The sequence below is a fragment of the Mastigoproctus giganteus genome, chromosome 5 (genome assembly GCF_048544385.1).
Source record: "Mastigoproctus giganteus isolate SK-2022 chromosome 5, ASM4854438v1, whole genome shotgun sequence".
Classification (NCBI taxonomy): Eukaryota; Metazoa; Arthropoda; class Arachnida; order Uropygi; family Thelyphonidae; genus Mastigoproctus; species Mastigoproctus giganteus.
Genome location: NC_143579.1, coordinates 132567772 through 132639860, shown reverse-complemented (window position 1 = coordinate 132639860; position 72089 = coordinate 132567772).

The following is a 72089-nucleotide window of genomic DNA, read 5'->3' as shown; positions in this document are numbered from 1 at the left end:
TGGTAGATAACTCTTTTCAACCAGTGCAAATACCACCAATTTGCTTATTCGAGGCTTGAAATGGTGGAACCCAGGTTTAGTGTCCAGAGCAAAGTTCCGGTAAACCCTCGCCCATCTCTTTCATTATGCAGTGCGATTGATGTCTGTTGAGGTTATGATGCGCGTCAGGGAGAGATCCAATCGTCCTTACATTTCGAGGGTACAGCTCTAGAACAGTGTTCGCAGGCTGGCCTCTAGTTAGTACACCGGATAAAGCGTATTGGTAACGCCCTAGGAGGCTTCCGGATCACCTAGTGTATAATATCGCTGCTTCTACTCTGCCAAATAGTGACTGGAGGGAGTCCGACTAGTGTGTATGCGGGGGACATTGTCCGCCAAGGAGATAGCTATGTTCTTATAATGTGTACGCCATATCCAAAAATTTCATTACTTCATACAGCATGTCTCTCCCTACACATTTTCATGAATTGTCAAGCTAATTAAGCAAGATTATCTGCGAAACGAGATAAACCTCCGAAACACTTTCTCGTTAATTTCACAAATATACGTGATCTCAGTGATTCAATTTCATCATCATCATCATCATCAGCCATTTTCAATCCACTGCAGGATGAAGGCCTCTCCAGCAACTTTCCAGTTCCTTCTGTTTTGAGCACTGGCCATCCATTTACAACCCACAAACTCATGAATTTCATCTATCCATCTCCGCCTTTGCCTTCCAGGTTTTCTTTTAACTCCTCTTGGGTACCATTCTGTTATTTTCTTAGTCCATCTGTCATCATGTCTTCGAGTTATGTCTCCTGCCCAAGACCATTTTAGTTCTTTAGTTTTGATAAGAATGTCCTTTACTTGAGTTTACTGTCTAATCCATGTGTTTCTCTCCTTATCTAACAGTCTGATTCCCATTATAATTCGTTCCATTCTTCGCTCTGTAGTTCTCAGCTTCTCTTCCATTCTTTTGGTGAGTGCCCAAGTTTCACTTCCATAGGTCATTGTGGGGAGTATACATTGGTTTATTACTTTACGTTTCAGACAAACTGGGATATTGCTCTTCAGTATGTGACTATATTTACTGAATGCTATCGATCCAAAATTTATTCTTCTCTTGACTTCCAGCCATTTATCATTATTACAGCTAATAACTTGTCCCAGATAAGTATATGACTCCACCTTTTCAATTACTGCTCCTTCAATCATTATTTCCCTTTCTGTGGCATACGTGTTCATCGTTACTTTTGTTTTAGCCATATTCGTCTTTAGTCCAAAATCCTTACTAACTGTGCATAACTGATTAAGATTTTCCTCTAATTCTTTGGGATCGTGGCTTATGACCACAATGTCATCTGCAAATCGTAAATGGTTTAGGTACTCTCCGTTCACATTGACTCCTTTCTGCGACCAGTCTAATCTTCTGAAAGCTTCCTCAAGGGCAGCAGTAAACAGCTTCGGAGATATTGTGTCTCCTTGTCGAACTCCTTTCTCGATTTTAAATTTCCTACTGTCTTTGTCTAGTCCAATAAAGGAGGTAGCACTCTCGTATATTTTCTTCAAAATTATAATATGTGGGGTATCTATGCCTTGTATTTGCAGTGCCCGAAACATTGCCTTATGCTGTATGGAGTCAAATGCCTTTTCATAATCCACAAATGCCAGGCATAATGGTGTTTTATATTCATTTGCTTTCTCCATTAGCTGTGATATTACGTGAAGGTGATCCGTAGTTGAGAATCCTGTCCTAAAGCCAGCTTGCTCTTTCGGTTGATTCTCATCAAGTATTCTTTCTAATCTGTTAGTAATGACCCTTGTGAACAACTTGTAGATGTGGGATAACAAGCTAATTGGTCTATAATTTCCACTTATAGTCTGCCAAACACAGTGTACTTTTTCTGACAGAATTTCAGATATCGGTTGATTGAACCAGTGGTCATCTGTTGTCCGAATTATTCGCTGTATGATTCCTTTCGTTTCAAATGTGGTATGCATATGTCCGTTCTGATGTTCCCTGTCAGAGACTTAGTAATTTGCGATCTCCTCTTTTCGATCTTCTCTGGCTTAAAATCTCTCTACCATCTTCTGTCAAATTCATCTATGGCCTCTATCGTTCTCCCAACTGTACTAATCACTTGGAACTCTTTGACTTTCTCTTTTTGAAACGTGACTTTCTCCAGTCCAACTTTCCTATCAGTGAGGTAATTTTCCTTGGTGATTTTAATGTTCACAACACCAGGTGGCTTCCATTGTCTGGTTACATGGGCCCAGCTAGTCGAGATACTGAGGTTTTTACTATTACTAATGATTGTGGAATATGATATGCTGTGCACATATATCAAATATTCCTTATACGATATATGCAGCATCCTGGAAAAAGCCTCTAGTAAATCCAGGTAGTAAAGTAGATATGTTATCTTAGTATAGTTTAGAAGTTTAACTGACTGTATTGTGAGTCTTATTGACCTTGACTTCTGTAAAGCTTTTGCTATGATTCCCCGTGAAAGGCTGTATAAAATTTGGAGCAAAGTGGGATCAGTAGCAAGAGTCTCTTGTTAGATCAGGAGCTTGCTAAAAGATGGGAGACAGAGAGTGGTTAAAAATGGGCATAAAAAAGGTCGTCAGCTGACGATCGACCGTAAAAGTCAATTCTGAACGCTTGGCGTCTTTAGGCTTAGCAAACAAGCTTCTAGAGATTGCTCCGAAAAATCGTGGGAAGACCTTGTTTTAACTTTTGGCAACTCGGATCCCTGGGAGGTAGTCTTCAAGGTCACCGCCAACAAGCTCCAAAGAGGCGAAGTGATTCTAACCACAAAGACCCTCTTGGAACTATGACCACCAGTTGGCACGCATCGATAAATAACATACTTGATGTAATATTCAAACAGCCAGCTGCCCCATCCACTCAGCAGCAAATACAACTGTGCGAAGACAAAAGTTACACTACGCAACATCAGAAGCCGCCATTCATAGCCGAAGAACTCAGTATCGCAGCATCAAGACTTAGAGACAGAAAATTATCGGGATTACAATTACTAGAACCGGAAATTGTGAAAAGGTGGCGGAGTACAATCCAGAGCTTCTACTTAATCCCTTTAACCATTATCTCCAGCGTGGATGGTTCCCAACAGGCGAACAACAGGGTCATTTTGAAAATGGCGAACAACAGGGTCATTTTGAAAAATTTTAGCAAACCGCATGACCAACCAGACTCCTACAGCCCATCGCTCTCCTGTAGTAATAAGCAAGTTGTTCGAGCATCTTCTAAAACAAAGAACAAAAACATTACCAACAATGCCAATTTACTCCCCAAATCAATATGGATTCAGGAAGGGTCGTTCGAAAGACGCCTTAGATATCAAGATTGAGGGTGCAAAGAGCACCGAAAGAAAATATTTCTTAGCCATCTCAGTGGACTTTTCCAGGGCGTTTAACGCACTCTGGTGGCCAAGCGTCCTCGACAGACTCCGTACAGCAAATCTCCCTAGCAACCTGTACCAAGGCATAAAAAATTATCTATTACAGCGGTACATAACCGTCAGGACACCGTATAGCAGCAAAGGTACCGCCAAATCTATAGAGGATGTCCCCAGGGCTCTGTCCCGGGCCCCCTACTATGGAACATCGTACTTGATGAGTTCCTCAACATAGACTTGCAAAATGTCCAGTCACAAGCATATGCAGACGACTTAGTCCTTACTCTTGCTGCAGATACTAGATCCCAACAGGAAGCCGCAGCAAATAGAGCACTCCCCACTTTACAGGACCGGGCCTGGCACAACCACCTGGAAATCTCGCCAGTAAAGACAAATTCTATCCTACTTAAATGCTCTCTGAACGTAGCGAGGCCACTACAAATAAAAATCCAAGTGAGAACTATCCAGTTAACAAGCGAAATGAGATATCTTGGAGTGATCTTGGATAGGAACCTGTCCTTCACACCACACCAGAAATATCTACATACCAAGATTCAAAAATATACTGCACTCGTGGCAAGAATCGCACGTCGGGACTCGGGATTGAAGCGACGCGCCCTCACCTTCTTCTATAAGGCTATGTTCACCCCCATAATCGCCTATGCATCCAGTATCTGGTTTTCAAAGGCACCACAGCAGTTAACAAGAGGAAGCTTGACTCGATTCAGCGCATCATCCTGCTCACCACCACCCGGGCCTGCATGTGCTGGCCGGCGTGCTACCTCTAGATCTAGAAATAGTCAAATGTGGTTTGCTGTATATGCTCTCCAAAGGTAAAGCCATTTCCTGTCTGGATTTTACCACGGACCCCTCAAATAATAAGGCCGAGAAGAAGCGCCTCACTGCATATTTGCAGCAGGTTTGGTAGTCTAGGTGTACACAGTCTACAAAAGAAGTCACTAGAAAATTCATCCCTACAATAGCAACAGTATACCCGAAATCTCCCACATGGTTCTCCCCTGGCCTATACGTCACCTTTTCGTTAACTGGCCATGGATCTATCAGAGGAAAGCTCACTGCACTCGGGATCACCGAAAACCCACAATGCCTCTGTGGTTCCCTCGAAACTTGGGACCACCTGATGCACGAATGCAAAACATATGAAGACTTGAGTTGCCTCCTCCTGACTAGGATACATTACCTTCCTATAAACAAAGAACAGCACATCCTCGAAAGAGAAAAAGACTTTGTCACCTTTACGCGCTATGCACAGAATTTATTCGCACGACGGACGACCCTACCATGGATGTAGTCACTATGTGGATCATCATTTATACCAAGAGAAGACAACCACCTATATTTTGGGAATCAATGCAGAGACCGACTAGCAAACGAGACTACGCCACCATCAAATCTGAGAAAATCCAGTATAGGACAGCCACAGCTGCATTCCTATTTATATCTCTACTCACTTAGACGCAGATCACCGGATGACATCACCACTGAAATTGACATCACGACCGGACCTAAATGAGAAGAGTAAGAAGATCGTGACAAATGGCGTTCACACTTGTGCTCTCTTGCACGGCAATTTTTTTCCCACTCCCATCCCCTATTTTCGCCTGATGAATGTATTCCATTGTACCTGGGGGATGCCTTCTTCTTCATTCCTCACATTTCTACCTGTTCTCCCCTTTCTTGACTCTAAAGCCCACGCACTCTAATTTTTTTTTTTTTTCACATTGGTCTCTGTCAGGAAGCTTAGGCGACCCTGGCAGATACTAGCCAGAGAATAATGGGCAGCCTGGCTACCTCCTAGCGGTGTGCGCGGGCAGCGTGGGGTCCCACCAGGGGCCTTGCGGCCAATTGCCAGGACACCCTGGCATTTGGCGCAGATGTGGGAACCACACGGCCCAGATGTGGGAAACTACAGGCGGCACCTGACCATAATGATATGCACACTATGCACTAATGATCTTGCACAGATTGTTCATTTATCTATCAGAAAATCCTAACTACACGGCTCGCTCCCCAGCCTTTTGCCTCCCCACCCAAATCTGTCATCTCACACAGCGATTAGCCCTACATCAAAATTCTAAGCCCGACCCAATTAGGCTTTATCAAAACCTTCAGCGTAAAACCCCAAACAGTGCTCCTAAAGCAAAAACCCAAATTCGCAATAAAATATCCTCGCGACTATTTATTTTTCTAATTTTTATTTTATTTATTTTGGTCCTAGCCACTGAAATCCCAGGAAAATAGGTGGCAGGACCTGCCAGAGTACTGATTCAACCACTGGTAACACCCGGTCGGCCTCCCCTTGGCTGATATTGGTAACATCGGGCCCTACGAGGGGCCCGGCGGCTAACAGGCCGGATGAACAATGGGCACTACATAGTACATATCCCACACACTTTTAAATCTCTGGCTTGACCGATACAGAGAACATACGCGGAGATGGGAGAAATCCCAGGAACCGTTAGACCCCCAACATACCAAATACACTGCTACAACACTCTTGACCTTTTTCTCACGAACGACCCTTCTAACCACACGGTCGAGGTGCATTGTTCTCTAGCCACTTCAGTTCACAAATCGCTGATAGTCTCTTCTCCAATGGAACCTTTCTCTCATAGCTATTCCCAACCTCGTGTTGTTTGGCATTACCAGAATTCAAAATGGGATGATCTTCGAGATTTATTTTCTTCTTTACCTTGATCGGAGTACTGGTATCAACTTTTGCTCAGATCGTGTTAGTGAAAATTATTATTCTTGTACGAATGGAATCCTTTATTTTATACTCTACCTTAAAATCTTGTCCTCTGTATAAACTTTGGTTTTCCAATAAATGTTAGGGTTAAGGCTGTTCAAGAGAAGAACGTTGGCTTGTTTCCAAATCTTCAGTTTTATTTTCTGCTTACATCTAAGCTCATAATAATTGTAAAGCAGTTGTTAATCAGTCGAAACTACATTTCGAGTAAGTTACGAGTAGAAAAGAGCATTCTGGTCTCTTTCCAAAGCTATTTGCCCCGACTTTTGGACTTTTCAGTTCCCAACTCTGTGAAAATCAGTTGGTTCTGTTGCCACTTTAACCTACTGACCCGCTAATGATTTTGGGAAACCATCTCCCTGTGAATGATCTTGGTAAACCACCTCTCACCATTCCCAGTACGCTCCATTCAATGCCTCCTATGATCTTCCGTCAAAAGGATGTCAGAAGGATATTGACAAATCTTTACGCTAAGAAAACTTCAGATCCTAATGGTATTTCTTCAATTGCTCTCAAAACCTGTGCTTCCGAACTTATTAATGTTCTGTGTCTCCTTTTTTCACTTTTTTTATTCCAAAGGTATTTTTCCTTGTGCTTGGAAATTTGCTCATTATCCAGCCAGTTAATTAATGACACCTCTTTAACGGAGTCTCTCCACTCGCTGTCTCATAGACATACTGTTTCTGCTGCATGCCTCTTCTACAGATACTTCCATTGGCACTGTTCTTCTGAATTGGTTTCTATAATTCCCGCTCTCTCTTTCAAAACAGTCCGAACACGTGCCGCCACCAGCCAACATCCATTTACTGTCCAACTTCAAACTAACTCACTTTTCTTCTTTCTCATTTATTCATTCAACTTCCGTTTTCTCTAACAACCTTCCTTCATACTTATTTTCTGAAAATTACAAACTACAGAAGTTCAAGTCTAATGTCAACAAGTATCTTCTTTGATCTTCTCAACCTTCAACCCGTGCAAGGTACTAAGCAAAGGTTACAATACCTCTGGTGTTTGGGGTTTTCATAAAAAATAAGTATTCTGCAGCATAAATCCTCTGTAGGGTGTTAGGGTCTGACTACAATTGTATAAATATTATTACGTGTATAGTTTAATGCAAGTTTGCCACTGTTGACATAATGAAGCTGTTTTTTTGGCGATCCACCTGTACTAGTCCATGCTTAGCTGGAGGAAACAATTTGTTGGCGCATGACGGCACTGATCTTAAAGCATTATCATACTTACTTCTTTAAGGTAACCAGGGAATATCCTGGTGGGATTTAAAACTCATTCTAACGGTCAACGTCTGCTCATCTCCGCTGCGCCACCCTGATCTTCAGGCAAGTCTTCAGATCCAGTGAATCAACTCTTCCATAATCAAATTCAACCGATAATCCAACTTCCCAGATGGCTCCTTGCAGCAGGCAAAACTTCACTTTTACTCACGCTTTTGCACTTTCTCTTTCCTTCTCTGATCTACGCTCTTCTCTAGGGACATCCCCGTCTTGACTAAGCATTTTCCTCTCCTCTGTCTTCGCCTTGGGGTGCCTTCTGCTCTTCTGCCTCCCTATGCCTTCCCTGCCTTCATCTTTTCTGTAAAATGGCCCCTTCTGCTTGCTCCCTTCACTCTCTCTATTGCAAGAGTTCAGGCAGCCCGATAGGCGGTTTTATACTGTCCCTGGCCCGGCTCCCCGTGCCGTGGACGGAGGCTGTGAGGTTCTTTCCTGGTGATCATGCCTTGTGGTAATTAAGTAACACAAACAACACAATACTCACATAACCCACACCGATTGGCTTTGCAAAGTTGTGCATCATTACAGTGTGCTTAACGCGGATTTGTGGGGAAGTGCTTAACAAACATACTATGTCCACTCCACTTCTGATCGATGCAGGCTGAAGTGAAAGCGCGACATGTCTTGTGGAGAGGGTATGCTCAGAATACAATATTGCAAATATTTACACCGTTTTTCATTTTTATTCAAATTTCTAAAATGGAACGTTGTCTACCCATCTTTACCCTGTAAATTTTATGTCTAAATCAGATTTCAAGTACATCTACAATAAATATGAAGAGTTTAGGATGCTCAGAAATCCTGTCCAAGATATTTTTATTGTAACATCCATCTAGAAACAAGATGACCACCACTCAAGTGGTCATCATGAAATAGGGAAGAGTACTCGGGTATCCTTGATACGATTGATTTTTATTTCGAACCTCCTCCCTTAAAAATACAAAAAAGGATTTCATTATTCCGTTGAAAATTAATGGAAAACTAGCGCCATTGGTTCTATTTGAAACTTTTCTTTAAGCCGTTTTCTCAAATTATGGGCTTATTTCGAGTACCCAATTTCTGCTGACCCACCTTTCGTGATACACATTTTTCTATGATGCACCTTTCGTTGTTGCGATGAATTCCATCGGTTTTGTATTGCAACCTTTTTGATATGTCAATTCGATATTTGTTTTGGATGCTAGTTGTGGTATGGTCAAGTTCTTAAAATTCATTTGTGTACGGTTTTTGAATTTTGGACCAGTCTAACCTGCAGTCTTTTTCTAATCTCATTCACCCATATTTTGACAATCATAATTATCAATTGCGTACCAGGTATCGAATTCATTTTTGAGTCGCCTGCGATGAGAAACTTTTACTATATGAAGTGGAATATAATAAAAATGCTAAACATTTTCTACAGGCAAAAATTATTTCAGCTCAAAGAATCGGATCAGGTTTAAAAATAGAAATAATAATTAATCTTATAATAAACATTTTTGAACTGCAGTTTATGTTAAAAAAAATAAGTATAATAATGAAACAGTTATGTTATAGAAGTAAGTTGAACCTGCAGACCAGATTTCACCAGTAGTATCGCAAAACTGGCACCAATTATTTAACGTTAAATTCTTAAGCAAAATTTATATTGATATGACCGAGAGTGTGAATAAATTTGAGTTTCAGAATGTATAATTTTTTCAGAATCATAATTTCATCATTTGGAAATTGATGTCTGTATGAAACTGCCTTCAACTTGGCAACCGTGTGTATAATTTCAGCTGGTCTTAAAGTGTACTCATTTTTGTTCATCGAATTGTTATTTGCTTCATTAAGCTTATACTATGTAATGGAAAAAAAACAGTTCTTATTTGTTTTCATTAACAGTAATTATTGGCTGTAATGTCTGTTTTGGTCACGAGATCTTGACTGGTGTAAAATGCGGAAGTTGAGTTGGCAAAGGTTAGCAAAATACTTTGAGCCGGTACAACGATTAAGCGTGCTGCAATTCCATTTTTACTGAAAATTAGCGGAGCTATTTGTCTCATTAATTATCGCTAATTACGTGTAGTCCGACGCACCCAGTTCATTACATTAGTTCCAAACCCAGTAATTAGAAGTTGGTAACATGTCGATTTCCTTCTAACACCTGCACGTGTAGCATATTAACTTCAGGCCACGTTGCACGTATCATATTACATGCAAGCTGCTTCGCGTGTCATAAAATCAGTTAGTCATTATTAAAAAAGAACGCTATCTTCCAGGTAATAATTCAATACTATCGCTTCTTTATACGGAAATAAATGTTTAATGCGAGTTGGTTATGCGTCGAAAATAATTATTCCGGTGAAAATATTCCGTCATCATACGAAGACATACAATAAAAATATCGGAAGGCGGAAGAGGTAATTCCTCTTTCAGAAAAATAAAAACTGCGGCCTAATTACACTTTAACGCGGTCCGTATCTTAAGAACTGTGAGCGGTATTTCAAGTAAGGCTGACGGTGTAATATTTACTTCATTTCCGTGCGAAACCAGTAGCGACCACTGTACCGTATTCTACTTCTTTTTTTCTTCTTTTTTTGGAATAGGGGATTCATGCAGAGTGGCTTAGATCTAATCTTTCTCTTGTATGATATGTAGATTGCAAACAGCAACGGAAGTCAGTTAGCATATTTTTTTTTTTTAAACAAAAAGGAAACACCCGAATAGGCTTTCTCTTAAAAAAAAAAAGAGTCGTATACTTCCTTTATTCTGGAAGGAGCATGGCAGTTTCATGCTTTTAGGGGCTTCCATGGTAGCATAATGGCTACCAGTCCTCTTGCGTTTACAGTAGGTGCTCAGTTAGCCAGAAATGTACGGTTTTCCCTTGGATTTATTCCTAAAGAATAAATACAACAACGAGTTGTTCACAAATTTATAACTGAATAACTCGCAAACATACTCGATGCATGTACTATTCAAATATGATACAATTGTAGTAGGCGGAGTATGCCTACAGGCGTGATCATTATTCCTCTGCGAAGAAATGAATGCAAAAAATACTGCTCTAAATTATAAATGAAAATGCATCCTTGAATAAAGTGAACTATACACATATCAATTAAATTTTATTATGTTATAAAATAATAAAATTATTTTATTATTTTATAGCTAAATTATTATTTAATTTAGTAAATTAATATTATTTTATTATTTTATAGTAAATTATTATTTTACTAGTTATCATTGGCTATAAAATAGCTTCATAAAATTTCTTCAACTTCTTAGAGAATTCCAGGCGACTGAAATTTAGGTCGGGTTGGGAAATGCTACTCTCAGTATATGATGTTCGTAATAAATAAGAATTATAATTTAGATTCAGTTTCCATGCGATAATAAAAGTAGATCTTCCACTTCGGAAGTATGTTACCAGAAGGACTACGTAACATAGCTTCAAGAATAATTTGAAATATGATTAGAGCTTGGCTAAATTTGATTAGGTTTGGCTAAATATACGGATGGATATGAGACATCCCACTTGCACAAATGGATATTTATATTATGTGGCACGGTTTAACTATTTATTCCGCTCTACACCTTGAAATGTTTTATTGGCTGTTATTATAAATTTAATAAAAACAACAGGAAACTTTAATTTGATTTTCTGTATATGCATTAAAAGTAGATAGAGAAAATCAACGTTGCGTGTTTCCTGAAATCCAATTTCAGAAAATACGTAATATCATTGGAAAACACTTTAGAAAGCTTTCACGTGTAATGTAAGTTATCTTCTTCAAAAAATTGATACTCGTATATGAGCATTAAAAATTAAATTTCATTAAACCTCTGTCTGCGCATTTGGATTTTATTACAAATATCAAAAGCAACTACTTCACATAAAGCGAATTTACCCATAATGTCATAACTGCACTGTTTGTTGATAACTTAATTTATAAATCCCTTAATTAAAAGTATTAATGAATATTGCGGAACTTGCCAACAAAATAAATTATTCCATTACATAATTTACTAATTCAAAATTAATATGCTAAATTATAGTTAACATGATAAGCTCGAGTCCTTGTAAAGACCTTTTCGAATGATGTCTTTGTAAATTCTAAATTTTAGGCAGACCCTATGGATAAATATATATCAAAGACGGTTTGGATAATGTATAACAAATTTATAACAACAGAAAATTTTAAATTTATTATAATTATTGTTAATATATTTTTTAAATAGTTATCTTAGTAAGTTAACTTACTAGTAAATATCTAAGATAATTAGTAATCCTAATTATCTTAGATATTTACTAATGATAATAATACAATATTGAAGCAGAACTGTCTTTGTATGGAATAGTCTTTTTTATGTTAATTTAATTCATTGAGTTAGTTGACACTGTACCACTTCTAAGACGACATCAGCTGCAGGTTATCATATCAGGATAAGCGGGTAACAATGTGAAATGTATAGAGAAATTTGGGTTTAATTTTCAGATTTTGTGTGTAATTCTTTTCTTTTATTTCTTTTTTATTTAATTTGGCAATTGCGAAGTCTCATTTAGATTTGAAATTAAAATGAAACTACGAGCATTATGTTTTGAAACTACTTATAAATCAACATAAAGTAAGGTGGATTAGTCTCAGGCTATTACAGATTACTAAAGCATCGATTTACTGTCACCTATATTCTATCGACAACTAAGCGTGGTACGTAGCTTTTCCTAAATCAGCATAGAGTATAGTTTTGCCGAATAAGCTGTAAAACCCACTAAAGCGGACTGATTATTTACTGCTAGCCTAAAGTTGAACTGAGTGCAGATTTGAAGAGGTGGATATTTTCCCCTTGAGTACATTATTTCGAAAAGTGGAAGAGGCAGTTTGTCACACGAGGCATTAAAAGAAAATTAGCATGATTAAAGGATTTATTACAAGCGCTATACACCGAATCCGAAAATAACTGAAGTTAGGCCATTTCGTACACATCTGTAGGAAATGCTTTAGAATTTATCAAAATATTTTAAAGGATTCTGTTTTGCAATTTCGGAACTTTTCCAAGTGTTGCTCTCTTCATGGAATTGTGACTAAAAGCCATTCTGTATCGTAAATGTGTAATCCATCCTTCACCTGGTTTCAAAGCAGTGATAACATCCATTTAGAATGCTAAAGCTTTGAAAATATTTTGGCAACAGGTTTTTGTGACACTAGTAGTAAATCACACAGCAGTGGATACAGAAATGGATAGCTTTGTGATGGAAATAAAGATTCTAGATTTATACCTAGGTTGGGTGTGTATAGAAGCCGCTGCACAAAGATAGGAGACGTAAGTAGAATACACCGAAAAATGAATCAGAATACACAGAAAAATGTCTTTAAATTAGAACTGATTATGAACTGACATAACCAAATAGTAAGCAAAGATTAGATTTATGAATGGATGTTAGCTAGTAAAATTTATCTTTTAATTTCAAGAAATTTTAAGCTTAATTTCAAGAATTAAAATTTTTTATATGGTTTGGATACATGGCATTTTCAATTATAGCAAATATGGAGTTATATAAAAGTGATTCCTTCATTTAATGGTAGGTATTTTATAGAATGGAAGCAAATTTAGAGTTTTTATTCAGAATCTTCTCGAGGAGCAGGAGATGAATTTCTGTTATATAATAACTCCTCTGACCGTCGTGTGGTCGTCCCGGAGTATAAGCAGAAAATTTATTTTATTTTATTTATTAATATTCCGGTGCAATATGGTCTAAGTCGCTGATGCCTAGGTTGGGTGTGTATGGAAACCCAACGGCAGCATTAATATACCATCCATTTGAATATATTAATAAATTTAAGTTTCTTCAATTTCAGATGAAACTGAAAATTTCCTTTTTATATTTTTAATATGGCAGGTTAACTCATTGTAACATTCTTTATTGTAATATGATATATATATATATATATATTTGGTCCTTGAGGTTGTCACAGACATTCTCTCAGATATGACAGACAAGCTGTACTTGCTACCTGGGAGTCTAAAATGCTGATATTCGGGTGACACTCAAGTCAAGTGGACCCAATTTCGGCGAAGCCCGGACGGTCTGTGACAGCCAAATCCTCTGCTTGCACCTTCACGATGGTGGGACTGTTAGTAATCCTGGGTATAACCTCCATGGACAAGTACATGGTGGGTGACCACCCAGGTGTGAACCAACGTAAGCAGGGGTCGAGGTGTGGCGCCCACACCACATGGAGGAACGCCGCCCCTCTATGTTACCAGGCAGTACTAGGTGGTAGATGACTCTCATCAACCGGTGAAATACCACCACTTTGCTCATTGGAGGCTTGAAGTGGTGGAACCCATGTTTAGTCTCTAGAGCTAAGTTCCGGTCAACCCTTCCCTATCTCTTCCATCATGCAGTATGATTGATGACTTTTGAGGTTATGATGAACGTCGTGGCGAGATCCAATATTCCTTACATTTCGAGGGTACAGCTCTAAAACGGTGTTCGCAGGCCGGCCGCTAGTTAGTACACCGGACCGAACCTATTGGTAACTCTCTAGGAGGCTTCCGGATCAGCTAGTTTATAATCTTGCTACCTCTACTCTGCCAGATAGTGACTGGAGGGAGTCCGAGTAGTGTGTATGCGGGGAGCATTGTCGAGGCCACGTTATGTCAAGGATCTGGGTATATTCTTACCACGTGTACGCCATATCCAAAAATTTCATTACTTCATACAGCATGTCCCACTCACTTTTTCTTACTATTGAATACACCATGAATTGTCAAACTAATAGAGCAAGCTTATCTGCGAAAAGATCTAACCCTCCCAAGCACTTCCTAATTCATTTCACAAATATTTGTACGTGGTCTCAATTCTAATCTCAACGATGCCCATTTCCACTTGCAGTCTGCCAAACCCCATGTACTTTTTCTGACAGAATCTCAGTTATCGGTTGATTCAACTACTGCTCATCTCAGATGCCCAAATTATTCACTGTATGGTTCCTTTCGCCTCAAAGGTGGTACTTGTGCATAATGTCCGTTCTGTTCAGTTAGGTTTATGTAGTACAGAGATCGGTAGCCTTTTTGAGTAAAGAGCCATTTTTGATTGAATTAAAAATAAAGAGAATCCGAAGAGCCGCATCTCAGTTCGAGGAGGGGGGGGGGGGTATTTTAATAAATGGAATAGTGGGAAGGTGTTTTATTTAAAAATATATTTTTTTTGAAATATTATTCATTAATACTGAAAAAAACGTAACAAACATCCAATTAGGTACAAATAAATGTGACTTTTGCTGCTGAACTTCTTGAGCGAGTCTCTCAACATCAGGCGAGTATGCCGTAATTTTCATCTCTAAACATGCTGAGAGACTTGCATTGTTCAGTCGGTTTCTTGATTTATTTTTAATATAGTTCATGTTCGAAAATATTTGTCCGTAGAAATACGTCGAACCAAAAACTGAGAGAAGTCCAAACGCAAATATTTTCAAATTTATATACGTGTCCGGTAAGCAACCCCAAGCATCGAACACAATTTGGTCTTGCAATTTCAACTCATCTATCGCCGTCCATTTGTGTAGAATTGTAAGGGCAGCCTTTGGCCTCTCCAAATCCTCAATTTGAGTTTTAAGGCATTTTAGTCTTGCACTCCACATGTCCTTGATTTTTAAGTCCTCTAACTCCATTTCAAATTATGCTTCATGTGGGCTAACAGTTAAAGAGCCGCAAGTTGCCGATTCCTGATGTAGTACGATATGCAGCATACATGCAAGCTCAATTGCTGTCTTGATATCTAAAGTTGCATCTAAAATATAGATATAAGCATGATTAAATGTTCTTGTTATAGACTGGCGTTGTAGTTTTGGCGTAAACTTGCACAATAAGAATTGTCCGGCGGCGAAAAAAAAACAGAGTTTTTTTTTTTTCCTCCATATGGATCGGGAGACTTTTTACAAAGGAAAAAAAAAAGATAAAACACATCCGGTCTCAGTTGCATACAGATGATAACTGACGAGTGACCCGCATGAATCTGTTTAATAGGATCTCATAACAGATATACCAAAAAACGATTCTACTTCTTTTTCGCCTACGTTCAGTAGACGCTTATTTTTCTAACATTGCTATGCAAATCAGTTACTGAAAATTTTTCCCATGTGCTAAAAAATTTACGTGAATAATATTGCGTAAACTATATCGAAAATTTAAAATATCTCTTATCTTAACTCCAGATTCATAGTTAACGGAATTAATTTAAAATTTTAAACTTCCTTCGATGTTTATATTTTAATAAAATCTTGTTGGCCAATGTAATCGACGTGATCATTCAAAACATTAAGGAAATAATAACTAGAAGCGCTAAGAGAAACAGTTAACGTAAATTTCATTATAACATTAATCTCAGACAAAAATTACTGCTAAGATAAGTGAAAGAATCTTAACTTTAACCCGACTATCCTTTTCATAATGCAGTTCGGTAACTTATTCAATGTGGAAACTTTGTGGAAATTTCTCATTACACTCGTGTGCATTAGCTTCTGTTGTTGCAGTCCGTTTTTATTAAAAGTAACCTTTATCCAATCTAATGTGATGTCTTTTTCATATTTAGAAATTCTAATCGGTTAAATCGCCACCTCATTGAAATTGAAAGACCAAATTTCAATTAAAACTGCTAAGTTTTAGCAGTTGAATTTGGAACTCTGACAGGAAGAAAGCAGCTGATCAGTGCGGTGTGACGCGCTACCGTTGCTATTGGTAACAATACAAATTTCATTTAATGGCGAGAAAAAAGTTTTGTTGTGGCGCCATCTATTGCTTTTATTAAGAATTATTATAAAGTTAGGTTCTACAAATCCGATCACAAAAGGGAAAAAAGGGGGTTTTTTTCGCTTTATTTTGAAAGAAATTCTCATTTTTATACCTATATAGAATTCTTCAGGTCCTTACTAAAATAGTTAGAGATCAGAAGAAAAGGAAGGTTCAACTTTCTCGCTCAATGTAAACTTTCAATAGATATTTGGACTGCGGCTGAAGCTCGTGTTTGCTGACCAAATATAGAAGGAGAACGAAGTTTTGCTGTCTTTGAGAATTCTATTTGTGCTTCGGTATATGTTAAGAGCTAGTGGGTAACAGGGGTAGTCACACTTACCAGAAAAGAGAGAGTTTTGATTTGGTCAAACGAATGCTGAAAGCAGTGGAAGAGAAATCTGTCGTGTGAAAACAGGCAATTTTTGATATTCTCTACTAGTTCTGGATGTCGGAAGTGTGCTTGACGTGAGATGAAGTCGCTTCTTCTAGTGCTATCGACAAACATCCGCGGTGTTTGTGAATTTCTTTCTATTTTTTTCTCTTTTTTTTAAGTGCAGTTGTTGAATATCAATTGCCCATTTTAGAGGGTCGACGATAGGTGTCACGCTGATGCTTTTAAGCATTTTGAGGAGGCAACCGAATACTTACCCCACTAAAAAACCGAGATTACGTGCTCTAGACATTTGATGAAGACTATCGCTGGTAGTTTGGAAAAATCTATACTCGTATATTGAACGACATTTCAGACTACGAATATTGCAGGTTGCAGCATGCGCTCAGGAGGTGTCTTTTTTTACTTAAATTTATTTAATCCATTACATGATAGGACAGTAAACATCGCGGTATTCCCGTCGTGGTAAAGAAGTACTGCTGCACTTGCTTGTGAGAAAAATTTTAAGGTACTGGAGCAGTGATACAAAACTCGTAGCCTTCATATGGCCAGGATTTAACTATTGTGCGAACCGCGGCTAGTTTTGAATTAGGCGAAGTAAATTTTACTGTGAATCTTAAATAAAGCGTTGCTGTGAATTTTAAATGAAACGTGGATTGTTAAAAGATTTTTTAAATATCATTAAAATACACGTGTTTCGAATAGGTTTGCAAGTTAGCTACCAAATAAAAAATGCGCATATAAGATTATTATTCACCAATTATTCATACACATTGATTGGCCATTTTCACAGGTGCGTCTACTTTTTCATGAAATGAGAGATTCTACAGTAACAGCATCAGGTGCTCACACCATGCAATATCAAGCAAGTGGGCAGATACGCAGTGAAAAAATGGACAAGACAAAAGTTTTAAGCGATTATGGACGAGGCACAGTAATCAGCGCCAGATGAACTGTTATGACTATATTGGAAACTGCAAATCTGCTGGAATTTTCATTGTCTCGGGTGTATTGGTCCAATGAACAAATAATATCCAGCATTGGCGGTCCTGTGGCTAGAAACAGCGCCGATGCCAACGAAGGCTGACAAGACTTGTGCAGACTAACAGAAAGGATAGAATAGGTCAAATAACAACCCAACTACAACATTAGTAAACAAAGAGCCATTTCAGAAAGAACTTTCCTTGTCACTGGTTCGACTCCTGTCAGAAAATGGGTATGTACGGTTATAATAGGCTCGGAAACACCAACAGTGGAGAGTGGAGGGTCGGAAAAACGTTGCCTGGTCTGACCCCGGTTCCTGTTTCAGGCTGATGGCGAAACCAAAATATTGTGAAAACAGCATGAATCCATGGACCCATCCTGCCAGTTGCCAAATATGCAAACTGACGGCTATGTAATGGCTTAGTGATTGTTTTTGTTGCGTACATTGGGCCCCTTGATACCAGTGGAGCAACGTTTGTTCGAGAGGTACTAGATTCCACAGACACTCAATCGCAATCCAATTGAGCACCTGTGGAATGGGGCAGAACGCGCTCTTCTCAGTAGAGATCCGTAACCATCCAGTTACGACAACTGACTATTCACTAAGTCAACGTTGACCTTGGATTCAACAAGGGGTCAAACCCTTGTTGAATCCATGGGACGACGACTCCAAGCTGTTGTGAAGGGAAATATTCTCGCTTATTAGGTAGGTATTCTCGATAAAACGGTTGCAGTGTACACATGAACATAGATCAGCCATTGCACACCAGTCATATGTAAAAATGTTTCCCCGCTGACAGTTTATTTAAATAAACTATTTTGATTTTACAATGAATTTTAATGATAATTGTATATTAATTTTTAGCAAAAAACAAAAGTATTCGCTATAAAAAATATTATAAAATACAATTTAATGAGGATTACTTTTCATTAGAAATGACTCTTTACTGTTTAAAATGCTGCATATTTAAAATGTTATATCCAACAATATAAAAGCATTTATTTGATTATGCATTCTTAATATATATGTATTTCAACTTTGCTGAATACCATTCACAAAAAACAAAAAAAAGTTGATTAATATATGTTATTTTGAAAAAAAAAAAAAAGAGAGTAATATATAATAAATTGTTTTCTGAAATTGTTGCTGAAGGGTTAATATCTTAATGACAATCATATAATAGAAGTATATCATTATTTTTGCTGTATTTTCTAATATTTTCTGTAACAACGAGCAAGAATAGTGCTGCTAGGACCACGGTGCTTGATGGTATCTAGGTTCCTCAATTTTTTTTTTTTTTTGTTTGGGAAAATTAAAGGAGGCACAGTGTACGTGAACTGTATATCTGAATCACCAGTAAGAGAGAAAATATGATGTCAATCCGTGTATTTTTATCTTTGGATGAATTTTGAATAAAAATATTATGCAAAAGAAGTCGAATTAGAGTGCAGAAAATTTGGGGCCGGAAGATATGATTGTCATTTGCTGATGAAGCAAGTTTTCTGTTCTTGGACCTTGAGAAATAAACTTTGGTTAGATTAGTTCATCTGGGTTTAAAAAATATTATTTTCGCCGTCTTCAGAACGAAAATCAGAATACAGATATGTACTCACACTGCAGATTAATATTTACCAAACACGCGAAATTTAATGTTAGAATAGAGCACTCATTCTAACTCACGCTCTCAAGCAGGAGTTAGAGGAAAATAGGATAAGAGGGGAGGCAGCAGAAGTAAAATTTTTAGCTTTGTGTTTCAGTGTTTCGAAAATATTTAATTGCGACAGCAGTTTTGAGTTATTGCATCTAGCTAAATTTTTCTTAGGTTTGTTATCTTTATTTATCAGTTTTAAGGCACGGTTTAAATTTCCTCAAATTTTGCTGTGAAGAAGATGGAAAAGCAGTTCTTGAGATATTATAGCCAATACTTTCCTGAAACAGAAAGTAACATATACGCTTTTACTAGTTTTTAAAGTGTGCATTATTTAAATGTTATTTATAGTGCAATTTCGCAGTCTATTTTCGGAGAGAATTTTTGCAGCGATTCTAAACAATAAAGAATACTGGGTGAGCGTAACCTCCGATGAATTTAAATTTTTATAATACCTGACACTCATATTTTAGTTAATATTAATATTTTAAAACGACAATATTACGTCTCTGAAAATTTTATATTCACGAACTTATTTATTAGGATGGAAACATTGATTAATAAGTTGTTGCCATTGTGAGGAAAAAAAAATTGCATAGCGGAAGTTAAGTGAAACTTCTTTAGGCTTATCACTTATTTATCACTTGATCAAGGATCCCGTATTGACCGTATGAATGCCGCAAGTGACGAATCTGCATGAATGGGAGCCTCGGAGATATGAGACGTTCCGTTACCAAATCTAGTTTCGGCAAGTGCTGTGGCATCGGATCTTATTTAAAACCATTTGACTTCGATAGAGCCGGAATCACTTTGTTATTGAGAGAGCCACGACAGCTGTTGCAGGCCGACATTTGACTTGTAGCCTCATGTGGAAATGATAATTGAAGAAGATTGTGATCTCGAGCTGCTACAATCTTCACATCGTTCTTGAACCAAACCCGATCACACACAGAAGAGACGGAACTTAAATCATTATTCAGTTATGTACGTTTAAACTGTGCGTGGATGATTCGGTGTTTCTTAAAATCCTGTTGCTGCTCATGCTGTGTATTACACCCGCTAGGTATTGAACGATTTGATAGAGTACTTCTGGCAGTCGGTTTTGGCTTCTTCCGTTTTCGTTTGCAACTAGGCTTCGAGGACTCTTCATCGTTTTCATTTGCGGTATCAATTTCCATAACTCCTTCTTCCAAATTCATTTCTAACACTTTTAGAGCTCTGAATATGTGGATGGCTCTGAATATGTGGATGGATCTTCTCCGGCTGCTTTGTTCAATTCCATCGCACGCTTCGTGTCGCATTTTCTTGGCGCTTTTTGTCAATTCTCGGACGCATTGCACGTGTACGTGCGCAATACGCTTTACAATGCTCATTACAGTGGACTCCCGCTTTACGATTGGTTCTCTGTACAATCAAATGACTTTACGATGGACACTCCTTAACAAAATACCGTTCACTATACGATTTGTAGTAAGAGCCAATCATTGTGATTACGTTTATGAATTGAATTTTAATTCTATTGACGGCGATTCTAATAAGCAAAAATTAGCATTAGTAGAGGCATATGATGCAAGAAAGCAAGCTTATGCATCAATCAAAAAAAAAAAACACTCCCATTTCACCCCTCCGTTCGTTCGAAATACCTGTCCAGCTGAGCCTTAAATTTATTTAGGCTATCAACTTCCACAACAAGGAATGGAAGTCTGTTCCACCAACCAACTACCCTCTGGCTAAAGACAAATTTCCGCACATCTATCCTACATCTGTGTTTCCTCAATTTGAATTTATGCCCTCCCAGGCGATTATTCTGAGCAAGAGGAAGAATCCCAACGGCATTGAGCATGCTCAAAACATTCAAGGCTTTATACACCTCTATCAGATCACCTCGCCGGTGCCTAGTCTCCAGACACTGTAATTTGCAAAACTTAAGCCTTTCTTCGTAAGAGCAATCCTTTGTTCCATTCACTAATCTTGTTGCCCTTCTCTGTACCCGTTCCAGCAGCTCTACATCCTTCTTGAAATGAGGCCTCCAGACCTATATATAGTACTCAAGGTGTGGCCTGACCATTGCCTTATATAAGGGAATAATCGCCTCCTTATCCCTGCTAGAAAAATTCCTGTATATCATTGACAAGATGCCATGAGCTACTCTTGCAGCCCGTCTGCACTGCTCAGAGAACTTCATACCTGCCTGCACAATTACCCCAGGTCCTTTTCATTCTCTACTACTGTCAGTGTAGTACCACAGAGTTGATACGTTACTCTGGGGTTACTGTTTCCCATATGTAGTACTTTACATTTGTAAATGTTAAACTTCATTTGCCACCTCTCAGCCCATCTGCTCAACCTTTTCAGATCCTGTTGCAGCAGCATAGAGTCAGTAGTGTCTTAACAACCCTGCCAACCTTTGTATCGTCTGCAAACTTGGACATTAAGCTTGATATACCATCATCAATATCATTTATAAATAAAGAAAACAATAATGGACCCAACACTGAACCCTGAGGGACTCAACTAATAACATTAGTCCACGATGAGCAGTGTCCATTGATTACCACTCTCTGTTTTCTCCCCCTCAACCATCCCTTTATCCATAGCTGCGATTTTCCTCCAATGCCACACTGCTCTAATTTTCGCAGCAGTCTTCCATGTGCAACAGTATCAAAAGCCTTTCTAAGATCCAAATATATACTATCAAAGTTATTCCCTGCATCTAGTTCTTTTGTGACTGCATCATAGTATTCAATCAAATTGGTCAGGCAAGACCTTCCCTTAACAAAACCATGCTGTGTCCGAGCTATAACTGAAGTCTTGTCTAGATGATCCTGCAGTGCTTCTTTAACTAGTGCCTCCATTAATTTTCCTGAAACAGAAGTTAAACTCATAGGTCTATAATTATTTGTGTCAGCCTTTGATCCTCCTTTGGGAATTGGGGTCACATTTGTACATCTCCAGTCTATGGGTACCTCCCCTGAGTCCAAGGAAGCTCTCATAATTATGGCTAAGGGTTTGCTTACTTCCTTTGCTGCCTCCTTTAATATAACTGGATAGATCCCATCCACCCCGGGTGCCTTTTTTATGTTTATCCTCAACAATTTCTCCTACACTTTCCTCTCAGTTATTACAAAATCATCTAGCTCACTGCCAGAGTTTCTTCTTCTTCTTCTTTGGTCCTTAGCTGGCAGCTGGGGGAGGCGGTTGGCCACGCAACCAGTATGCTGCTGTAGGTGCCGCAGGGTTTCGGACTTGCTCTGTGATGTTCTTCCATACCTTACGATCCATGGCTTCAGTCCTGGCCTGGTTAAGGTCGAGACGTCGGCTCTTCAAGTCATCTTCCACTTGCTTGGCCCACGTTTTCCTAGGCGCAGTCCGTTGGATGCTCCATTGGGTGGGTCGTTGTCTCCAAAGGAGTGTGGATGGTATTCTGTTCGTGCCCATTCTACATACGTGGCCAAACCATCTGAGCCTTCGCTTCTGGATTTGGTCAGCAATGGTTGGTTGCTGTTGGCATCTGGCACGGATAGTATCATTAGTGATGCGGTCGCGAAGAGAGATGCCCAAGATCTGCCGCAGGCATCGCATTTGGAATACCTCAAGTTTGTTCAAATCTAATTTGAGACAAATCCATGTTTCCGATTCGTAAAGAAGAATGGGCAGAATCAAAGTCCGGAAGAGTCGGATTTTAGTCTTTGTGGAAATGTTGGTCCTCTTCCACAGACACCATTTGAGCGAGGCGAACGCAGTGGCCGCCTGTCCAATTCTGCTGTGGATTTCCATGGTGGATGCAACTTTCTTCTCCTGGACCAGCGACCCAAGGTATTTAAAGTCCTGCACTTGCTCGATCTGGACGCCTTCGAGATAGATGGTGGCTTGCGACCCATCTGTTGTCAGGGCCTTTGTCTTACCAGCATTGATCTTCAAACCGTATGGCCGGGCAATGCGGGCAATGTCGTAGAGGATGTCCGTGGCTTCAGCGTCGTTACCGGCAAGGATAGCACTATCATCAGCAAACATCAGGTCAGTCACATAGTGATCCTTGTCATATTGTATGCCCTGTCTGTTTCTGAATGCTTGCCTCATAATGGCGTCGACCACGATGTTGAAAAGCAACGGGGAGGCTACATCCCCTTGGCGGACTCCAGTTTGGATGGTAAATTCCTCAGATAAATCGTTCTGGATGCGCACCTGGCTGGTTAAACCGTTGTATGCAGTTTGGAGGAGTGTGATGACTTTTCGAGGTACATGTTCAACCTCTAGTAGTTTCCATAAGGCAGGCCGGTGGACACAGTCGAAAGCAGACTTAAAGTCAATGAAAACAATGACGGTTTGCTGTCCACACCGGATCCTCTCCTCCATCAGCTGACGAATGGCAAAGATTTGATCACAGCATCCTCGCCCAGGTCTAAATCCTGTCTGTTCTTCTCGACTGGTTTGCTCGCGATGTTTTTGCAGTCTTGACTGGATGATCTTCATAAAGACCTTTCCGATGATGGAAAGGAGGCTGATGCCACGGTAGTTCTTGCAGTCCCGGTTATCACCTTTCTTGTGGATCGGTACGATAATGGCTTTCCTCCATGTTAACGGAATTTGTTCAGTGCACCAGATGGTTTTGAGGAGTGAGTGTAGTCGGCGAAGCAGTACATCTCCCCCGGCTTTGATCGCTTCTGTGGTGACTTGGTCCACTCCTGGTGCCCTGCCATTCTTCAGGGATTGTATGGCTGCTGTCACTTCTTCTACTGTAGGCTCAACATCGACCATGGAGACCTCAGGGGGGTCGATCGAGAGTGCTGTTGCTGGCGGTCCCTGAGGTGGGTCGTGATTATACAAAGCTTTGAAGAATTCACTCCACCGTTGCAGGCGTTCGGATGGTGATCGCACGAAGGTCCCATCAGCATTCTTGATGTTGTCACTAGTCAATTTGGTCTTTCCACTCAGACATCTGAGGGTGCGGTAGAGAGTGCGATACTCGTTTTTGGATGCCGCCACTTCAAGATCGTCTGCCACTTGGTTCCAGTATGCTTCTCTTTCTGCTGTCATTCTTTGTCGGACTTCTCGGTTTAGCTGCCGGTACCGTTCAAAGTCGACCAACTTTGCCTGTTTCCGTTTGTCCACGAGGTCGAGGCACTCGTCTGATATCCATGGTTGCGTTCGACGTCGGGCAGGTGGACATAGGGGCTTGGCACATTCCAGGATGGAATCAGAGATCTGCTTTTCTTCTTCATTTATATCCTCGGGCACGGCCAGCATCTCGAAGCGGTTGGATAGGGCGATCTGATATGCCTGTTTGTTGGCAGCATTCATTAGCTGCCTCCAGTCCAGCTTGGCTGACCGAGATGATCTTTTTGCATGCCGTAATTTGAGCTGCACCTTAGCCCGGATGAGGTAGTGATCAGATCCGCAATCAGGTCCCCTCATGGCACGAACGTCCATGAGTGATGAGCGAAATCTGGCATTGATCAAAATGTAGTCCAGGATTGCTGAGTCCTTGCCAGATGGATTTCGCCATGTAAGTTGATGTTTTTGAGGGTGCTGGAAATGGCTGTTTCCAATGATCAGGTTGTTAGATGCGGCAAAGGACAACAAACGTAAGCCGTTGTCATTGATCTTCCCATGGCCAAACTTGCCCATTGTTGTTTCCCAACCAGATCTGTCCACGCCAATATGGGCATTAAAGTCCCCTGCGAGGATGATCACTTCTGTCTGCGGAATTGAATCCAGCGTATGTTGGAGCTGGTTGTAGAAGTCATTCTTGGTCGGGTCCAGGCTAGTCTCAGTTGGCGCATAGGCGGAGATAATATGGGTCTTGATGGTGCCCTTGACAGTAAGGACTGCCAGGCGGTCCGATATTGGTTGGAAAGCGATCACACTACTGGTGGCCTGAGCATCGACCATAAAGCCCACTCCTGCTTCTCGTTTCTCACCACCAGAGTAGAATAGCATAACCGCTTCATTAGGTGCTGGTGGTTGGATGATCATCGTTCCAGACCCGGTGAGCCTTAATTCGGATAATGCCGCGATTGATATCTTGCACCTAAGTAGTTCTTGGGCAATGATTTCCTTTTGTCCAACGTGGTGCCCCGTTCGAACATTCCATTCGCCAATGTTAATTGTCCTTTTCGGCGTAGTAAGCTTATTGCTGTGGCCAGTGATCCACTTCACACCAGCACCCTGGGTCCCCAGTGCTGGCGCATCGGCTACCCCGGATGCGGTAACATTGTTGTAAGAGCTTGTTCCGAATTTCATGCGGTTTCTTGCCTAGTTTCCCCGGTTTCCCGGTTCTGGTCATTTCGGCAGGATGACCACCCTCCTCCTTTCGCAGCCGGGCTTGGGACCGTCCATGGCGGAGTTACTGCCAGAGTTTACTTCACCTCTGGCATTCCCCTTCCTGAATAACTCCTCATGTTTGAATGTAGATGCAAAATGCTCATTTAGTTTGTTAGCCACCTGAGCAGGATCCTCAACTGTTACAACTGTTAAACCATCAATATCCAATGGACCAATCTGATTCATCCCTTTCCTTCTAGAGTTTACCTAGGTAAAGAACTCTTTTTTGTTTTTCTTTGCATCCTTTGCCAAGGATTTCTCATCATTTACCTTTGCCTGCCTAATCTCCTTTGTGACTTGGTGACAGACCAACTTATATCTTTGATAGGCTTCCATGTCACCCATTAATTTATATGTATCCCATGCATTTTTCTTCTCTGCCATATGTCTCATTAGTTCATCTGACATCCATTTAGGCCTAAACCTTGAACAATATTTCTTAGTTGGTATGTAAAGCCTAGTAGCTTCCAAGATAATTTCTTTGAATGCTTCCCATTTTGAGTTTGCTGTTGGTAACATCATCAGTTGGTCCCACTGTATAGAATTTAAATACTGTCTCAGACCATCGTAGTCGCCTTTACGAAAGCAAAAACCCTTCCCTTTACCCCTGATGGTAGTTACCTCTTTGAGTAAATCCCACTTCAGCACACTGTGATCTCTGCTACCTAGTGGTTCCTTTATCTGCAGATTCTTAATGCATGAAGAATCACTACTGATAATCAGATCAAGAGTATTACTCCCTCTATTTGCCTCCCGAACATGCTGATGTAGAAAATAATCATCCAATAAATCCACACGGGCGCCTCCGTAGCCAGGTGGGCAGGAGCAGCAGTGCGTAGCACATGTTTCTTGATTAGACCGGGGTTCGAGCCCGTGAGGCACCAAATACGGAGGATGTGGAAAGGTCAGGGAATGACCACCGCAGTGACCAACCCAGAAATGAAATTCCAGTCAATATCTGGGATATTACAATCCCCAATTATATGACTCTCTGATTTACTGGCCCACTCTATTTCCCTGTACAGTTTCTTATTATACTCATCAGAGTCATTAGGCCTATAGTACACGCCTACTCTCAGTTTTGATCTCCCAATGCTTATGTCACACCAAACTGACTCTACACTGCACTGTCCAGCGATGTCGACTGGTTTCACTTCCTTGGATTTTGTGTTTCTTAACTAATAGCATAACCCCTCAATAGGAATAAAATAGGAGAATATTATCCACGGGCTATAAAGGTAAAGATATAAGGCACAGATTTACACTTTATTATCTTACCAATTAACAAAATGAAATGATACGCGAAAATCGGAATAATATTTTCCACAGGTTAACAAGAAAAAAAAAAAAAAAAAGAAAAGAAGGCAAAAAGTCAACTACACCGGCCAATCCCAGGTTGGAAACCTCCCAATTATTAACCCGTCCTAACGCTGCTTAATTTCGGTGATTGGCCGAAAACCAGAGTATTTATCCTAGTACTGTAGTTAGCTGTTGAAGAAGACCGTAATGCGTTTACTTATGGCAATTCGCATTTTCTTTCCATTTCTGAAAACTGCCTGGAGCGAGCCTAAAGAAGTTTCACTTCAAAAATAGATGCGAGCGGATGTTATTCTTGAAAACTTTAGTATGTTTGTTAGAAATAATTATGGAGTAGTTCAAACATCAACAGAACTTTTAAATTGGGAGAGAATTTTGGAAGGATTCTAGACAATAAAGAATATTGGGTGAGCATAACTTCCCATGAATTTAAAATTTAATAATAGCTGGCATTCATTTATTACATGAACGGAATACAAAATCTGTTAAGGGCAAGTAACCGTAGCTTAAGTGCAATTGTTCGATATAGCACCGATCAATCAGGACAGGATGGTTCTACGATCATTTGGAAACTTTATGTTTTGGCAATTTTGGGCTCTTTTAGATTATTATTATATCATGAGGACAACTTCATTTTCTGAGGTATTTTGAATATCAAAACTTTGGAGATGAGGTCCATTATTTCCAACACTAATATGCGAAAATTAAATTAAAAAAAAAACTTTCTATAACCGATACACCAGTGAGTTAACATCTTCATTAGAATTGCCTGTCAGCTGATATGCCAATGCCACGGTTAACAGGTCTCCAATGAAATTCTCCCATTCTTTTTACATTATGCAATCTCCTGAAGATTCCGTCCAATTTTCTCGCCTTAAATTAAATTTTCTGCAGCACACGTTCACATTTTAAATGACACTGCGAGTACTGTGATCTGAATGGATCATTGGGCAGTATATTTGAGAATAAGAGATCCAAAGAATTACTTCTTGTATAAAAGTTTCAAAAAAAAGCTTGAGCCCAACACATTCCATTAGACTACTCAAGTTTTTTCAGACAAGAGATGGCTGAGCCAAATTAGAATTAACGGCCTCTCAGTATTAAAATCGCCTACGAGTATAATAAAGGTGCTTCTGGGAGATGGCGTAGAGAAGTAATTTTCAGAAATTGCCTCCAGCTGCTCTAACATAATGCGGCTAAGTTTGGGGAAGGGGAAAGCTGTGTACATTCCAGCGCAAACCTATCAAAAGATATAATCCAAATGAACTCTGACGCATTAAACTATTACCTTGTAATCGAGAGTATGTTTACCATATTTTATTTATGGTAAACTTTTATGGTAAAATGATATGATACAATATATCTGCATAAGTCGGTATACCTTCCTTCACGGTAAGAACAAGAAGTTTAACAAACACGTAACAACACGAATCAAAAGTATAGGATGGAGAAAAAGTAAATTAACGTAAATATACGATAATGTTTTAACGTAAATATTATGTCTGCATACAAGCAAACGAAACCAAATTTTATTGCGCAGACTAAATTCACACGACTATAAATATAACTCTCAAAATGTCTTCTCTATGAATCAATTACAGTTCTGCTTAGAGTAATGAAATTATGAACAGGGGAGGAAAGCTAATAAGGGCACATAGTTCATCTCACTTTGGATCTCCATGTTTAATTGTGCGATATGTCGGTAGAGGAACTCTTTAGGTCCTCCCACAGTCAGCAAGGTTCGGATCCCAACAGCGAGGTGGCTACTTTGTTTCTAAAGCTCAACCGATGCTTCTTCTGCCAAAATATTCTCTTAGTAATGCTCCGATGGAAATGTGGGGATTGTTCAGACTGATAACAGATCATCTAGTCCGACATGGTTCAAATGTGTTATGAGAAACATTCAGAGGTTATCCTTGAAGCTGCAAACTTATTCGTACCGCTGGCCAAATTTCGTAAACGTAAGATGCCAAAGTAGATTACAATGAGGTCAAGAGTTTAATTGAGAAAAATAAATAATCATGGGAAAGAGTATGTAGCAAAGCCACTGATGAACGAAAGTAAGAAAAGTAAGGCAAAAGAAAGAAAAAAAAAATCTTTATTTGTCCTACCAAATATAAATATAGGGGTGTTTGTTAAATAAATTGGTAATAATAATAATAATATAGTCATACATTGGTATATGACAAATTTCCTTCACATGTCAGGCGACTGACACAAAAATGAAATATACAAGAAAAGCTAAAATATAAAATGAATTGCTCATCACTACATTTCTGTCAAGACTCCTATCAGATTGAGCACAAAGTTCAGCTTAACATCACTTCCACTGAAACAACTTGTGCGAGATATACACTTGTTCAAAGAAGTGCACACAGCTGTTGACAGAAATTCGCACAACTGCCAGGCAACAGTAGCCACAGCGAACCATACCGCGTTTATCTGCTATAGTTCGGATTTTCTAGAAGCTTTTCAGCATCAATTCTGATATGTGTTACGCTGTGAACTGACTGCAACGCTCTGGCTGATATGAAGCTATCGGCCATCTTCAGTCTGTGGGCTTTCATCCTTTGGGATTTCGTGTCTCTTAAGGCAGATGTGGGATGTGCCACTCACATAGCAGCCAGAAGCAAGGTGATGAGATCACGCATGTCGTCATCCTTATCGTGGTTATCAATCGCTTCCAGGCAATGATGTCTGGTAAACGCTGTAGTTTAAGCTGTTCAGCAAGTTGCGTGGTCCTTAACGGTTGAGGGAGAGGAGATGGTGTTTATGGTTTGCCCACTTCAGAAGCCAGAATTCAGTAGCATATATTTTCCAATTTTGGATAAGGGTGACTGACGCCCACATTTCAGTGCCACACAATACGGCTGAATACACTGTGGTTCTTATATATCGTTAGTTATTGCAATTCGTTTCTCGTGCAAGAGGTGCTGTTTTGTTGTCCGATGTAATTAATTCATTCTCTTTACAAGCATCTCAATATGCGACGTGAATGTAAGTTCAGTGTCAAATATTATCCCGAGATCGCTATAATTTTATAGTCAAACGAGATCTCTCTTTTTACTATGGGAAGCTACTGTCAACAGAGATGGTTTGAAGGTGGAAGGGATAATTAACAATTCCAACCAGTACATAATGCTTCAAAAATATTTGGATCGGTCACTTATATGTATCAAAAATGGCAACTGACTGCTTCAAAATGGTTTGTTTTTCGAGAACAGAAACCCTGGAGTCACATATAAGCTAGGGGTAGAGGAGCTAAAAGGTGGTTCAAGACGAATGATCCTAACACTTAGGTCAGAATGTCAGAATGATCCTAACACTTAGGTGTTAGGATCATTTTGACATGAAAATTTCCACGAAGTATGAAAAGGTGGATAGGAAAGCACGTGATATCCTGTCCATAATTTAAAAGACTTTTGCTAGTAGGGAAAATGTCATTATTCCTTTGCAGAATGGTTGAATCGTATTTGGCATATGAATTCTGGAGAAACAAATACAGAAATTGAGCACTTTATAAACCGTTTTTACCGACTTGATGTAATTTATGGGGCATGCATTTGTCTAGGCCATATTGCATTCTGATGTCAGTGCTGAACTCTTCCTTGATCTGGAGTAGCTGTTGGACTTGATTCTCAGTTGCTACATAAAGTTTGATATCATCCATGCTTATCAGGTTAGAGATGGTGAATGGGATTTTTCTCCCTTCTTTTAGAATATATCCGTGCTTTCTATTATTGAGGCTGTGCGGTAGCACAATAGTATCGTCACCACCCTTCCCGCACAGGGTGGAAAAGGACCTGTTTCGAATCCCATCGATGACGCGAGGAACTTTTATGGACTTTTTTTTTCACTCCGTGGCTGAGGTAGTCGTTCTCAGGCGTAGACAGCAACGTTCCGGTGACCCTAATGAATAGTTTTTTTTTTTCCGTTATCGAGCATGGTGGACAGAGGGTTGAGTGCAGTGCAAGAAAGAATCATAATGGGCTCAGGGCATCTCGCTGGAACATTTATCTTCTGGTGGGCATCGGTCTGATCGTGATGTTCTTGACATTGATTGTGGTTCTCCATTTTGCCATGGTTGCTTCTAGGAAGTGTCAGTGTCGGGTTGATTTTTTAGATCTTTCCTGACTATCAGCCAGCTTTGGGGCACGGAGCCGAAGGCTTTTCGGTAGTCGATATAGGCCGTGCACAGGTTGTGGTGCTTCTCGTATACTTGCTCTATAACTGAAGCATCAATGATCAATTGCTCCTTGCATCCTTTGTTCATCTCCATACATTCCGTCTGCTGCTCGGCCATGATGTTCTGGTTTTCTCCAAGTTTTCTGATATTTTCTTAGTTAAGTAGCTGGTCAGAATCTTGAACATTGTTGAGAGAGGAGTGATTAGTGTGTACTTTGCTGGGTTTATGGTGTCTTGTCTTTCTTTGTCTTTAGCATCCAGGTGGGTAATTCCTTGAATCCGAGACTCTGAGATTGTGTCAGGTGCATTATTATCAAGGTGAACTGTCAGGGTGCATTATTATCAAGGTGAACTGCCAGGGTGCATTATTATCAAGGTGAACTGTTAGGGTGCATTATTATCTAGGTGACCTGCTCCGCTATGTGCTTGTGCTTGTTTGCAGCTGAACTTTTTGTGCCAGTGATTGTGGGTGTTATCTGTTCTTGGTGTCTGTCAGTTGTGTGACTTCTTGATCGGCTGTGTTGGACTCCCGAATCTCCCATTCCGTCATATTTTTTTTTTTACGATCTTGTTTTTCTTTATTCTAGATCTGTATCTAAGGGGACCAAGTCGTTATGGCTAATTTCACTCTTATTATATATCTTTATTGCATTCAGTGAATAGTTACATGGATGCCTGATGCAATACCCATAACAGTGCTAGGGGTTTAACATAAAATTAACCAATACAGAAACAATTACATAAAACATATATTACATATAAAAATTATACATGGGAAATGAAAGAATATATATATTTTTTTCATGCTGTGCACTGCGCGATGAAAAACGATAGAAATCACTCAGCTGAAGACGAAAGCTGTTCCCTCATGATGCGTCTTCTGTAGGATTTTAACTCTATGAACTTTTTGTAGTCCACATCCAACTCTTGGAGGTTGTGGAGCATCTCCATGAGTCAGGACTCTGTCACTATCCTGAGCCTCCACGCCATACACTGCAGAGAGGAGAGGGCTTTTAAGGGTTTCAGGGGATCCTCCAATTGCACATCTGCCAAAAACTTGGAGTAGTTATTTCACCCACTATCATTTTAATTGAGACGAGTAATCAGAAGGTTAAATTTAAAGTACAGTAAACCTTCGATTTAAGGCCCAGAGTGCCAAGCGAATTCGAGGTCAAGCGATATTTCTGCGATTCGTAGAGTGATCTTCAAAAGCGACTAAAGTTATTTCTAAGTTTCTACTTTTCTCTTAGCAATCTTATTTTTCAACCCGTTCTATACTTGAAAGCCACAAGATAGAACACAGAAAGGAAACCCACCTTTCTTTATTTATCCATATATTTCTAGTTCACTAATCAACTAACACTTAAACTGCTTGGGCCCCTAGCGGCACTGCTCCTGCCTCCCCGTGGCGGGGCCGGAAATCTTGGCAGATAAATCTTCTTGCCAAGGGCGAAAAGGAGCAAACATGACAAATAAAGACCATGTAGACATTGAAAATGAAAACCCAAAGAGACAAAAGACTGACCTGATGGAGCACTCCTGCCCATCTTTCTTAATTTTCCATTCTTTAAGTAGTCAGCCTATAAGTAAATTGTCTCCTTTCGTCATCAAAAAACATCTGGAGGGTATTGCTGGATCTCCCAAGACGGTGAAGAGACTGCTATCAGGAGACCTTTTAATAGAAACTACGAATCAAAGATATTCTGAAACGCTTTTACAACTAACAAGCTTTGCTGGAATTCCTGTGAAAATATCTCCTCACGCAGCCCTAAATTCATCTAAGGGTGTCATATCAAGTTCGGATTTATTAAATGTCACCGAGGAAGAAATAACCCAAGAACTCCAGGGACAAAACATAATTGAAGCGAAAAGAATAATGATTAAAAAAGATAATCAACTGGCACCTACCAGAAATATTAATCTTACCTTCAATACGCCAAACTTACCCTCCTCTGTAAAAGCAGGTTATTTATTTTGTCGCATTCGTCTATACATTCCCAACCCTTTAAGATGTTATAAATGCCAAAAGTATGGGCATTCTCAAACTGTATGTAGAGGAATTCCTGTCTACTCTAACTGTGGGTCCCAGGACCATATACAAAATGACGGTACTGCTACAAAAATGACATGTCCAAATTGCAAAGGCGACCATCCTGCATATTCCAAGACATGTGAAAAGTGGAAAACCGAGAAAAAATAGTAAAATACAAGGTTGAGAACAAAGTCAGTTACCAAGAAGCAAAGAAACTAGTTGCACCAACTATAAACCAAAATATTACCTATGCAAATGCTGTAAAAAAATATCAAGCAGTCTCCGTTCAAACTGATGTCACAGTCCCTACTAATAAATCGATTTCTGATTGGGCTAAAAATATCCTCTCTGAACTACAACCAACTGTACGCAAGCAACAATCCAAGACCACAGACCAAGCAAATAATACTCCTCTGACAATAACAGCGGCACCTCCTTCTCCAGTGATTGCTACCACATCTCGTATTACAAATGCAAATGCTATGAAAAATATTCAGGATACAACCATGGACACCGATACCACATCTATTTAGGAAGATCCTATTTTAGAAATCCATGCCGAAGAAGAAGAAATGGACACTGGTCGACCAGTTTTCCTTAAAAAAGACAAACAGAAATTGGAACGCCATAAACCAGTAACCTTCAAAAAGGAGTCAGAATCAGCTCCATCAACTAAAAACAAAAAATGCCTTGTATTTTACAAAGGAACTGTAGAGGCTTTCGTTGCAATACAGACGATATCCAAGATCTAATTAATCGTTTTTCTCCACTGGCTCTTTGTCTTCAGGAAACGTACTTAACCTCGTAAATTTCTACTTCGATAAATAACTATTGCCTTTATCGAAAAGATCAAAATACAGCTAATGCTGCCCATGGAGGTGTGGCAATCCTAGCAAATTCAAAGATCCCATCTAAATATATACCACTTCAAACGGAAATAGAAGCTGTTGCTGTCTATAACTCTCCATATTTCAATAACACTTGTCACAATCTACCTACAGCCAAACCATTTTTACTCTTTGAAAGATCTTGGAGACCTCTTCGTACAGATACCTACACCAATCTGTATATTAGGGGACTTTAATAGGCACCACCCCTTATGGGGCGCTACTAAATTCGATAAGCGGGGTCGACTAATTGAAAATTCTTTAGAGGCATTAAACCTCACCGTACTTAATACTGGTGCACCCACTCATGTACAGCTCCCAACTGGATACACATCAGCAATAGATCTCTCAATTTGTTCTCCAGTTCTGGTTTCAACCATAGAGTGGTACGTAATAAATAATCCCATGGGCAGCGACCACTTCCCAATAGTATGCAACTTCTTGATAGCACTGACTCCCCTGCAGAAAATGGAAATTTGCCCGAGAAAACTGGGCAAAATTCCAGTCATCAATATCTTTTGATGAGGAAAAAATCCCTCTCTAGCCTATAGATGATGTGACAGAATGCATCACGTGGCATCTCCTAAATGTGGCTAAAAACGCAGTACCACTATCAAATCCCCCGAGCCGTAAGCATTTTAATTATTTTTGGAATGAGGAATGCACAAAAGCAAAAAATAAAGCCTGGAATTTGTTTCAGCAATATCCAACTACAACCAATCTGATAAATTTTAAGAAATCAAAGACAAAATCACGTTTCATACAAAGACAAGCGAAGAAGGAATCCTGGACCCGTTTTTCATCCAGCATTAATTAACAAAAACACTGACAGCAAAGTAATCTGAAAAAAAAATTAAACAGCTTTCTGGTAAGTTTCCAACCACACCTTCACCAATCCTCTCCTGGAATGGGCAAGAGCTATCTAATCCTTTGGATATAGCAAATGCTTTGGGCAATACATTTGCTGAAATCTCAGCAGCATCAGCTTATACAGGGTGTTTCAGTTAAACGTTTCAGAACTTCTAAGAGGGGTAGGGTACATCCTGACAACTCGAAATCATATAGCAATGTGGGGTCGGAAATGCTTTCCTGAAGCGGTGTTGTACACAGAAGCACCATAAAGAAAAGAGACCGTAAGTGAGAAATCGTTTTAATAATACATGAAAAGAAGCAAAAGGTACATGGATTAAAGTAAGTGTTCGAAGTTTCTTCCACGGGCTACAATGCACGCCTCACATCTCCGATGCATGGACATCCGAACATTCTGGAATACTCCAGGCGAATTTCGAATTTCTTCGGCAGCTACTGCGATTCTTGCAACCAGCTCCTCAGCATTGTCAACAGGGGTGTCATAAACTAGCGATTTCATATGACCCCAGAAATAAAAATCAAGACATGATAGGTCGGGTGACCGAGCAGGCCAACGCACGGGACCACCACGTCCGATCCACTGTTGACCAAATGTGACATCCAGGTAGTTACGAACATCTCCGCTATAATGGGCAGGGGCTCCATCGTGTTGGAACCACATTATCTGTTGCGTCGATGCAGAAATCTGTTCATCTCTCAAAAGTTGTGGCAATACTTTCTGCAGAAAGATCAAGTAGATAGGTTCGGTTAGACGACACGGTAACAGGTAAGGTCAGATGAGATGATCTCCCATAATACCGGCCCATACATTGACCGAAAATCAAATCTGTGCTGCACGACGTCGTATTGCATGCGGGTTCTCGACCGCCCAGATATGGTCGTTATGCGTGTTGAAAATTCCTTCCCTTGTGAAGGATGCCTCATCGGAAAACAACACTTCAGCAGGAAAAAGGGGATTTGTAGCACATTTTCCAAGGTACCACTGTGCGAAAGCAATACGAGGTGCATAATCCTCCGGTTGCTGTGTCTGGACACGCTGCACGTGAAACGGATGCATGTCTTGTTCTCGGAGAATCCTCCAGACGCTGCAATGGGAAACCCCGCTAGACTTCGTGTACTCGTTCTTGGATTCCCCTGTACATGCTGCAGCACATTCTGTTCGACGGCTGGAGTCCGTGCTGTTCTTACCCTGTCCCTGTCAGCTCTTTCAAATGAACCTCTCTCAGCTAACCTCTGGTGCAGTCTTGCAAAGAAATCATGACTGGGAATACGCCTCGTCGGATATCGTTCCGCGTACAAACGCTGTGCGGCTGGCCCACTACAATTTGCAGCCCTGTACGCCAAATGCATATCGGCTAACTCTGCGTTCGTGTAATCATCCATCCTACTAACTTGGCGTTCTTGTGCGAAATTAAGATTCCCTGCACTAAAGCTCGGAATTTTCGATTCTGTCCATTGGTATATCATTTCGAGTTGTCAGGATGTACCCTACCCCTCTTAGAAGTGCTGAAACGTTTAACTGAAACACCCTGTTTCAGTTAAACGTTTGGCAATGCCCAATTACAGTAATGGGCCAACCTAAACGCTATCGACTCTCGCAGCAGAAAACAGTTGCTATCCAGTTCTGTAGACAACGAATGTTTCACCTGGATCCTGAACTTCAGATCTCTAATATATCCATCCCAGTCACTAATAACATCCGATTTCTAGGTTTAATCCTAGACAATAAATTAAACTTCTTAGAGCATATTAAAAATATACGTACTTACTGTCTAAAAAAGTTGAACATACTCAAAGCTATATCTGCCCAAAAAAAATGGGGTGCAGATCGTACCTCCCTGCTTATTCTATACAGGGCTTTAATCAGATCACGTCTGGATTATGGAGCTGCCATATATGATTCTGCCAGAGCGAGTGCATTGCGTTGGCTAGATCCAGTTCAACACAGTGCTTTGGGAATTGCACTTGGTGCATTCAGAACATCGCCAGCACACAGTCTCTACATTGATGCTCACGAGAGCCCATTAAATTTACCTAGTAAAGCACTGTTACTGAAGTATGCTGTTAAGATACAAAGTTGTGAGTCACATCCCATTCAGTCATGCCTATCCAATCCACCGTTAGTAAACCTCTACAGAAATAAACCTTGCTTAGTGAAGCCAGCTGGTCTTCGCTTTCTTGAACTGATGCAGTTTGGAACGTTTCCATCGATTCTGTACAACAGACAGAGCCGACCGGGCTAGCCGAGTGGGTAAAAGTACCTGCCTGGCAACCCAAAGGTCGCGGGTTCGATTTCCGCCTCGGGCTTGGATCAAAGTACTGCAAAAAACACCTTGGGAGGTGCAATATGGCCACAGAAGCCGATGCGCCAACAACTACCAAATCAAAAAAAACAACAGATAGAAAGTTGGTTTCAACCACTATGGGATCCTCCTCCTATACAGCTCTGTGACACTCAACTCTGACAATGAGGAAAGAGTGTTTTACCAGTATCCACTATCAAACAACTTCGTGCAGTTCAAACTCAACGATATACTGATTTTTCCCCAATTTATACAGATCAGTCTAAATCTAATTCAAACGTTGGAGCAGTCGCAGTGTTTCCGAATACCATTATTTCAGCGTTCCTCCCATCTGAATTCAGTATTTTCTCAGCAGAATTAAACTAGCCTTAGAAAATCTCTGTTCTGACTGTTATTTAAAAGCTGTTATTTATACTGATTCCCTCAGCTCAATCAATACATTGTGTTATTCCTTAGATTTGTTGTTGTTGTTATTTTGGTTTTTAGGAGCATTAGCAAATAAGGCCATATTGCTCCGGGATATGCGGTGGTCATTCCCTGACCTTTCCGCATCCACCATATTTGGTGGTGACGGTCTCGAACCCCGGTCTAATCAAAAAGCTTGTGCTACGCACTGCTGCTCCTTCCCACCTGGCTACGGAGGCGCCAAATTCCTTAGATAAAGTTCACCCTGTTATAAATGAAATTAGAAGATTATTGCTGCAGATTGAATAACGCCATCAGCGGGTCACTTTCTGTTGGATTCCGGCACATTCTGGAATTTCTGGTAATGAACTGGCCGATCAAGCTGCGAAAAATCCATCCACCTTGATTTAACTAATATCCGTGTTCCAGCATCAGACTATACGTTGATCATTAATGGTGCATGCCTATTAGAATGGACAGCCCTCAGGCAGTCTCAGACGAACAATAAACTCTTTCAATTCAAAAAGGATCCGAAAATTTGGCGCTCCAGTGTCCGTACATCAAGAAGAGAAGAGAAGAGGTAGTCCTTTCAAGGGCAAGAATAGGTCACACCCACCTTACCCACCTACGTTTGCTCACTTGGAGATGATCCGCCACAGTATTCACATTGTTCTATAACTCTGACTGTGAAACATATTCTTGTTGACTACTCCTACTATAAACGAGACAGAACTTCAACTTTGCTATAACTGGTCAATCTACGTGAAACAATAACTCTTGAAAATCTCATTGGTGATAAGGCAAATATTTCAGAATTTTTTATCTTCCTCAGGCAAACGGGGCTTTTTAATCAGTTCTGATTTCAGAATTTTTCCTGCTTTATGGAAATTTCTCATCTCTTTATATAATAAATGAATAGGCACATTATAGCCGTAGCAGCTTATGTGCCATTAAACCTCCATAACAACAACAATCTCGATTTAACAGACTAATAGGGGAGAAGGGGTGTCCATTAATGCCGAAAGTTCTTTAAATCGAATGTAACCTGGGGGAGGAGCATTTTTTATTGTTCTTAACGTTAAAAAAAAGCTTTAATACAATGTACAGTACTGTACAATAGAAAATTATGTTGCAATTTGGTCTTTGATTTACGGATATCAGAAACAGTTTGTTTTTTTACGCCGTAAATTTCACAAACACGTGCTATTGAGATGCCTTGTTCAAATTTCTGTGCCACATTTAAGTTCATACGCTTTCTTTTAACTCCTCTATCACTTTATGCCATTTTAAAATGTAAGGATTGCAAAATTATTTTATTTAACAAATAAAGTCACAAATCAGAAATCACAGAAACACTCTGTATACAACCTGACCGTACGATAGCTTGAGGCAGACTGAGACCGAAACAAAGCGAGTCGGTAGACCTGCAGTTTAGTGTCCCGAGTCACATTCAGCTCGCAAGTCACCGCCTGCTCTTATCTGTAATCTGGGAAAACAGCTATTTGAACACGTTTTCAGAAAGAATAAAAAACAATTTCCTGAATTTGATTATAAAAATAAAAGTAGGTAATTATCAAAACAATAATGGAAATAGGTAATTATTATTAATTTTTAATTAATAATAACACTGAAGTTTTGTATAACCAAAAAAAAAATGATATGGTAGAGATTAATATATACCTTACTGTATTATTATTCGTCTGGTCCGTTAAATCCGTTATATCGGAGTCCGTTAAATCAAAGGTTTACTGTATGCGTTACTTGCGTGTTGCGAACTGAAAGAGTCGTTTTGTGGAATGAAGAAGAGGTTATCATCTTCCAGAACTCGTGGAAGATTATTGGAAGCGGATAATTATAATCCTACAGAAGGAGGATTATAAGGGCCTCTGGGCGTAGTCCTCGGATTGCTGGTAGCACTTGAGTGGAAATATCCCCGAGAGAACATGCCTCTTCGCGATCGGTATGGCTTTCACTCAGACCCGAGTAGACTCAGGACATCCTTCAGGAGCATGCTTGTGGTATCTACTAATGTCTGTTCAGTATGATCGATAACTACATGATGAAGTTGAAATTGCGACTTTAATGTGCATCGTTTGACGTTTTCTATCATTTGACGTGACTAATCATGTCATGTCACTTTTGTGCTTCTGCTTGTATATGTCAGTAACTTGTAAATAACGAAGGCCATTGTCTTCTGCCAATTGTGCAATCACAAGACAGCTTGACTAGACATTCTGAGCAAACCGTTTGCTCATTACAGCGAATCTTTGTTCATTTCTTCATAAAGAATTTATTCTGCATGGGAAGAGGCAATCTCACTGTAACAAGTGAGCTATCAGAGCTTTTTTTTAGACTTTATGATCTACTCCACCTACATTTGAATATTTCATTAGATGCATTTAAAGTAACTAATGGTAAGGTCTTATAAAATATTCTCTCCATTAAAGGATTAATGAAAAGAATATTTCCATTAAAAGATTAATTTTATGCGCAGGACCAGGTCCATTTGCGGATTGAAATCCGACAGATAATATCAGAGATACCCTGACCGGACCAGTAGAAACAATAATTAAATATCATTTAACTCTGTGGAATTAAAAAAAAAAAAAAAAACGCATACACTTGTATAATCTTTGAATGTAGGCATTGGGTTTAAAAGCAAATTAGTCAAAATACTTACTACGCAAGCAGAAGAACAAACATTAAATGGAAGTAGAATATCTGAAGGATTAAATAATATAATTTTTAGTAATACAAATTGAATTAGGACCCTAAAGTTAAAATGAATAAAACTATAGTAAGACCTCTAATTACATCTGCAGCTGAGATAAGAGGAACAGCAGCAAAAATAAAAATAAAAAATAAATAAATTAAAGTATACTTTAATAGTAAAAAATAAAAACATTAAGAGATAAAGTTAAGAATTCGGAAATCAGGAAACAATGTAAAATGCAACTTATGAATGAGTGGATCTATAATAAGGAAAAAATGGCGTAGAGGAAGACCAAGAGAAGATGAAAAAAAAATGTTCTTATTTATACTCCGGCACGACCACCAGGTCAGTGGAGTTTACAATAAGTCAATCAATACAAATTTTAATCGTATTTAGTAGTCACGGGCGTGAAGTCCGGTCTACTCAAAGATCATGTATTACAGCACTCGCGCTAAAGACCACTCGGCTATTTGCTTAACGGGAAAAGAAGAAAATGACTTACCATTCATAGGAAATTGCTATTTACTGTTTTATATAGCAATGTAATTAAGTATGGAATAGGCGGTTGATGATTCTGTCCGACTACCGTATGGACCTTCCACTGTTCTGGCACTCTCAAACTGTGCATCGAAAGAACGTGAACGTGAAAAAGAAAGATGGCCAGAGAGAACTAATTAGAGATTGAGAAGGGGTGGGAACTGGTTACCACATGCATTATTATTGGCAGAAAAAACACAGTCTGTGGTGTTTAAATGAAATTACATCAGTAAGATCGAGAAATGACACGATCTATTGCTGAATGTTAATGTTAATACACCGGAAGGGATATGTTACTGCTGCTAGCGGAAGTGATTGCCTTTAATATTACAGTTCATGCACTTATAACGTTATTAGACCTTAGGTAGAAGGTAGGTAGAGCCCCTTGATCAGAAATGCTGCTATTAAAATACTATCCTATTTCTAAACCCGGCCACACACATTAGGTTTGATGCTGGCTCCTCGATTTCGGTTTATGGCTTTGAGCTCGGTATCATCAGGAATCCTTACTTATGCGGGAAATTCTTCAGATATCGAAGACCCATAAAGAGAACTTAAAATGCGGCCAAGACGGTATTTCTAGCAGGCAGCTCAGAATTTATCAGCTTGATCTCGGAACGTCATTTATGGACAGCGCAGAATTTATCAACAACAGCAATGCTAAATGCGAGGAAATAAAAATAGGGTCGGACTGTGTGTAAAGTAATAAAGTATAAAAAGAATGGTTATAGTAAATTCCAGAAGTGAAACACGCAAGGGCTTCTTGAGACGCTGTGTCGCTTTTACCAGCTGTCCAGATGCTGATTAGGGAAGAACTGTTTGTTCGCTGGTTGTCTCAGTGTAGCGGGGGGGGGGGGAATAACTGTACAACTTAAGCCGCTTGCTGAGCTGAAAAGATTATCGGAACACTACGTTCTTTCTTCGCCCGCGGTGATGCCTTGTGGCTTTTTCTAAGGAAAAGGAACACCAGTGGTCGATTTTCCCATTTTTTTTTTCTTCTGAAATTATTCCGTTTTCTTTTGTATCTATGGTGAACAACTTTCATGAGCATATATGGACAGATATAATTTTTATAGTTTTTCTAAATTTAGCACTGCAGTTTGCAATAAACGACAAAATCGATGTACTGTCTCAACAGGTATTTTGGGGATTTCCACTTCTGTGATTCTTCTGTGCTTCATTATCTCATACGTATGCGGACTTTTATTTTTAATTTTATATTTAATTTTATTTATAACTGAGATTTGGTGGTTTCTTGCCAATCTGATTTCGATTCTGAAGAGATGATGCAATTTCATGTTGTGTTTTTATCTTTGAGAGGACGATGGAGTGGAATAGTTTGACCTGTTCAAACTTCGTTGCTGCTAAATAATAATAAGATTCTTTATTAACATAAATTTTATACACTAGTGATTCCTTACACAGAAAGCCAGAGGAATCTTACATTTAGTTGTTTATACAAGTGATTTTGATTTATAAAAAAAATAAATAAATAATAATAATAATAACAACTAAATAATAATTAATAGATCAAAGCAAAGATAATAGTCAAAATGTAAAAATGAATGAAGTAGTAATTACAGCGAAAAAGGACTACAAGTTGAGCAGAACATGAAATGACATCGGTTAACTAACTTAAGATCGGCACTTACATAAATGTCCTTTACAAACAGCAAGATGCCATCTCGATATGCCTTGTCTATATTCCACAGGTCGATGTCGATGTTGAGCGAGTTGAGAGTATCCAGAGTCACATTAGGGAAGTGTCTTTTGAAATTCTGTAACCGCTGGAGCCTTGAGCATAAGGAGGTAGTACTACGGAGATGTCTGCCTGGCAAACGCCAACCAACCGTGTTCCAGATATGTTGATGTGATCCTGCTTAGCTGAGCACAGATGAAGGAATGACTTTATTTTTAGCACATGGGCTCTGTGGATTATGGGCGTATATTGCAGGTTGCAGCAGAGAGTAGATTTAGATGTTGTGTAGATCTGGTGCGACCACAAGTTGCCCACTCCAGCACCCAGAATTCGAGGCCCCATAGTTTCCTGAGGCTGGTGGGTGGTGCCGCCGACCAAATTTCCACGGCATAGGAGAGTACACTACAGAAGTAAGTTGTGAGGTACTTCTTGATTATTTTCTTATTGTGCGTTTTGCACAGATCAATTTTCATTCCCCAGAACGCTCTCAGGGCTTTGGAATACTGAGCTTGGATTTTTTTTTTTATAGATGAGGTTGGCATCAAGCATTATTCCTAGGAATTTGACACTATCTGTGGGAGTAAGGACATTTTCTGCCAATACCGGAAGTAGAGAAGATGCAGTATCAGTAGAAGTCATCCCACTTGGCGTAAAGATGAGATAGTTTGACTTCTCTGGATTGACTGACAGGCCAAAAAATTTAGCATACTTATAGAATGCATTTAGGTAGCTGTTTACAGATTCAGAGGCGGTTTGTCTTTCTTGTGAAGGACCAACATGGTGTTTGCATGGCAAGTAGCAAACAATAGCAGATTTCATGTCGAGAAAAATGGTGTGAAGATCTTCGTTGTCATTCCAAATTGGTCAGCAGGGCTTTAGAAATACCTAATTTACATTAGGTATTTCTAAAGCCCTGCTGACCAATTTACTGGGTGTCTACAGTTCTTGGTGTGTATGAAGATACTATGTACTACAAACTAGCGACTTACTTGTAGAACTCGGCAGGGTGTCATCTTTCATCCTTCCTATCAGGTACAGCTTATCTTCACTATCTGGGGCGGCGTCTTATTATTCTTGAAGAATTAGGCACTGGTAGTTGTGCTGCCAGGAGGTTTCGGCTTCATTTTATTCAGCCCACTTGATGCACTTCTCCTGTTCCGGAATGGCTACTATCATGTCGGTTGGGGTTCCGATTCCATCCGATTCCAGCACTTTGCTTTCCAAGATTTCAGGAATCTTGGTCTTTAACGGCAGATTTGAGTCTACCCTTTCCTTGTGAGAGACTCGTTTTGTCTTCCACATATTTCTTCCCAACTCCTAGACTTTTCCAAAGAGCCAACATTGACTATGTTCCACTCAAAAAAGAACTCTGACTTTCTCAACGACTAACCCATTCTCACTAGCACGGAACAAAATCTAAACTATGTGTACGACTAACCCATTCTTACTAGCACCGACCAAAATCTAAACTTGTGTCTGACTAAACCATTCTTTCATTCACACCGCCAAATCTCAACTAGTGTGTCCTGTAACTCTTTCACTGCCTTTTTCCTACCTCTTACTGCCGATTTCGCCACGCCCATTTCCCAGTGACTTCTACCAATCTTACATTTACTTTCGGATTCTATCTCATTCCATTTGTTGGAAAACCCCTTATTCCGCAGGCCCTATTTCAACCTGTTGGATCTGCGGCCATCCGGTGTGTTCTTTGACGTAGCCGGTTGTCCAAAAACAACACTTTACCCTTCACATTCCTACCCGCCTTGTCTCCCTAGCGTTCTAAAACCACAAAAAGTGACTTTAGTGACCACAGCATCTATATTTGGAAACTTGTGTGTGCGTTTAAGAACCGACTTCCGGTATAGCGACTGAAGTAAATTGCTATCAAATTGCGACTGAAGTAAACCGCTATCAAATCTTATAGATCTGAAAATCTATAAGATTTGATAGCGGATAGCGATTATAACTACTCTTCTAACTTCTAGAGCAACAACAATAGGGGTTAGGGGAACAACCAAAGTTGGTTTCGAGGAATACAAACAAGGTCAACATAGGTGTAAAATTGATGCAATTGAAGAGAGAGAGAGAGAAAGAGAAATCGATATGGATTAGTCGTAGTAGCTTGTGTAAATAAAACTCGAATTTCGTTATAGGCGCCTCACAATAGAAGTTCCTCGAACACTGGAAATCAGGAACAGTAACAGCTGGTAGAAACAATAATGGTGTAGAGGGAGGAAAATAAGAATATCGTTGATAAACTGTATGTGTATAGTGAGGAGGTGGAAATCGTGTATCGATGTTGTTAGCGATTATTTATAGATAAATATGTTCTATTTTGAAACCCTAAAGGACTGGAACGTACGTGATATTGTCTTTAAATAAATTGATAAACAACGCTATTACTAGGTTGCGCGCGCATTAAGCAGTTCGATTCCACAAAATTTTGGTAGTAAATCCCATTGAGCTTATAAAGATGAATTAACTTTCCAGCTACATCGTGGTTGTAGTAAAACCAATGCAACCAATAAGGTATTCACAAAGGTAGCAAGATGTTATTCCTTGTGTACGTTTTCTATTAAAGAACACGTTGGCGTCCACCAACTCCATTTATTGATGTCCTGAGGTAGTGGGGTTATTTAGGTGATATAAAAGAAACCCTGAACCGATGCCTGACGTGTGTATCGTTTATCAGTTGCAGGGCGTTTAAGAAACCATTTGACATTTTCGTCTTCCTTAACTCATTCATCATCTGTCAGCAGGAATTAGTCGTTTCCAAGCAGTCAGAATTTTCATTTGTTACTGAGAGAGCTATTTTTAGAGTCCATCTCCACGAGTGATGCATTTCCACCAGTCAGTAGCGGCGAAGGAGCCAACAAGAAATCGTTTCTCAATAAAGAGAACTCTTTTCTAATTAAACTTATTTTTCAGAAAGAGTTTTTTCGAGACGTCTTCATCATCTACATTCCATCGATATGTGGATTCAGAGATTTTAAATACTTAAAATGGTTTCATTGCTCCTTTAGTTCATGTTGATCCAATTCAGTTACTGATTAAAACCAGAGGAGATTGCACAAAAAATGAATGAATAAATAAATGAAATAAAATAAATATATAATAGGATATTCGTATAATCACGGACCTTGATTTTTATAATGAATGTTTAGTTTAACCTTACGATTTATGGTTCGATCTGTAAAAAAGTAAATCCTAAACTCAGTAAATTGCAATGTTATCGCCAGAAAATTCAGGAGCCTTCCCAAAAGGCAATGCAAAGTAAGATGTTGTTATTAAAAGATTAGCATTTTCTGATTAACATTTCCAGTTTGAAGTTTTGAATTACAGAACTCCATTTCATAAAAATGAATGGAAGTCCTACGTTAACTTGACGAATGATATTTATAGGCGTGAAGTAATGAAGGAATCCTTTACTTGAAGGAACGCATGTTGCTGTCATTTGACGCTATTCATATTGAAGCTTTAAATCGTTGTTCAGTTGTAAGTTTTGCATTAATACTGTTTACACTTCTTACGTGTATGTGGTTTGTACTTTCTATCTATTGAAGGGGTTCTCTTTCAGTGGCGGCTGGTCACCGTTCGGACCTTCTTTATGATCATCGGGGTCAATTCAAGAGCAGGGGATGGAAGTGTTTTTTCAAAAAATTATATCATATTTTTTTCTTGCTGAGCACCATGTTCGACCATTTGCCAGCCAGCCAGTGCTCTAAGAGTCTAGACGATCCCTTTTGAATCTTCCCCAGTGGCTTGACTAGACTTTGTTCTTCAGCGAAGTGAGGCTGGGATTCAATTTCTGTCTGGATGGGAGAAACGTTTATGGACTTATTTTCTGCTATACAACAGGTGACGAGTCAATTAAGAAAGAGTTGCATCTCTCTCTGTCTCTCTCTCTTGGAAACTCGGCTTTTCAATTCAGTTTACAGACATGATATATTAACTGCTCATGCCGTTAGTTGAAGACGCGTGATCATATTAATCTCTTATTTTATTTAAAAACTCCTATATATATATATATAAACATGTGAATAAACATTCATTATGATAATGAGACCATAGGTTTTGCATTGCAGGCGATAAGAGAATGAATCAGATAAGTAAATTGCCATTTTAAGCGAGTTAACACCCAGTCTGTTCTCATTACTTTGGGTTTTAACCTTCACTTGCATTTCTGGGTTGTCAATTTGGGCAATACTGTCTCTTACAGCCACTTTTCAAAACGACAGCTACTCTGTCACATTGCACAGCTGTTGAACATAGAGGGGTGATCATTTTTTTTTTTTTTTTAATTACTGTCTAACAAACTTAAGCGAAGTGAAATTGCCTTAGAGTTCATGTACAGTATAATGATAGTTATTTACCATCGAAAAACTGTACAAGTGCGACGAATTATTCAGAGATAGTGGTTCAAGCATTGCTGATTGAACACAGGTATGGTAGACTCGTCATAGCAACAAACCTTCATAAAATTCAGTGTGCTGATGATCTCTTTCAAGAGGACTATGCATTACTTATCATGAAATTAGTAATAAATCTACTTTAGCGAGATTATAAAACAAAATGTTTGTAAAAGGATGAGTGATTTCATATTTCCAATCTCCTTTTACGTGTAATACGGGCCAAACCGCATGACAAAAATAGTCAGGTGTATCATTAACTCTTTTTTTTTTTAAGTGCATCAGCTTCTGTGGCTATAATGAACCTCCCAAAGTTTTTGCATTTTACTCTGATCCAACCCCTAGGTGGGATTCGAACCCGCGACCTTTGGGTTATTAGGCAAGCACTTTACCCACCTGGCTTTCCCGGTCAGCCATTAACTCTTAAAATACTGTTTGCTTTCAGATTTAGTTCATTCTTGTTTTTAGCTGAACATTCATATTTTTTTGAAATCCCAAATTTGTTACATGCAAGACATATCTGCAAGTGGATAAATGTTCTTGGAAGTCTCATTCAAGAGTAAACCTAGTGGTTATTACTTATTGAAATAAACGTTCTTTCTACCAACGGAATTAGTATCATCTGATACTAATTCCGTTCTATTCGTCCAAGTTTAATGAAATTTTGTAAAGTCTCGATAAATGTCTGAAACAAGCCTAAGTGCAAAATTTCGTGAAAATGTGTCCTATGGGAGTCCCTTTGTTCATGAGGACGGTTGGACAGACATGATGAAGACAATTAGGCACTTAGCACATATATATTCGAATGCGCATAAAAATAGATCCCGTTAATATGGGTTATTAATTCTTCGCCATAGTTTGTTGTGAAGTTATTATACAGAACTCTATGGTTATGAGCTTAATCAATTTATCTCTGTGCTATAATTCCAAGTATGGAAAATGGTAAAAATTATATTCTAGGTCTGAGGGATTCATCTATATAACGTACTTTTATTTTATAAAAATAATATATTAAGTTTAGGTTTCGGCGATAATGTAGGTCATGGGATTAACCGAAAATACTGATCCTCTGCTGAGGAAGTACTTAGTGGTAGAAAAGTTCTTTAAAGCTGAGAAGTGAAAGCCGACTTTGGCTGGCTTCTTTTTAGTCACATCGCAAATAACAAGTTATTGCCCAAACGAATAATAAACAGAATTCCTAAATAATCACACATGTGAGTCTGTGTGTTATTCTTCTTCACAAAAGTTGAATACAGTACTGCCATATTGGAGCATTTGATTACAGCCCATTGCAGTTATTTTGCCATATCGATTGTCTAAGTCAGTGGTCTCCAAAGTGGGGTGCACGAGATGATCCATGGGGTGCGCGGATGATCTATAGGATGATTTGGTAAGCAGAGCGAGCGATGCAATCCTTCCATTTGGATCAACTTACCTATGTGAGGTGACTGCAATGATTATTATCAAAAACCACGTTTAGAAATAAACTTAACTTGGAACCAGATCTTTGGGTAGCTGTGTCCCAAAATATGAAACCAAGATACACAGCAATAATGAGAAACATTCAAGCAGATTGTTCCCACTAAAGATTGCTGTTGATTTGATTTATGCAACTTTGTACTTTAATTTCAATTTCGTTTTATTTTGTATTTTGGCATCGAATTAGATTGTGATCTTTTAAAATTATATGTGATTTTATATATGTGATTCTTGATATAATGCCCACCATGTAAATTATTTATAAAAAAAAAAAAAAAAATATTGCATTACATTTACTACACTTGTTACGTTAATGATTTCATATAATTTTGGGCTTCAACTTCAATTTAATTTTGGTTTCTATTTTTTTATTCGTGATCTTTTAAAATTATATATGATTTAGATATAATGCATTCCATGTAAATGATTTATAAATAAAAAATATATATTAAACTTATATATTTAATTTTTTTTTATTTCGGAATGCGTGCTAGACCTTTTAAGTAAAATAAGGATATGCGACCAAAAACGTTTGGAGACCACTGGTCTAAGTAAAGGACAGGGTGGGGTGGAGAGCTAGGGTTTGATCTTATTTTCATATAAAGTATGTATTAACAACCACTAAAAATCTGAAAGATGGATCATCGAACCAATAACGTTGCCATTTGAAGGCACTGTAAGGGTAAAGGTAAACTGCAGCCATTATCAACCCACTGCAGGATGGAAGCCTCCTCAACAATTCATATTGAGGGAAATGGACCATAATCTGCCACGCTGGTCCAGTGCGGGTTGGCAGATCGACCGTATTTAGCAGTCAGGGGCTTGACCCCCAAAAGTACTGAGAGATCGTTAACTTTTCCAAAAACAGTTTTACAACATGTAGTTTCAATGGTCTCTCGAACCAAACGTGTGTGTTGTTGGGTTTAAAACGCCGAAGTTCGGCATGGGTTCTCCTCCACACACACACACACACACACACACACACACACACACACACACACACACACACACACACACACACACACACACACACACACACACACACGCACACACGGTTTGTTTGTAGTGGTCCTTTAAATGTAAGTTGGAACATTTCCGTGTTCCTAATGAAGTGAACTGAAGGCGATCTTGAAAGCGCATGAAACATATTCAATGTACATTTCTGCATGTACTTTTTATTTTATACATAGAGTTTAATTTAAATATGATTGTCGCCCAGTGAGTAGTTTAATTCCGGGAACCCTTAACTTAATTTTATAAAGTCCCGAAAATTTACGTATTGGAATAACAGGTGTGATCAAAAATAAAAATTCCTCGCGTCATTAACGGGATCCAAACTCAGGTCTTTTCCACCTGATGTGGGTAGGATGATGACTATAGTATACTACTCAAGAAGGCATCACGAACGCAGATCCCGAACACAAATGATTGAATCACTGGTTTTTGAAGTGAAAGGCTGCCAGAGCGAGGATCATGGAAGGGACCCTCTTTAAACTTTGTGAAACCAATGAAAAATCTTCGAACAACATCTTTATCTTCTCCAAAAAAGGTGTTCCCTCGTGGATAGAACAATTCGTAGAATTGCCGTCCTCCCACACCGGGTGGAAAAGACCTGGGTTTGAGTCCCATCAATGAAGAGAAGAATTTTTATGGGCCTTTTTCACAACTTGGTTGAGTTAGTCGTCTCAGGCGAAGGCAGCATGGTTTTTTTCTCCCGGAAACTCGGGTTTTTTGGTCCAGCAAAACAGAAAATCGACCACAGAACACATGCAATTTACAGACAATACATACGGAGCAATATAGCCTAAGTTGCTGATGCTCTAAAACCCTACAATAATAACAAATAGGTGTTTTTAGCAATTAGTTGTTTCTGTAGCACTTTTTCCTAATTTATGCAAATTTTGAAGCATATTCACTATTCGTTAAAATGTCTCATTTTAAAATGCAAACACGTAAAACACCTTGTAATCAATGTGTACTAATCCAGACCGATTCTAGATAAATGGCAATGCTATATTTAGATGAGTCACCGAACATGTCGTAATAAGTTGCAACTAGCTACAACGACGGGATTTCCTAATACAAAGTAAGTCTCCGAAATGTTTTACGCCATCTCATATACCGATGGCACTTTTCAGAGAGATATACTTTTCAGAATTGCGTTCTGAAAATGATATCTCTCTGAAAAAAAAAATGTATTTTTAGCAATACTCTTGGAACTGACCGCTAATATCTAAATGAGAGCAGTATTTATTTTTAAAAATCGACATTTTTTGCTAGGAAATCCCAAAAGAACTACACAAATAGATAGAAATCATATGATCTTCCAAACAAATGTGCATATCGTTTTATCAAAAGAAAGCAATTTTAGAGGCAAATAGGAACTGTCTCTCGTCTTCTCGACACAACATGTAGGAAGCTCAAGAGATAAAGAAATTGCCTGCTTTGTGCTGCAAAGTCCCGCTTTATTTTCATGCACCGACCCGGCTTTCCATTTTGGAAAAACATCGCGAATCTACATGTGTATCCATTTCATTTTGTCTTCGCTTCTTGTTACGTACGACTGCTTTGTAAACAAGAAAGTTTTTCATATACAGTACAGCAGAATCGGGTTCAGATTGTTTTAACATTTTCCCCATAAACTTCAAGCATCGGTACTTCTATAAGCAACGTATTCGAGACCATTATTCCATTATTATAAATTAGGTTACTTTGTCCCTTTTTAACGTACTTTTAGGCTTACTTGAGCGCATTCTTGTTAAGGAAAATGCAGTTGTAATTTCGGTTAAGTGGAAGGTGAGAAAAGGAATCCAGATTGGTTTAAGTTATTGTTTAATGCAGAAAGGTTGTACATCTCCGAAGAACTACTTGTCATGCGATCAGATTCTGCACTCTGCTACGGTAACAAGATTTTCAGGGCTAAAATGCCGGGACAAAGACAACTGTGCAGAGGAAAAACAACCAATAAAACTTGGACCAAGTTAGAAAAGCCAGGGTTAGTTATATTAATGCCGATGTTTTGTGCGTACTCACGAAAATTTAGCCCCAGTTTTCGCCCTTGTGCAGAAACCGTCTCCTAAATTTATATTAAAGAACGGAGTCGAAAGTTCATAAACTCGGGAAATACAAATGCTAGATTTCTTACGCTGCACTGGGTTTTTAATTTTGAAGGGATTTCCAGTGTCTTTTTGTCGCTGCTTTTCAAAATTAAAGACGCAGTGAGTGTGAAAAAAAGAAACGCCTATTTACTAAATTCTTTTTGCAATCTACCGATTCAGAGGAATGGTTGCTTTATTGTATGCTTTGTTTTAGTTAAAACGACGTAACTTATTTTAAATTCTTCATAAGAATATCAGACAGTAAAAATTATACATATAATAAAATAAAAATCCGCTGAGCAGTTTTACTTATACACATTTTCTTGACTCTGAATGTACGAACACGATCTCCAAACTCTACAATTAAAATGCCTTATTGTACATTCTCTTTAGCAATAAATAAAGGAGATTTTTTAAATATTTCTTCGAATATTTCGAATTTTTATTTCTTCGCATGTACTTCCTTATAAATGCTTAAATTCATTGATAAGGATAAATTATTTGATACTGAATTTTTGCAATGATTATACAAGTAAAATGATTTTGCTATGTGACTATTTTTAGATGATAAAACAATACTGTGTGGTCACCCTGCTCTGCACGTACGGGCCGATGAATATCTGAGTTGAAATGCCCACATCACTATATAAAGCTCTTTTGATCTAGTCAATATATTCTAATCTCTTAAAATTGAATTTTAACAGATCAAAACATGTTGATGAACATGCAAACAAACAGTTATGAGTGGATTTTCAAGGATTTCACTTCAAGGATTTTCGCACCAAGATGACCGCTTAAAATAATTCGATGTTTCATAATTCAGATAGTGACTGAAACTGAAGGGCATCTGATGTAATTTTAAGCGCGCGATATATCACAATATGAGGTCCACACATTCTCAATGGAGGTTCAGATCTGAAAAATAGAGGCGGGGCAAGGAAGATAACTGAATTCACCATCGTTATCCTCGAACCACTCATAGGCAGAGTACGCGATGGATAGCGGTGTTATAATTTTTAAATTGGCCATCCTCTTCTGTGTAAAAATGAAGCATTGCTCAGGATGCACGTGATCAGGGGAATTAAATATGAGTTATCCTTTCGGACATATCAAGGGATCAAATTCACGAGAACATTCCTCCAAGCTAAATGCATCAGAAAATTGTAGCAGGGGACACACATGATGGATCTACCGTTTTAGTTGCGCTCTCTGTAGAGAAGAGTGTTTTCGAAATTTGTCAAACTATAATGCCATTTTACAATCCTAATCTACAATCCAGTTTTCGATTTTTTTTTTCCAGTGTAAGAAATGGTTAATCGATATGATGGTGCGACGAACCGAGAGCTTTTTTCATTATTTCTTCAGCATTGTTTGAGCAGATATGCATTGAATAGATATTGGTATTGGTTTAAGTCAGCTTGCAACTACAGTGCATTAGATCAGAGATTCGATCTCTCAGGTCTAAGGAGATACTACATCTCCAGTAGTATTCTCTTTCTACATTACTCCTATGGAAATTGGATGAATGGCTTCCAGTCAATTCCAGTGAATGCTAAATTTATTCATCTTGGACAATTACTGCTAATTTATTTCCAAATTAAAGCGCACACCCGGTAAGTCATTTTTTTAATCGATTTTATTATGCATTTTTCACATTTCGATATTGAGTTTTGTTTACTATACTAACCGTATTTAAGGCGTAAATACTGACATGAAACCGTCTCATATGATTCTCTGATTTCGGTACTTATATTTTATCAATGAAAATGGCTTATGGTTTCTAATATTTTGCCAGGATAGTCACGTGTCTACAACATATTGATCTACATCAATCTGTTGTAGACGCGTGGATTGCAATGCGCCCTAAAAGTCTATGCAGGACATACATCCAGACTATTATTTTTATTGCGCTTATTTTTATAGTGGAACCCCCAATCAGGGTGGAACCCCCTGATTGGGGGTTCCACCTCGTGACGGATATTGCTACAAATTACACAGGGTGGTTGTTATGTCTGGTGTTACTGTTGGTCGAGGAACTCTCTGACTATCCTACAGGTGTTCAGGATTCCGACTTTCTGGAGTTCCTCGTAGGTGTTCGCTGGGAGACCTTTTGCTGCTAGGCTGTTATATAGGGACTTTGGCATAGTACCTGTGGTTGACACGATGGTCAACCACAGGTCAATCATAGATGGTTCTTACTTGTTGCATATGCCACATCTCTTTGATTTCCTGTCTTAGGGTTCGTGTACTTCCTGATTTTTCCCCATGGGTTTTCTGCAGGTTGCAAGTGTTGGTTACCGCTATGCCAATCAGATAGGTAGCCTTTTCCTTCTTGTCTACAAGGGTTATGTCCAGTCGGTTGTGCAGGATTGTCCTAACTGTTATTATGGCGCGGTCCCAGTACAGCTTGTGGATTGGGGTCTCTAGTACTGCCTGGGGTTCTTACTTGTAGTGCGGTACACTTTCTTCGATCAACTGGTGTTTCCTTGCTAACCTCTGATGTATTATCCTGGCTACCTAGTCGTGTCTATGAGTGTACTCCGTCTGGGTGATCCTTGCATCCCGCGGTGATGTGTTGGATCGTTTCTGAGCCAGGTGACATCGTCGACATGTGTCATCGGCCACTCTGGGCTCCTTGGCTATGTATTTTCTATAGTTTCTGGTGTTGATTACCTGGTCTTGGATGGCAAGCATGAATCCTTAAGTCTCGGAGAACAGCGTCCCGCTCGTGAGCCAGGCATTGGAAGCAATTTTATCTATGTGATCTTGATGGAGATCATTGTAGTGCCGCCCATGGAGCGTCTTCTCTGCCCATCTTCCTAGCTTCGTTTGTGCCTGCTGGTTGGGAGCGGACTCCTCGCTTAGGTTAATTGGGGTATACTGCTTGTTTATCTTCCTTATGGCCTGGTGGAGTGCTGCTGTGTGTTTCTGGAAGTAATCATTCAGGTTAGCAATCGTTGTTTTCTTTTGCTGGATGAGGTCTATCAGACCTCTTTCTCCTTCTTTCCGAGCAACTGTCAGTCTCTCTACGGCTGACTTCGGGTGGTGTTGGCTGCCATTGAACATCATTGTCCTTGTCTTTCTCATGATATCCTCAGGCTGGGTGTTAATCCAATCTATGACCCCGAAGGCCATAAACATCTATGCAGTCCCAGTGCTAACTGGGACTGCATAGGTGTTTATGGCTTTAACTGTGTTCCCTCCGTTCAGCTTATTATTATTACTATTATTTCTCCCTTATTGGGGGTTCCACTTCGTGATGGGTATTACTACCAAGTACACAGGGTGGTTTTGGTTATGTCTGGTGTTACTGTTGGTCGAGGAACTCTCTGACTATCCTACAGGTGTTCAGGATTGCGATTTTCTCGAGTTCCTTGTAGATGTTCAATGGGAGACCTATTACTGCTGGGCTGTTATGTAGGGTTTTTGGCACAATACCCGTGGTTGACATGATGATCGGGGTGGCCGTAACTTGCTGCATATACCAGATCTCTTTGATCTCCTCTTTTAGTGTTCATGTACTTCCTGAGTTTGTCCCCATTTGTTTTCTGAAGGTTGTTAGTGTTGAATACCGCTAAATCAATCAGATAGGTAGCCTTTTCCTTCTTGTCCACAAGTATTTATGTCCGGTCTGTTGTGCGGGATGGTCTTATCAGTTATTATTGAGATCTCTTTGATCTCCTCTTTTAGTGTTCATGTACTTCCTGAGTTTGTCCCCATTTGTTTTCTGAAGGTTGTTAGTATTGGATACCGCTATATCAATCAGATAGGTAGCCTTTTCCTTCTTGTCCACAAGTATTTATGTCCGGTCTGTTGTGCGGGATGGTCTTATCAGTTATTATTGCGATGTCCCAGTACAGCTTGTGGGTTGGGGTCTCTAGTACTGTCTGGGGTTCGTACTTTTATTAGGGTACACTTTCTTCGATCAACTGGTATTTACTTGCTAGCTTCTGATGTATTATCCTGGCTACTTGATCATGTCTATGAGTGTACTCAGTCTGGGTGATCTACTTGCATCCCGCGTGATGTGTTGGATCGTTTCTAAGGGTAGGCGGCATCGTCAACATGTGTTATCGGCCACTCCGGGCTCCTTGGCGATATATTTTCTATAGTTTCTGGTGTTGATTACCTGGTCTTGGATGGCAAGCATGAATCCTTCGGTCTCAGGGAAGAGCGCCCCCCTCGTGAGCCATGCATTGGAAGCAGTTTTATCTATATGATCTTGATGGAGATCATTGTAGTGTCTGGCATGGAGTGTCTTCTCTGCCCATCTTTCTAGCTTCGTTTGTGCCTCCTGGTTGGGAGGGGACTCCTCCATCTCATCCAACTATCCTCCAGCTCTCTGTTAGTCTATCACCCCGAAGGAGTAAGTTAGCACTGGTACTGCATAGGTGTTTATGGCTTTAACTGTGTTACCTCCATTCAGCTTTGCTTTCAGCCGGCTTCTGAGTCTCTGATGGTATTTTTTGGTCAGGCAGGCCTTACTTTCCTTGTGCCGTAATTGCTGAGCCTGTGTCATACATACCCATGTATTTGTAGGCCTCTCCCTCTGCCATGGCTTCGATCTCTTTACCAGTCTGCAGCTGGTAGTTTCGGTTGACTAATTTTCCCTAGTGCAATCCGTGGATCTTGCATTTGTCCAGACCAAATTCCACCCTACTATATGTCTGGATTCTCCGGTGATCCGGAGAATTCAGATATGATAGTAGGGTGGATTGGCCTGGTTGTGATGGTCTCGACCTTAATGGTGGTACTCCAACTCCATTTCGGCATCTTTTCTTTGATTGACTTTGTAGATGTTCAGCGCCTCCATTAGACAGCTATGAGGCACAGAGTGCCTCATTATTGTTATTATTATTATATTTCCTCATCAGTGGGCACCCCTGGAACAGCCTGGTTCGGCTAGAAGGGTGCGCATTATGAACGTCCTTGAATAAACACCTATTACATTGATTGAATTTCCAAGAAACAAGCTCTGTGTCATGTACCACACATATATAATGGAATTGGCTGGCGGCTGGTTGGATGTATGGTTTGATTGGCGCGTCAACAGCTATGGTCATCGTGAGCCAATAGAGTGCAATCTCAAAGAGAGTGGAGTCTGTTGAAAGACGCTACTTTGGCCACGTTATTCTGTTTACGTTTCAAGTAGACCTAGGGAGCAATTACTTTACTTTACTTATCCGTTGTCGTTCTGCTTCTTGCTGGGTCGATAAAGAAACCAGTCCACTCCATTTCACTCTATCGTCTCACCATTTTTCTCTTTCCAGATCCTTTCACCAAACGCCTCTTCCCTCCACATCGCTCTCCACCCCTTCTTGCCATCTTCCTCTCGGCCACCGTCTTGGTCTTTTACCCTCCATGTTCATTTCTAATATTCTCATTGTCAGACTTTTATCCTCGATTCTCTTCACACGTCTTTTCCTCTCAATCACTTCCTGTAATCGTTCTTGTCCCACTTTCTCTGGAGTGGCCACGTTTCTTATTCTATCTCTCCTGGTCTTTCCACACAAAACTCTCAGAGATTTCATTTCTATCGCTTGCATTCTGCTTATAGCCTTCTCCCGCATTACCAATGATTCTGATCCATAATTGTTATTGGCACACAATAAGCTCTATAGAGTAACATCTTGCACTTCTCACATGCTTCCGTTCTCCAAACTAGATCGTTTACACAATTATAAAGCGCTGTTCCTTGATTTGTTCTTCTACACGTCTCCTTATAATTTCTGCCTTCTTTATCTATTGTACTCCCTAAATATCTGAAACTATCCACTTCTTTTTTCTTTTTCTCTCAATTGTCCCTCTTCTCTCTCCTTGCTGGTCATACTCATGGCATCACTGAACTTTAAATTGTATTTCTTTGCCTCCTCCACCAAGCTTTCCAACTTTTCTTGTACCACCTACTCCCCATCGCCATAAATCAACAAATCAACAGCAAACATCATCACTTTCATTTTTTCTCTGTCCCAGTCCTTGTCTCCACAGCATTTGCTATATCGTTATTACTAATATGACCAGTAATGGTGACAGTACACTATCCTGTCTCAGTCGAGCATTAATTGCAAACCAGCCCGTATTTCCAACTATTGTTTTCACACAGCTTTCAGTCCCTCTGTACTTACTTTACTTCATTCGCGGTGTTTTTTCCGCTTAGGTCTCAGCGACATGGATGGAACGCTTCCACTTAGTATGGTCGGCGCAGTCTTCTGGAGTGAGTCCTAATTCCTGCATATCTTTCCTCAATCTTGATTGTCATTTTCGGGCTGCCTCTCCTCGTTCGGCTTAGAACTTGGCATCTTAGCCCCTCTGCATAGACTTTTAATATTCTATGTCAACGACTTTCCTTACCACTTCCCATACCATTCTTCTCTCCTCTCCTCTCTGCGCTATCATACGTCTTTTTAGCATCCAAAAAAGTCATACGCAGCTCCCTTCAATACTCGTCATGTTTTTCCATCATTTGTCTCACAGGAAAAATTAGATCATTGGTCGATCTACCTTTACCGATTCTCTATTATTCTTTCGTACAATTTTCCTATGTGAGCAATTAATGATTGAGCAATTAATGGAGAAGAATTTACATCGGCCGAACATATCCTCATTGGAAATATTCCTGCCATTGTAACAAGCCTATGCGAGATCATATCCTGCCGAAATATCAGCCGTATCTAAAGTTCTTGATATGATTTACATTCCTTATAAGACTCACGTTCGTCTAGGCATTGCCCAAAGTACAGTTCAATCAAGACTCTGAATCGCCATCTTTAAACTTCTTACAACCTTGAAATAATAGATATTATCTTTGGCAAGCAACGAGATTTTATAATGAGTTCGTGCATCTAATGTTTTGTACAGTTTTTATTTACTACGCGTAATTGAAATATTGCAATTTTTTCAGCGCAGCAGTACGGTGTCAGCTAGAAAAAATGTTCCTTTCAAAAGAATATTTGTTTTCTTAATTTTTGTTGTTATTTTTTGAACATAAGCAAATTGAGAATTCATTAGGCTAAGCAGCTTTTCTGGATCTAGCGCAAAGAAAAGAAGATCGTCACACACCATTCCACATAAACAGGCGGCCATTTGATTCACTGGAATTAATCCAGAATAAAATGTAAACAAGGCAGATGTGTAATCTTCCAGCAGCTTGGGGGCCCTGCGAGATGCGAAGGCTGCAATGCAGAATGCATTTCGCAAACTCATTAAGGCTCGTTATTTCTTTTTTGAGTACCTGGCAGGTTCGCTTTGCAGCACATTTAAAGTAGTTAATGTAATGCAAGCTTTCTATAATTGCCTATTTACAAGGTTCCCTCACAGGCACTTCTGTTTTACATTTCATTAGTATTGGATTAAGGACACTGAAGTCTGGAAGATAAAACATTTTCTTCAGAAGACTGCGAATTCTCCAAAGCGTTCAGAACTCTTATCCGAGCTCACCGGGTGTTTACAATCTAAGTAGCAAAATGATTGGCTTCAATTACTGTTTAAATTGTGGTTAGGCCAGTGTTTATCAAGACCGTATTCTACAACTCTATCTGCCGATTAACATTAGCTTCAGGAACCGAAGGCATTTATCTTAATTTCGTCTTCGTCTTTAAAATTCGCTAATAACCCCAATTAAGGGAAATTTTTTCGTTCAACGAATCTGCTGCCCGTTTCCAGCAGTAAACGTTAACGCGAAAGGAATCCTAATTTTAAAACAAAGCGTCATCCTTTCGTATACATTCCATCGTTGGCTTTTGCCAGCGCGCTGTGCGCAAGCAGAGCGTAAAATATGAGACCGCTGTCGCATGCTGAACGGTGAGCATCTTTGTTGAAATAAAAAAGAGAGAGGAAAAAAAAAAGCTTACTTTTCTCACATAAAAGTAACGAATATGCAAATGGCATTACGTAAAGCTGTCTTCTGTTTCTCGCCGTGCGTTTCGTTTCGTTTCGTTTTCAATGTTTTTTTCTCTTTACCAGGCGAGATGTCGGATGCGGTTCTGTTTAAAATGCTGATTCTGCACCAGAGCGAAAGCAAAGTGACTTTATGTTTACTCGGTGGAACTTTCCTTCTTAATCTTTTGTTACTGTGAATATCAAACACGAAAACTAATGAAAAAACGCTAAATCGTAAAACCGATTAAGCGTGCATGCAGATTCTGCGTGAACTATGCACTGGTCATTCGAGCTACACAATTTACATTTCTCCACGAGGTATGTTGCTTGAATAAGTGTTTGCAGGTGAAAAAAAAAAAAAAACATTAAATGATAGGCGAAAATAATGAGCTGGTTTCTAAAGGTACTGCCGCCTCCTGAAGGTTTAAATCTATTCGGCATCTGTATCTATCAACAATTGAGTTTTAGACATTATTTTTTCTCAACTGGAAGTCTGCGGCAATTAGTGGCATGTCGTCCTTTACAGTACAGTGGTTTCCCACACTAATTTGGAGAGGTCTCCGAGGAATTTCTAAAGTCCTCTTTAATCGAGGCTGTAGTTAGTCACTCTCAGTTGAAAAGAGTAAAGCTCCCTAGTGAGTTATTCCAACTTTTTCAGTCCGCAAAATATGCAAATCGGCCCAGGAAAAAAACAGTTGTACAGCTGAGATACACTTACACCTATATAAGTTACGCTTGGGAGCCGCTAACAGTATTAACGATACGATACTGGTTGGTAATTCAAAAAGAATTAAACACTTTCAGAGGTTTATGACGCGCAAACCATGTGCCCCACTCAGATCTCAATTTTCAACCAAAGCCTTTGACAAAGTTGAACTCCACCTGCTTTGTGCCAAACTTGCATACTGTGGAATACTTGGACCCATCAACACTTGACTAATGAATTACCCCAGGAAACGAAGAAATTGTGTCATCGTTCGGGGTAGTACTTCCATGTCCTTTTGATCTGAGAGTGATATTCCAGTATGTTCTTCCCTTGATCGTCTTCTCTTTAATATCTCCAAGGCCTCTCCAAACAAGTGAAATGTGGTAAGCTCAATATACCGTCACGAAGATACCTGAGAATAAATGCTTCTTCTCAGGTTTTAACTCTCGAATGCTCTCTGGTTGTGCAGACAGCATTGGAGAGTTAATCTCGAATGCTTTCTGCACAACCTCACAACAAAATTATCTAACTCATTTAACTGGGCATTTCTCATGAAAGTCGGGATCCAGGTTGCCTTCTGAATGGCCATTATATGAATCCTGTTGAAAAGCCTGCAACTTAGACTATAGTGCTAATCCCCTGAATTCAGGGTTTGCTGGATCTGTCGCACGGTTTTGTAATAAAAATGGTGGGAATCATTCGTGATCAAGCACAATAATTGTACATGCAATAGTGATTAAAGTTTGACTTTACATCCTATCTTTGAAACGATCGTTACAGATACATCGAGGACTGGAGAAGACTAATCCCGTTTATGAAAGAGATAGGTGACCACCAGAGAAATCATGTAGGCCTCAGCAAAGCAGAAACTTTTCTTCAGGTCCTAATCAGATTTCCTCGGTTATACCAGAGAATGAATGAACGTAAAGAAGAGTTGCATATATTATTGAAAGCATGTAGATTATAGCTTTCTACAGTTAATTGGTGGGGGTATATCTACATTATCAGCTGTATTCGTCATTATTCGCAGCCACTAGAGGCCTATGGGGGAAAAACTCCTCCACTTTAAATTAGTTTTTTGGTTAAATGAAACATTTATTAAATGGCCTAGTGTAGAATGGTATATCCTAGCAAAAGAAACAGCATAATAAAAAGCACAGCAAGAACACGATATCAAAATTTCTCGTTTATTAGGATTCTTTTAGTTTTGAGTATAAGAGTAAATGAGATTAGCAGCTAGTTCATTCAGCCGTATGAAATAACGGTTCCAGTTAAACACGCATGAATTTGATCGGATTTGCCTAGCATTCCGAATAACTTTCCGAATTGGTATCTTTAGGCCACATATTAGCATATTATGTGGCCTAAAGACACCAATTGAAAAGTAGGGGGAGCAATAGGCGACCCAAGGTTATTCGCTTGTCTGCGTATTCACTTTATACATAGACAGTGATTAGAGTGAACCTTCAGCCGCCTATTATTTTTCTCCATACTATCATAGTAAAAACCGAAGACCATCATGGCAGAAACCATCAACATAAAACATTCATAGAAATGTACAGAAAATATTTCACGTGTAAACATTTAAAAATCAACCAAATCTACTAGCTAAAAAAATAAACGATTTGAAGATTTTAATTTTAAGATCATTAACGATAGAGTTTCTGAATGACTTTATTCTTTAAAAATACTGATATTGCGAACTTTAATGATTGTAAATTACAGTGTTTGTAAACTACAATGGGTTGAAAATTAAAGTTTTTCAGAATTGAATAAGTCTGTTTTGCTGTTCAACGTATCCGAATTTGGAATATTCGGTAGTCACTTACAAATAGAGTACATGTATATCTAAATGATGATTATGATAGAAGATGTTTCAAGTGTTGAAAATATCCTTTTCCTGCCTTCTGTAACTATAAGGGGGGAAGTATTACTGCTAGTAGGCTAGTAGTAAAAATTCCTCAATAGGTACGTGGTTGTTAAGATCGTTATGAGCATGAAAAAATGAAACAAGTCTAAAAAGTTGGAAGCTCCGACACATCTGATAAATTTACGAAAATGATGCGGCACTTTGGTTCTAAAGCTGCCAGCTGATGAGCTTTAGGAATGTTCAGAATAGCTTTCCTCGAGGACACTCAGATGTATCGATTACAGCTAACTCCTGCGCTTTATCTCTCCTTAACGTACCCCTGTAGAGAAATCGAGAAGAGTTTCTGTGGCTACAAATCCGTAACCTTTATCGTTCAAGGAAATCGGTTTCCTTAAATAAGTTCCGAGATACCTGTAGAAAACTAGTTCAATTGGTTCGATTTGAAGCTGATGACTCAGTCTTGTCAAATCGATCGACAGACTATAAAACTCGTCGATTTTTTCAATAGTGCAGTGAAACAAGACGTTTTTGGTGCCAAGTAATGCACAGTATCGGTTCTCAAACTTCCATGTTATTAGAGCAGATTTATAAAGCATATTATGGTTCATTAAATTTTGTTTTCGTTATAATGCGAAGTTTGATGTTGCATCGTCTGAGTATCCGTCATGCGTTGGATACATATTATGCATTATTGATGTCTGATTTCATAACTGGGATACAGAAAAAATTGTCTCAGGGAGCGGGTAAAACGTAGTTTTTTGAAAGTCCACGACTCCTACAGAGATATATTTCTACAATTAATGTGAGAAAAATAGTATGCATTGAGTAGCATGTGATTTTTTATAAAAAACTTTATCAGGTAAGTGAGATGCAGCGCAAGTTTTGGGGCTCTCGCGTGTATTATCTCATCCTCCTCATAACGGTTAAGACGTGGGTTTGAATCCTGTCAATGAAGCATGGAATTTTTATGGCTTTTGTCAATATCTATTTGAGTTCTCAGGCGAGGTGTCTTCTCCGGGAAACTTCAGTTTTTCTCACAGAAAACAGCAGACCGACCGAAGGATACAAGCAGTTACAGATACAATATGCTGACATCTCATAGCTTTAATTGCGTTGGCACTTAATATGAACCATTGGAGGTTTCAGACCATCATGGCAGAAACCATGTACAGAAAATAATTCACGTGTAAACATTTAAAAATCAACCAAATCTACCAGCTAAAAAAATAAACGATTTGAGGATTTTAATTTTAAGATCATTAACGATAGAGTTTCTGCTCGATATGGATTGTAGATATGTAGGATATGCATATATAGATTATGTACGATAGGAATAGGGGTGCTGCTGGCTGAAAGAAAATGCGAAAACGCCGGAAACACATCTTACGTACAATAAATAATTACTCATATGCCTTTGAAATCTTACCATGGACCCCAGTACACCATGCCCATTCGGGCCTGGTGTACTGGGGTCCATGGTTAAGAAAAATATATACATACAATGATTGTTTGTTGTTTGGAGTATTAGCAACTAAGGCCATATTGCTCCGGGATATGCGGTGGTCATTCCCTGACCTTTCCGCATTCGGTGGTGATGGGCTCGAACCCCGGTCTAATCAAGAAGCGTGTGCTATGCACTGCTGCTCCTTCCCACCTGACTACGGAGGCGCCACATACAATGATAACACAGTTTAATATAATATAATGAAATATATAACAAGTAGCAGTAGCTTTCAAGACTAACGAGTCTCTTTTTCAACTGGTTATCATTGTATGTATATATTTTTCTTTACAATTCTCTTAATAACTTAGGAAATCCAACTGCTATTGATTGCATTTGTTTTTCTGTTCATTTCCACCTAAACTAGGAGGAGAAATTGCTCTCGTAATCGTGCAGACAGCTTTGCATCCCTAATAATGCAAATTGATGTTGTTGTGGCTGTTCGGTCTGCTGGAATTCTCTTACCTGTCTTTCTGCATGAAAGACCGCTAATTTCAACTCAGTATGCAAGGCTTTCGTGAACATTTTGCTCCCGAGCATTCTATTTATCTTCAGGGCATGGAGGGTTATATGCAGAGAATGCTTTACAAAAAATGGGAAAGAACACGCACGGCAATACTGTTTTTGATTTTTTAGTGAACATTTTTTATAGTGGAACATCCCCAATCGATTCCTACCCCTTATATTCCATCCCCTATACTGTCACAGGTCATCTGTGACAGTATAGGAGATGGAATCCCACATTGCACTGAATGCTTGATAGAATCCTACATTGCAGTCTGGGAGGTACAACAGCCCTTCCCCCTCATTCGATTTAATAGAAGTTAACGTACATGACTTAATTCTTAATGAATAGTATCCTACACTATTTGCTGTTGAGTATTCACTCTCATTTTTCCAATTAATAGTCATTAATGAAATAGACCTCATTTATTGTTAACTGATGCATAGTAAATGCTGGTATTTTTTAATTAACTAACAAAATAGTCACTGGGCACCTCAATAATCAAAATGCAGTACTTTCATTTTTTTAAATTGTTATTTAAAAGTAGGTTGTAGAATGCGCAAATTTAGTGAAAAATCAAAGTTTTGTGTCCATTAGATGTGTTTGTTTTTTTATGTGATCGTAATGTATCCAACCTAAACATGATGTTTGTTTGTTATTTGGTTTTTAGGAGCATTAGCAACTAAGGCCATATTGCTCCGGGATATGCGGTGGTCATTCCCTGACCTTTCCGCATTCTCCGTATTTGGTGGTGAGAGGCTCGAATTAATCAAGGTTAATCCCGGTTTAATCAAGAAGCGTGTGCTATCTAAGCATGAAGAACTCGATTAAAGGCAATACAGGGTGTCTCAAAAATACACGGCATAACTTCAGGAATGAGTTCCTCATATGTAGACAATAAAAATATTTTATATCAACATAGTTCCGGAAATGCTTAGTTCCCGAGTTATTAACCGGAATGTTATTAACCCAAATAACTTATAACCAAAAACCCGCCCAGATGTTGAGGCTGAACCGCTGTTGGTGATGTGATTGAAGAATTGCATGTGGGTTTTTCTCAGCCCAAACATGCTGTTTGTGAAAGTTTTTGGATTCCGTCTCGTGTGAACTGTGCTTCATCTGTGAATATCACTAAGGCAGGTAAGTGAGGAGTTGTGCCACACTGCTGCAAGAACCACTGGCAAGAAACACTCGCGCAGGGTAATCTGCTGGTGACAAGGTCTATACCCGTTGCAGATGGTAAGGATACAGTTGGTGTTCTCGCAACACTCTCCGAATAGTCGAACGTTGAACAGCCAGTTCCATTGCTATTCTGCGTGTGCTGATTCCAGGAGTGGCGTAAGGTAAGGTGTAAGGTGTAAGGTGTATTTAGTGTCAGACGGCACCAGGGGTTTCCCCCATCTCCGTGTTGCTTTCATTGTGGGTGTACCAGTTCACTGGGAAATGCCACAGATTTAAAAGTGTGTGGGCTTTGTATCTGTGTGATGTCGTGTACCGTTGTTCATCTGGTCGTTTAGCCGCTGGACCCCTGCTGAGGCCCAACGTTGCCCCACCTTTGCCCCGTGGAGGCAGACCAGGAACCCAGTAGTTTTAGTTTCACTCTGGCAGGTCCTGCCACCTAATTTCCTGAGATTTCAGAGGCTAGGACCTAAAAAAAAAAAAAAAAAAAAAAAAAACGCGCTCGCTCTTTTATATGCACGTACGTACAGACAGAGACATATATCCATCATCGTCGGTTTGATGATCGTTAGGTGAGGGGGATAATGCTTGCATAATAAAGGCCGAAAGAATGGGCGAACGGGAATTTTGACATAATTAAGTTTTTGTGTGTGGGACATTCGCTAGCATAAAGATAGAGTGGGTGGGAGACTGAAGGCTGGGGGGTTAAGGCAGAAATATGGGGATGATAGAGTAGGCAACCCCAGAAGTCAGTGAGGCATGCCCATGCCTCACCAGGAGAAAGTAGGGGGCGCCGGGGGGACTGTCCCACCACCGGCGCAGGGGAGGGGGTGGAAAGGCACCAGGCAAGGGAGCCCGGTGAGCTGAAGAACAGATGTTCTTTGGTTATAATGGTAGTGGGTTGTGGGCTGCGGTCATTTGGTTTCTCCTCGTCCTCCTCCTCGTGAACAGTGCCTGTGCATAATCCGAGAAGGCTTGATACTCCTCCTTTGTGTCTAGGAGGTGATGTTCTTGTCCCTGTGGTAAGTAGTGGATTCTGGTGAGTAAAACACCACGTAGGTCTTCATAGAGCCTGCAGTCATACATTAGGTGCTGCCAGCTCTCCAGCCCCCCGCAAGTACAAGTTGGATCGACCTGAATCCCAAGTAGAGACAGTTTGGCATTAATAGCTCCGTGTCCAGTTAAGAGGTACGTTGCTTGTAGACCTGAGGAGAACCAGTTGGGTGAGGTTGGGTAGTTTTATTCAATATTGGGTAGAAATTTCTTTGTGATCTCACCCTTTTGAGAGTTGCTCCACCTTTCCTGCCATGCCTGCTGCAGGTGAGTTTGTATCCTCTTCTTTTCCACATTTCTGTTGCTGGTTAGGTCAATAGTGAACCCCAGAAAAGTCTGTGGGGTGCCTTTGTCTAGGTAGTATAGTAGGCCGCGTTGTATGATTTCTAGGTCCAGCGGGAGAGTGCCTGCGAGCACTTGCAGGGCGTGGGTGCTCACCGTGCGGCAAGCGCGAGTGATGGTTAGGAGGATAGATCTGTGAATTTGGTCTGTGATATGTCTGTTTACTGCTGTTGTAGTTTTTTGAAACCATGCACCGGATGCGTAGGTGACGATCGGAGTGAAGATAGATTTGTAGAACAGTTTGAGGACTCGCTTTTTTAAGCCCCATTCTTTACGCGTGACTCTGGCAACCATGGCTGCGTAGCGTCTTATTTTTTTACGGAGATATTTCAGATGGTCCTGAAATGACAGTTTTTGGTCCAATATCACGCCTAGGTATTTCAGTTGGTTGGAGAATTTGATTGTTTCCTGCCCAATTTTTATTTGCGGAGGCCGCCTAAGATCAAGGCGTCCCTTTAGTAGGATGGAGTTTGTTTTTGTGGAGGATATTTTGAGTTGATTTCGGTTTGCCCATTCTTGGAGAGTGGTCAGGGCCCGATTTGCGAGGACCTCTAACGCAGCTCTTGAGTTTGCCTGTATCGTCAGAATGAGGTCGTCCGCAAATGCCTGAGATTGTACTTCATTGAGATCGATGTTAAGAAAGGTGTCCAAGACAATATTCCACAGTAGTGGGCCAAGGACCGAACCTTGAGGGCAGCCCCGATGGACATGCCTGGAGAGTGTGCCATAGGGAGCGGTGACTTTGATGGCTCTGTTGCTTAGGTAACTTTTGATTGTGTTATAGAGGTTTTCCGGCATGTTGGCTTCGCGCAACCTCGCCAGGACGCTCGGCCACCAAAGTGAGTCGAACGCCCCAGCGAAGTCCACGGCTATCACTAAGAAGTACTTTGTATTACATCTGTTTACCTTGGTCAGGAGGTCAGTTAAGGCATCCACGGCGGAGGTTCCCCGTCTGAAGCCGAATTGGTTTGCTGAGGCCAGGCCTGCGTCATCATAGTAATGTTGGATCCGTGTGTAAAGTAGTCGTTCAAATAGCTTACTGATAACTGTCAAAAGTGCAATGGGCCGATAAGTCCGGAAGGTGTGGTGGCTTTGTTGGATTCTTTAGGATGAGTTTAACGTTTGCCATCTTCCAGGAATTCGGGAAGATACCTTCTCTGAGACAGAGGTTATATAGGTTTAGTAGTAAGTTCGGGGCGTACTCTACCGTTTTTTTGATAATTTCGGGTTCCAGAAGGTCCGGTCCAGGGCATCTATTTCCCTTTATTAGGTCTGCTGCATTGCTGATCTCTTCCATGGTGAAAGGGTGCTTTTTTTTGCCGTTTGATGAGTCTCGTTGGCCTGGCAAACTCGGCTCTGTTCTGTTGTCATTGTTTGTATCTCTGGATGAAAGGCAGCGTCAAGGATATTGTTGATGGTGTGTTCCCAAGTGATAGTCAAGTTTCCTTCAGGTGTTTTAGTGGCTTCAACTACTTCCCCTCTGGGAAGTTTGTTGGTGACGATCTTGTATACAAGTCCCCAAGGGTCCTTGTTTCCAGTGGTGGAGACCAGGCGCTCCCATGATTGGTTTTTGCTTTCTCTAATTTGTGCTGTATAGGCGTTTCTCGCCTCTTTGTAGCTCTGTCGTAGGGTTTCAATTTCCGCCATCGGCCAGGAGCATCTGGCTCGCTGGAAGGCCTTTCTTCTTTCCTGTGCCTCCTTCCTGAGTCGCTGGAGGTTTTGATTCCACCAGGGCACTTTCCCTGGTGTTGGATTTTTCTTCCTGATGGCTGTGTCGCTGGCTTGTTTTATGATTTCAGTCGTTTTAATTTGGAGGATTCTTGGGTCCTCGATACGTTGAAGTTCTCTCTGTCGTTGTTGTATGCTATTCCGTAGGGTGGTCTGGAAGAGTTCCCAGTCTGCCTTTGCTATGGCATATCTATGGGCAGTTTGTCTGTTCACAGGTACTGTGGCCAGTGATTTGTTTAGACTGAACGTAATGGCGCGATGATCAGACGTTGTCCAGGCCTCACGGACGGTCCATTTGGAAATGTTGTTGGCAGCATTCCTAGTTGCCATGGTAACGTCTATAGTGGCCTCCCATAATGTGTTGCAGAATGTAGGCAGATTGTTAGGTAAGTTTAGTACAGTTAATGTTGAGGTTGCCAGGAACTCTTCCAACTTGGTCCCGTTTCTGGTACCCTGTCTATCTGGGGTATGGCTGTGCCACATTGGCGACCGGCAGTTAACGTCTGCTCCCACGATGATTTTTGCATTTGGGAGCATATCACTAGCCAGACTTAGGTACCTTACTGCGAAGTCGATGTCCTCACCCGGACGGCAGTAAAGGGCTATGACATAAAACGCGCCCAAGGCCGTGGTGAGTTGGGCACATGCGGCCCAAGATGCGCATAGCTGAGTGATTTTGGTCACCGTTATATCTGGGTTCTTACCAAAATCGCTGCCCATGGGGTGTCATCCCCCGTTTGGACTACTTTGTATGTTATGGGATAGCCCCTGACAGCCTTCATATGTACATATGGTTCTTGTAATATTACTACATCAATTTTTTCTCTTCCGCCTTCTTGCAGATTTGGTCGGCGACTGCCTTGGCTCTATGTGCATTTATCTGCATGAATTTAACCTCTGTGATGTTATATTTTTAAGGATGTGTTCCCATAGTTGAGTCTTGATTGGAATAAAGTCTTTGCTTTCAGGTATGTAGGACATTGACCATCTCTGATTGAATGTGCGCTATCTAACTTTAAACTCTTGCAGTTTGCACAGGTTGGGTCCGTGTTTTTGTTTGGGCAGTCACGGAAGGCGTGACCTTTTGCCGAACAATGCCCGCATGTGGGAATTGTCTGGGTGCATGTGTGGGTTGTATGCCCAAATTTGCAGCACCTGTAGCATTTGGGCACAAGTCACATGCTCCCGAAAGCGGTGACTGCCCCAGTTAACATAGATTCTGTTCTGGGTGCTTAAAGCCCTCCATGCCATGGGCGCGAGCTCGACAACCCAGTGCATGTACAACATCCAAAATCACTTCCTCTCCTACAGGAGTCGTAGATCTTGATCGTAAAGACGAGCCTCCACAGCATTTTCCTCCGCCAAACTGCAGATAAAGTGCATATCCGCTTGCTCCTGATTTGAGTACATGGTCGGAATGGAAAACCACCAGATTCTGTCAGTACCTTGTGATGAAAGAAATCACCTGCGGGAGATAAGACTTTCCGGTTAATAACTCGGGAATCAAGCATTTCCGGAACTATGTTAATATAAAATATTTTTATTGTCTACACATGAGGAACTCATTCCTGAAGTTATGTCGTGTATTTTTGAGATACCCTGTATATATAACTGAATTTTAAAGAAAGGTGAGTAAAAATTTACAACGACAACAAGATATCATTAAATAGCAGCAAAGAATGACTTTTACTGAAGGAAAATGCGAATTGAACAATTCGCATGCAGCTGTGCAAGAATTGCAGAAAGAAAAGAACTCAATGCATTGGGATTGCATTTGAGTTAGGAACGCATTCTGAGTTATTTCTTCTCCTTCCGTTTAACATATCTTTGTGCCACCTGGACAGCACCATTTTAATAAATGTGGTTGAAAATACCTAGGATGTGATGATAGCTTTTGTTGTATTGAAAACATTAATTCTATTAGCTGAGTGAAATTAAATCTGCATATGGTTTAAATTAAATATTATATATGTTTGGTAAAAATTAAATGTGTATAGTTTAAATTAAATAGTAAATATGTGTAGGGTTTAAATTAAATATGTATCTGCCATAAATTAAATATGAACCACAGTGAAGAATATTGTTTATTAAAGTTCAAACTTAACTGGTCGAAAACATGTGCACATCGATGTCGAATTTGCTATAATCCGCAGTGTCGCTTTTGTGCATAATTCAATACCGTCCCTGTATAAATCCCATAAAATCCTCTCTTCTTATTTATAGGTAGGTTAAGCAATAATTATCGTGTTCTTTTGTTTAAGGACGCTAAACAGAACTGCATATACTAATAGAAAAAAAAAATTGGCGCTGGTGCCGAGTACGCGTGGTAGATGGTTTTGGGTGAAACAACTTTCGCGCGTACATAGCACACGCGAAGATTTACATGAAATCCCATGATCATTTACAAATTTCCATAATTTTAGCCAAATAACACATTTGATTGCAACAATACAAGAATTTGTCACATGATAAAAACTTTATTGCTGCAATCATACTCCCTGTGACGTCATACTATCGTAAATCGATTTACTTGAACTCGATTTATCGTACCGGTCACGAAAAATGCATCACATGCTCTAATCATACTACTAGTGTTGGGAGCGTGGGAAGCACCTGTGGCGGAAGCCGTGTATGGCATCACATCAGTGACCAATCAGATTTACTCGGTTGTAGGTGCCCCCAAAACCGAGTCTAGGGATAGTCAAGGGTAGTCAAGGATTTTCTAAAGGAGCCGAAGCTAAATCAACATGCCGTTGAATCATTAAGCTTTAATCATCATGTACCATTAAAAAATTGCACATTATTTTGATCATGGGAGTTATAGCCCCTTAAGCCTGTGACTGACCCTATGTAATTTTATAAAAGCAGGGAATTGTGATTTACTTGGGATTTTGACGAATCTTGATACTAAGAAAGCTCCTGGTTCTGATGGCATTTCTCCACCTGTTCTCGAAACCTGTGTTCCTGAACTTACTCCTGTTCTTTGCCGCCTACATTCACTTTCCTATTCCAAAGGTGTTTTTCCTTCTGTTTGGAAATTTGCTTATATCCAGCCAGTTCCCAAAAATGGTGACAAATCCCTCCCATCCAAATATCGTCCCATTGCAGTTACTTCTACTCTTTCTAAAGTAATGGAGAAATCAATTAACCGCCAACTCTTAGACAACCTAGAAACCTTCCGTTGAACGATCGCCAGTATGGATTCCATCAGTGTCCATCTACTGGTGATATTCTGGCTTATGGTACCCATTTATGGACAAATTCAATGGAAAAGTTCCGTGAAACACAAGCAGTTGCTCTTGACATCTCAAATGCTTTCGATCGTGTTTGGCATAAAAGTCTTCTAAACAAGCTTCCATCTTAAGGTTTTCCAACTGTTTTATTGTAATTGGGTGTCCAGTTTTCTCTGTGACCGTTCACTGCGGGTGATGGTAGATATCGTCTAACTTCTTCACTAATACTGATGCAATCTTCAGTTCTTTCTCCAACCCATTCTCTCTTGAATATTAATGACCTTCTTCTTCCATCGACCTTGAATGGTATGAACCAGAGCTGTAATGCTCAATACGTTCTACGATGATATCATTATCTGTAAAATAATAAGAGAAGTTTATCTCAATACAATATGTAGAACACTTCCGTATGATACTCTCCAGCAATTAAAACGAAAAAAAAATCGAAAATCGTACAATGCAGTAAAAAATAATTAAAAATCAATTCAACACAAAAATCAAATGAACATAATTAAAAATTAATCTAACGCAATTAAAAATTAAATAAATAAATTTTAAAAAAATTAACGAAAAAATTGCAAAATTTTTT